We start from the raw sequence: 68,957 nt of genomic DNA, 5'->3' as shown, positions 1-68,957 counted from the left end.
TTAAGTGATGCTGCACACGCAGCGTCTACGGTTGAGAATTCCTAGTGGCACTTCCGTATCAGTACGGAAAACAGTGACCAGCGGCCCAAGGCATGACAGTCTACGCCGGAGAAGTCCCCAAACCACTGATGATATTTTCCAAATGCGTGTCCCCTCACATCCCCAACTCCTGGTCAAATAAGGACTGGCTGGCCCGTGGCGTAGCTGTGCTCCTGGGGCCTGGGGGAGGGGGGGCACGCCTCGGAGACAGGGGAAAACAGACCTGGCGTCTGTGGGTTTGCTGCTTGTCCCCACGGCACCCCCAGTCTATTAGAGCCGGGGGGAGGATTGCAGGTAGTGCGTTGTCCCTCAATTTTTAATTCCACATGTGCTTTTTTTAAAGATATAGTCAACCTTACCAGATGTTTATTTTTTTACTGATTTTAAAGAGGAAGGAAGGGAAAGCGACAGAAACACTGACCTGTTCCTGTCGGTGCCCTGACCGGGGACTGAACACTGATCTGTTCCCGTCGGTGCCCTGACCGGGGACTGAACACTGACCTGTTCCTGTCGGTGCCCTGACCAGGGACTGAACACTGACCTGTTCCCGTAGGTGCCCTGACCTGGGAGGGACTGAACACTGACCTGTTCCTGTAGGTGCCCTGACCAGGGACTGAACACTGACCTGTTCCCGTAGGTGCCCTGACCAGGGACTGAACCGGCCTCCTCCGCTTCAGGACGATGCTCGAACCAACTGAGCCATCTGGCCCGGGCACATACGCTTGTTTTTAAAGAAAAGTGAGTTTTTACTGTAGTGATGCGTGCCCACGGGTCAGTAGGGCTGCAGGCTGAGGGACAGGGCTCCCGTTGGTCAGTAGGGCTGCAGGCTGAGGGACAGGGCTCCCGTTGGTCAGTAGGGCTGCAGGCTGAGGGACAGGGCTCCCGTTCCATCCTGCCCCATCCCGGGAGGCCAGGCGGCCTTGGGTTCTCCCTGGACTGTTGGTTTCAGGTTTCTACGGAAGATGCTTCCGCAGCTGTTTCCTAGTGTATTTTTAGACTTCTGCTAGCTTTGTTCAGTATGCAAAGATGTTTGCCTTTTCATCTTATCTCTCAACGGTTTTTTTTGGGGGGGGGGGAGTGGAGGGAATGTTAAATCAGCATCGGGGTTTGCATCATAGTGACCACCTTACTGTGTTTGTTCCCTGGACGCTCGACTGTGCTCCCATTTTCATTCTCACACGAACTTCTGCCCTGGAGTTCACTCGCTTTCTGGCTTTATACACCCATCGCCGGTTCCTCCCAAATAAGCCTGGACACAGCTCTCCACATGGTCGACCCAGCAGAACTTCCGTTTCAGTGTGAGACTGATTTTCCTCTCCTCCGCGTCTGGGGCCGTTTGCTGGGACGTCACCACTGGAGGACCGGTCTTCCTCTCTTGGGTTGGATTTCACATTTCCCTGGAACCCCGTGTCTTTAGTGTCCGATGACTTTCTTGTTAAGGAAGAAGACTCCCTCCGGTCACTTCTGGGAGAGGGTGCAGGCAAGGTCAGTTAGGCTGAGACGGCCCGTGTCCGAGAGGCAGCTTGGCTCGCGATGTGAAATTCTGGGTAGGAAGTCCGGAACGTTAAAAGCATTGCTCCGCCCTTCCACGTCAGGTGTGGACGTCGCTCATGCGATCTCGGCTCTGATTTGTCTCCCTGCCTTCTTTTTGCTCTTAGACTTGTGCTAAAATGGCAAGATGCTGCCCTTTCGGCTCTGAAAATCTGAATCTGAAAAATATTTTTCAGTTCTTGACCATGGGCACCGCCCCCCTTATTTTTTGTTAAAATATTTTATTATTTACTCATTTGAGAGAGAAAGAAGCATTAACCGGCCGTTCCACTTAGTTCTGTACCCCTTGCTTGCTTCTCATGTGTGCCCTGAACCGGGGCTCAAACCTGTGACGTTGGGGTCAAGCCAGTGACCCCAGCAGTCCGAGAGGGTGCTTTTAGCCACCACGCCACTGGCCAGGGCCCCCATCACTTCTGGCCGTGGCCGTTCAGGGACACGTAACAGGCCAAACGAGGCAGGTTATTTGGGGCTTTGCTTGGAAGTGGCTCTCCAGAGGTCTGACTGGTCACCACCTATTGAAAAACCACCCCTCTCGCTGGTACAAAACCTGGCTGGACTCCGACTGTGGTGTGAGGAAACCGCTCGGTCTCCACGCTCCTCCCTGAGGTGGGGTGACTCGTCAGGTCACCGGCGAGAGACAGCAAAACCCCAGGCCTCCCAAGGGGGCCATTCTGTCCAGAGGAGAGCTGGCCTCCGACCAGGCAGTCTGCTGACTGTTTCTAAAACGCAGCTTTGGGGATGGAAACCACAGCTCCCAGACGTTGTCCTTTGTAAAGACATTGGCATAACGTCCTCATGTATGTGACGTGCCTGGTCCTCGGGTATCGACGAAGCTTAAGAAAAGGCCATGTCCTCCTGTTCCCCAAAAGCAGAGTGAGGTCCGAACGGAAAACAGATGGAAAAGCTGTGTTGTGGAGGAAACGTCTTGTCCTCCGCACGCCGTGTGTTTCAGGGACAGCAGACACCCGGCTGGTCACGGCAGTGGGGGGTGGGACTCTCCGGACTACGGCTCGTTTACCTCCCCAGCCCTTCGCACCCTGCCGGGGTCCTGGGTCCTCCTCAGTGTGCGCCCCGGGTTCGTGGGCTTGCTGGTGTCCTCCTCACTGCGGCTTCTTCCACGCCCACCAGGGGGCAGAGCCGCTTGGCACCTGTGCCGGAAGGAACCGGGCAGTGTCAGGAAAGCCTGGCATTCCTGAGCCAAGGACTCTGCATCAGAACTCGGGGCGACGCCTTTGGAAAGGAAGTCCGTGGGACAGGTGGCGTCCAGCACCTGCCAGCGGGTCTCTAGCCACGCCATCTCCCCCTCTCCATCGTGTCTGTAGTTGCTAGCAGCCCTAGGAGTCCTCTCTGACCTGCCACCGTCCTAGCTAGAATGTCGTGGCCGTCCTCTGTCCCCGGTTCCTGGGCTCTTCTGGTTGGTCTGCAGCCCCGTGCCAGCCCGTTGTCACGGATGTGTTTCTAAGGGAACACGCCACGCAGCATGGTTGGGACCGTGTCAGCTTCCACGGTCCTGGACAAATAAGGACATGAACTTCATTCAGTCCGGCAAGAACCTTGTCAGCTACCCGTGGACTCAAAGGCGTGCTAGATTTTTTTAAAATTTTCTTTTCCAAGCCTTGTTTCAGTGATCTGTGCCCTAAACACCCGAGAGGCCAGGAGAAACAGTCTGCGCTTGGAATCCTACACCACTGCCCGGCTGAACGACCACTAAATATAGACCCGCGGTTTCACGCCGGAGCTCACGGACCTCACTGGGGGCTCCGGGCGTGGAAGTGAGCAAGGAAAGCACCCGGCCTTCTAGAAAGTTTTCTTGAAGTTGCTGCTTCTGAACCTTTGATTGTTTTTTCTTTTTCCCTTTTCTGGCCACCTAGCAATCAAAGCTTGCGGTTGTTTTTTGTAAGTAATTTGCATGCTATTCCTCTCCCGAGACTGAATGGTGGAGCTTGAGGCTGGGGTGGTGTGTCTTGCATGGACCCTGTGTTTTTAACGTCTTTAGAGAGGAATGGTTCGTACTTGATTCTGAGGAGGGCTTCCTGAGCGTGACGTGGCACAGACGCTGCCGCGGGATTCGAGCACACATGACGGTGACGCGCTCCACGCCGCCTCCAGTTGGCTTTTGCAGGGAGCCCGCTTGTAACCGGCCTGAGATCACGGCCAGCAACGCTCGTGTGAGCTGTTTCCCGGCTTTGGCAACCACGGAGCTGCGGGGACACAGAAAGAGCAGAACAGCTCTCCGTCGACCTCTGTCGACCTCCGTCAACCCTTCCTTGTCTGGATAGTTATTTGGGAGGGTGGTTAGTGAGATCCTAAAGGACGGAAGGGACGAGCTGTGAGCATTGGCCGAAACGGGAGGAAAAGGAGAGGGATGATTGACAGGTTTCAGCCCAAGGGTTGAGAAAGGGTTCCCTAACAAGGATGCTGCTTTGTGGCCAGTCTTACTGAAAACGGACCGACGTGCCCACCCCGGTGTGGGGAAAGAGGGTCGAGATAGCGGATGCAGCATTTAGGAGCCCTCTGGCGTGGCGGGTCCTTCCCAAACGCCCTCACCCGGAGATGCCAAAAAGAACTGGGTGTCAGACGGCTGTGAGGTCTGGTTCCAGGGCCGTGTGATCTCTCGTATCCATTCCCCGGCCGAGTCACCCACCGGCGGGATCTTGGCGGCCACGGACCGCCCACGCCCGGCCCAGCGCCTCGGGGGGCTCGCTCCTTTCCGCACGCATGCGTGGTGCCGCTCACTGAACCCCGCCCCGAGACGGCTCCTGTTGACATCGGGGGGCGCTTTCTGCCCGAGCCCGTCCTCGCCCCCTGCACGCTGCTATCTTCCTGCGGCGGCGTTCGGTGTGGCGCCGAGCCACCCTTTGAGTCGGTCGCGAGGCCGGTGACTCGGAGGGTTTACGAGCGAGCTCTATGGCTCTGCAGTCGGCGTTTGGGGTTATGCTCCCAGGGCCGCTCGCTCTACGGCTCTGCAGTCGGCGTTTGAGGTTATGCTTCCAGGGCCGCTCGCTCTACGGCTCTGCAGTCGGTGTGTGGGGTTATGCTCCCAGGGCCGCTCGCTCTACGGCTCTGCAGTCGGTGTTCGGGGTTATGCTTCCAGGGCTGCAGTCGGTGTTCGGGGTTATGCTCCCAGGGCCGGTCCTCCTGTGCTCTGTCCACGCCGGTTAAGCCTCCGGATGAGGTGTACGCGTAGTGGTGCCACTCCTAAAACGGAAGCGAAGGCTCGTCTAGGACATTAAAGTCAGGGATCCAGAAATGAACCAGGCCTCCCAGTCACCGCGCCGAAAATAGAAGCCTCCCGTGGGAGGGACGGTCCTGTGACTGTGACACAGACCAACTTGATTCCCGGTCAAGTGTTAGCATTTCGGATAATCAAGTATAAAGAGACAGTAACCTAGAAAGCCTTTCTAGAAGATCAGTTCAGAAATCTGTAACCATGACATCAGTCAGCCAGTGCTTTTGGTTTTTGTCTGTAAAACCGCTGAGCTCTAGGGCCCCTTTGTACTGAATGGTGTTACTTTTTTTTTTTGGTCACTTTAAGTCAGGGGTCCCCAAACTTTTTACACAGGGGGCCAGTTCACTGTCCCTCAGACCGTTGGAGGGCCGGACTATAACAAAAACTATGAACAAACCCCTATGCACACTGCACATATCTTATTTTAAAGTAAAAAAAAAAGGGGGGGGAACAAATACAATATTTAAAATAAAGAACAATTTAAACAAACTAACTGACCAGTATTTCAATGAGAACTATGGGCCTGCTTTTGGCTAATGAGATGGTTAATGTGCTCCTTTCACTGACCACCAATGAAAGAGGTGCCCCTTCCGGAAGTGCGGCGGGGGCCGGATAAATGGCCTCATGGGGCCGCATGCGGCCCGCGGGCCGTAGTTTGGGGACCCCTGCTTTAAGTCTTTCCCGTAGGAATGCCCATGAGGTCCATTTTATATTTGGAATTCAGCGATATCCATCTCTAATGTGCTTCAGCCGTCTCTTATCTAAAACAATCAAGGACTCGTGTTCTTGGTAATTAAAGTTTCAGGATGACTGAAACATACTCTTTTTAATTTTTAACATTGGGGGAAAAACAATTTAATTGGTCCATGATTTTTCAGACACACTGTATTTTTTGTTTGTTTGTTTGTTTTTATGTTTTGGCGAGGGTTTGGGGAGCATGTGTTTTACAAGCACTCGTGGGTTTTAGGAACCCTTCAGGTTTGCCGGGTTTCAATGGTCAGAGAGCCGTCGAAGCTCCTTAGTAAGCGGCTGACATTTTTTTCAGATCTTCTCTAGGTGTTTACATCTTTTCTTTTTTCCTGTTTTGAATTTGGTTTCTCCTAACTCTCTCTCTCTCTCTCTCTCTCTCTCTCTCTCCACTCTGCAACTGGGTATTAAAGGAAAACTTTAGAATGTTAACAGGGAGTAAACAGGTGCTGGAACAATCTCCCCACCTCTCTCCCTCTCCTGGAGTCCGGCTAGCGACCACGGGAGAATTGTTACCATTGTTTTTGTTGTTCTTAGGGTACTTTTTACTTACTCGCCTCGAATTCTTTGAAAAAATAGTGAGATGAAAATCCTAAATAAAATATTTTAGGTGCAGCTTAACAAAAGTCACTGGTTTCGCCTGACCTGTGGTGGCGCAGTGGATAAAGCGTCGACCTGGAAATGCTGAGGTCGCCGGTTCGAAACCCTGGGCTTGCCTGGTCAAGGCACATATGGGAGTTGATGCTTCCAGCTCCTCCCCCCTATCTTTCTCTCCTCTCTCTCTGTCTCTCTCCCCTTCTCTCTCCTCTCTAAAATGAATAAATAAAATAAAAATTAAAAAAAAAAAAGTCACTGGCTTCTAAACTTGGCACGGGGCATTTGAAGAACAGGGTTGGTTGCCAACCCGTCTACAAGTCTTCAGCTCGTCGGGGATGTCAAGGGTGTATGCAGGCAAATGCTACAACATATTCTACCGGCGCCGCGCGGAGAGAAGGACGTGCACGAGGCTGCAAGTGCACAGCGTGACTCTCGGGGGAGGGGAGGTGGGCTTCCTCCTGCAGCCTCTCCGCTCACTGCGGTCTCATCCCGAGGACCCCCGCCAGCCTCCAGTGGCTGCGGAACACGTTTTGGGTAGAGACTCACGTACCATCTTGCGGGAGAACCTGAAAACGGCGGCCCGGGTCAAAGGCTCCCGCGATCAGAAGGGTTCACCGGGAGCGGTCGCCCCTTCCGGCGCGATCTTGATGACCACAGGCCGCCGAGCTCAGTTTCTTTCTTCCTGGGTGTTCAGACACAGTCTTCCCGCACAATTGGAGTCGTCTCACCAGAATAGGAACAGAGGGATACAAGGGAAATCTTTTTAAATCGGTTATAAAATAGAAAGGGGGCCCCGGGAGAATGTGGGCAGAACGGAGAAGCCCCGCGGAGGGGAAGAGCGTCTGCGGGTCAGCAGGGACCCCGAGGCCTCGCACCGTTCTCCAGGGCGGGCCTCCCGTGCGCTCCGGGGCGAGCAAAGCAGAAAGGACAGGGATAAAGTTGTCCCCAAAGGAAACTATTTTCTTCTGGAAAAGCAAAGCTTTTCCCGGCTTTCCGCTGGAGTTAGTGTGTGTGTGTCTGTGTGTGTGTGTGTGTGTGTGTGTGTGTGTGTGTGTGTTGTGGGGGTCTAGACAGCTTTCCCAGCTTCCTGGAGACTGTGATTCCGGTGAAGTGGGCACCCCGGGCCAGCCGCGTGTCTGACAGCCACGCTTTCTTCCAGGGACCATGAACGGCTCCTCCCGGGACGCGGGCCCTCACGGCATCCCCGGAGACAGGAAGCTGTATGTTGTGGATTCCATCAACGACTTGCACAAGCTGCACCTCTGTCCCGCCGAGTCTCAGACTCTCTTCCGTAAGTTTGCCCTGCGAGGCCGGTGGCCCTCCCCGTGTCCGGGCTGCTGCACAGAGCGGGCACTGACCCGGGGGAGGGGGTGCGGGGAGAGCCGGGGGGGGGCGCAGGGGGGGTTGGGGGGGCGCAGGGGGGGTTGGGGGGGCTCAGGCACAGCTCGGCACCAGAAGAGCTGTTACTAGGAGGCCATGTTTGCTTCTGCTTTCGTTCTCCGCACAGCCCGCAGGCGATGGGCCTTCTCGGCTTTTCTGTGAGACTCGCACCCTTGTCTTCAGAGTGCTGAGCAGTGCCTGTGAGGTTTCTCTCCCCGCAAAGAAGGGAGGTCGCGGAGTGGCTCTCCCAGAGGCTGCTGTGCCTCGGAGTGACCACAGGCAGGTGCCAACTTTTCCTGCCCAGTGAGATTTCTGAGAAATCATTCCTCTAGTTCCATACGTCCATCTAGTTGACAGTAACCCACTAAATAACGGAGTGTGTACTTTGTCCCCACATAGCGTCCCTGGCTCCTTCAGGTCGCCCTGCGTCCCACCTTCGCCAGCTTAACCCTGACACTCAGACGCAGCTGTGGGCTGCCCACGTGGCGTGCGCCCCCTGTGTCCTCTGAACCCTGAACCCTGACCCTCCCTATTTGCTGTCTAGTCCACACTCCTCCCCAATCTCGCCTTCCCCTTGATTCTAAAGTGTTCAGACTTTTCACCTGCTTTCAATGCAGTCCGTCTCCATCGACGTAGGTGTTCGCGTGCCAGCGTATGGAGTCGCTCTGATTAGGAAGCAGAACCGGGGGCGGGGGTGACGAGGACATTGGGGACACAAGCCACCCATCTATCTACAGCCGGGCAGCACAGCCCGTAGGACTGACGCACAGCAGGAGAGAATCAACCGTCTACAGCTCTCCATTGCCCCGGGTTTCTATTCTAGACGTTGTCGTGTTCACTTGAATTTGGGTGGCATTTGGCGGGCCTTCAAAATATTTATACTAGTGACTAAACACGGGCCGTTCGCGGTGTGGGCGGGCCAGGTTGTTTTATAAGCCTGGATGCGCTCTCTGTTCAAGGGCAAAATATCAGAAAGAACCTGATTTCCGGAGCGCGCCCATCCCGAAAACTGGTCTAAGAAACCAAAATCTACCAGGGCCGCTTTCTGTTACTATGGGTACAGGCTTCCCCGATGACTCCTACAGTGAAAGCAGTTTCCCGGGAGACAGCCTCCAAGCATCAGCCTCTCCCCCACACACACACACCCTGGGCACAGGTGCCCATGGCCAGCCGTTGTCACCCCTGGGCCACTTTGCGAACAGGGCACTAGAGTCTCTCCACTCTGAGCCCTTAACTTTTTTATCCCCTCCGCCCCACAAAAGAAAAACAAAAAAAACCAAAAGCCATGTTCTGCTACTTCAGGGGTCACGCGATCTTCAGGGGACTTTCCAAACTGGGGTCAGGAGCGGGCTGGACCCTGCCTGTTCTGTGAACACCAAGGTAGAAGGCGTTAGAAAGTTCAGGGAGGGCACACCTTTCCCACCGGTTCCTTTGCAGAGCCATTGGGGGGTGGGGTGGGCACGCCCCTTCTTCATGACCTTAGTACTGGGGGCTGTGCGGGTAGGTCTGCTGACGTGTTGTGTGCTGAGGAGCCTAGGTGAGAGCTGATGGCGTTTGTTTGTGTGTGTGTGTCTTAGCCCAAGAGGAGAAAATCCCCGCTGTCCGCACCAAGTCAGGGAACGGGAGCTACAGTCTGTTTTTCCTGGGGCTGATCGTGGTGCTGATTGTCAGCCTGGTCCTGGTGTCCTTTGTGCTGTTCCTAATAGGTGAGTGTCCCCAACCTTCACCTTGCTCGTATGCACTTTGTAGCTGGTTGGTTAATGTCGCTCGGCCGTGGCGCAGGGTGAGCCCAACAGTGCCCAAAGTTCACAGATAACAGACATTAAATATCCCCATAACACTCGAATTTCTCGCCTGGGAGTCTAGCCATCGGGTGGTAGGCAGTTTATTCCCGTTTCTTCTAGGTTTTCTGAATTCAGTGCATAGACTGTTTTCCATTGACTCAGGTCTATAACATAGAGTCACATTCAACGTCCAACTCCATATGGAATCCTCTTCTATAATGTTATGCTGACGGAAATGGATGCTTCAGGTCTCATGTTACCATACTCACCCGGGGTAATGACTACTAGAGCTACTGGGAAATTCTAGGTATGCCTACAGGCATGGGGTCAGACCAGAGGGACTCCTTTCTCCCGTGGGACGGTAAGTGGCAAGATGAAGGACGACACTAACGAAAGGGTGCTCTGTGGTGGGTGCTCACTCTGACCCAGGCTCCGTGCTAAGCACTTGAGGTCTGTGCGCTCGATGCTGAAACTCACGCTCAGAGAGATTCATGAATATGCTCCAGGTCACACAGCTAGCAAGCGCTGAGTCAGGGCTCAACACCATCAGAGACAATGCCCTCCAGGACCATAATAATACGCCTCTTGTAGGAATAGGGTTGGTATTTGCTTCTAGTGTTTTCTATCGAGGGCAAAGTCTGATTCAGACACAGAAAGAAGACTTGAATAAAGAAGTGTCTTTTTATTGGACAATTACTCGGTGCTAGACACATAGTTCATTAACTTAAATCCTTACTCTACCCCTCAAGGTAGTTAGTGCCTAATACTTCAGTTTTTTTACTGATGAAAGACTATGGTCCAGAGAGTGTGACTCTCCACGTTTTCCCAGCAGAACGGGGATTCAAACCCAGTTCTGTCTGGCTCCAGAGACGCTCCACTGCCTGAAGTCGTACCGGCTGGCACCAGGACGTTGTAGAAATCAGTCCTCAGCAATTCCCTCCCGGGCCAGCGGGCCGCGTGGGCGGGCCGCGTGGGCTGTCCATGTGGGCTGTCTGTGTGGGCTGTCCGTGTGGGCTGTCTGCGTGGGCGGGCCGCGTGGGCTGTGGGAGCACGGGAGTGCCGAGAGGCCTTCCCAGGGGTCCGGGAGCGCCAGCACGGGGCTGATGGGTCACGTGGCAACACTCCGGGAGCCAGGGTGACTCAGCCTACCTTCCCTCTCGCGCAGTGCGAACCGGAAGCAAGATGGACAGCGTGTTGAGGAGGCTGGCAGCGGAGGGCAAGGACATAGAGGACCTCAAGAAACTCAACAGCATGATCGTAAAGCGGCTCAACCAGCTGGAATCCGAACAGAACTAGAGAGGCGTGACCTTCCCAGGGCACCTGCTCACCCCGAGCTTCTGCTGTGCTGGGCGTGTGCGGGGCTGGGAACCCGGCCCGTGTCCCTGCAGGCGCCAGCCGCCCGGGGCCCGACTGCCTGTGATGGGGACCACGGGAGGATTCCGAGGCAAGGGGGTGTGCGGGGACAGCCACCACAGGGGCTCGTTTCGTTGCGTGGCCCGGTCGTTCGGTCGTTCGGCTTTAATGGGGTGAGGCGGGCGGCTGGCAGGAGGGACAGCCAACAGGAAGCAAGAGGACTCGGCTGGCTACACGCAACCTCGCGTAGGAAGGGGCTTTGTCACCGGAACCAGCTCACCGTCCAGTGAAGTTCATGGCGCCTCCTGCACCTCTATAAACTCCCGCTGTGAACGAGTGTTTGTGTTCAAGGGAACCCGATGAGAGGTCATCTTTCTTTCTTTTTTTTTTTTTTTTTCTTGTATTTTTCTGAAGCTGGAAACGGGGAGAGACAGTCAGACTCCCGCATGCGCCCGACCGGGATCCACCCGGCACGCCCACCAGGGGGCGATGCTCTGTCCCTCCGGGGTGTCGCTTTGCCGCGACCAGAGCCACTCTAGCACCTGGGGCAGAGGCCAAGGAGCCATCCGCAGCGCCCGGGCCATCTCTGCTCCAATGGAGCCTCGGCTGCGGGAAGGGAAGAGAGAGACAGAGAGGAAGGAGGGGGGGAGGGGTGGAGAAGCAAATGGGCGCTTCTCCTATGTGCCCTGGCCGGGAATCGAACCCAGGTCCCCCGCATGCCAGGCCGACGCTCTACCGCTGAGCCAACCAGCCAGGGCCGAGAGGTCATCTTTCTAAAGAAACAGATTCTGCACAGGTGATTAAACCTATGGTCTCTTATTAATTTCCCCGTGAACCAGGGGCGGGCTGGATACGGAGCCGGCTGCCCCCTGCGTGTTCCCTAGCAGTCCTGTGTGTATAATACGGTGGGGAGCGGTCAGAAGCCGGAGCCCTGTGTATTCACCCAATGTTTATGGAGCTCTTTCTGCAAACTGCCCGAGACTGTAGAGAAGCTTACATTCAAGTGGGGAGCAAAGGAGATGCATCCTTACACATAAATGTATATAGAAGCTTTGCTGGCTTTGTATCTCATGGAAAAATATATCCTTCAGAACCTCATCGATTCATTTGGAAGAATTTGTGGTCTACACTAAATAAACTACAGTAGGAAACAATACACCTGGAATATTTGGAACCTACCTGTATTTTAGCACAAATGGTGCGGCACACAGTTTATGAGACATGATGTGATAAAAAAAAAAAAAAGAATGAGCTTAAAAAGCACACCGGTCGTAGAACATCTTTAAATTGAAAAGCGTGTTAAGATTTTGTCATTTTGGGGTTGACTGGAGACATCAGGGTTTACCCTTCGATTAAACACACACAGACAAACGCACTTTTTTTTTTTTTTTTTTTTTTGGTGGCAGAGACAGAGAGTCAGAGAGAGGGACAGACAGGGACAGACAGACAGGAAGGGAGAGAGACAAGAAACATCAATTTTTCGTTGCGGTTCCTTAGTTGTTCGTTGATTTCTCACATGTGCCTTGACCCAGGGTGGGGGCTACAGCAGACCAAGTGACCCCTTGCTTGAGCCAGTGACCTTGGGCTCAAGCTGGTGAGCCTTGCTCAAACCAAATGAGCCCGTGCTCAAGCTGGCGACCTCAGAGTCTCGAACCTGGGTCCTCCGCATCCCAGTCTGATGCTCTATCCATTGCGCCACCACCTGGTCAGGCCAAACACACATTTTATAACATGAAATAGTGGATGTAATAAACACAACATTTTTTTTTTACTTATCCATTGTCACGCTCAAAAACATTTGTCCTGCATATTCCTTCTCTTAAAATCGATAAGATAGCCCTGGCCGGTTGGCTCAGCGGTAGAACGTCGGCCTAGCGTGCGGAGGACCAGGGTTCGATTCCCGGCCAGGGCACACAGGAGAAGTGCCCATTTGCTTCTCCACCCCTCCGCCGCACCTTCCTCTCTGTCTCTCTCTTCCCCTCCCGCAGCCAAGGCTCCATTGGAGCAAAGATGGCCCGGGCGCTGGGGATGGCTCTGTGGCCTCTGCCTCAGGCACTAGAGTGGCTCTGGTCGCAACATGGTGACGCCCAGGATGGGCAGAGCATCGCCCCCTGGTGGGCAGAGCATCACCCTTGGTGGGCGTGCCGGGTGGATCCCGGTCGGGCGCATGCGGGAGTCTGTCTGACTGTCTCTCCCTGTTTCCAGCTTCAGAAAAAATGCAAAAAAAAATCGATAAGATAACATGCCAAACACTTTTTAAAAACATCTGAAGTGTGGGTGTAGAGGAAATTTTCTTATTGACCTGTTAAAGGGGCATGGCAAAATAATTAGCAGGGTTTGTTAGGATGTCGTTTCAGAAACTACAGAGGAAAATACTTCTTTGCTAGCATCTGTTTGCTCTTGTTATGCTTTTAAAAATCTTTCCACTGGCACAGTGGATGTATTTCATGCTCAGGAATGAACGACTTTGATTCCGGGGAAAGCATGGGTTTTACCATATGAAGTTGGGTCTAATCAACCATTGCACCCCCCCCCCCCATTTGGGAGGCATCCTCTGGGACCCACACCGTCCTGCTTGTGCCTCCATGACACACCCCTGGGGGCGCCAGAGAGCACAGCTCCTGGCATTTGGATCCACAGCATCTTCCATGGATCCTGCTTTAAAATACTGATCTGCTGCATAGCATCCTTTTTCTCTTCTCTTTTCTTTTCTCTAACAATCGCCTGTGGAAAAGGGAAGAATACTGAGGGTGCGTGTCATCTGGACGAACTGAAAATACTGCAGTAACGGTTGTGGTATAAGCCACTTTTATTGCTTAGAACAAGGGTCGGGAACCTTTTTGGCTGAGAGAGCCATGAACGCCACATATTTTAAAATGTAATTCCGTGAGAGCCATACAATGACCCGTGTACGTGACGCATTATCCAATAAAAATTTGGTGTTGTCCTGGAGGACAGCTGTGATTGGCTCCAGCCACCCACAACCATGAACATGAGCGGTAGGAAATGAATGGATTGTAATACATGAGAATGTTTTATATTTTTAACGTTATTTTTTTTTTATTAAAGATTTCTGTGCGAGCCAGATACAGCCATCAAAAGAGCCACATCTGGCTCGTGAGCCATAGGTTCCCAACCCCTGGCTTAGAAAGACCATTTTCATGGACACAAGAGCGCCCCCGAGACAGGGTGTCTAACATAATTTCCTTCCAGCTTTAAAGCGTGGCTCCACTTACATTCAGGAGAGGATGAGAAAAGGAAATGGGTCACCCGAGAGGAGGACAGCTCATCTATCTTTGCAAAAAACGCCTTTGGCCAAACGCAGCTGTAAAAACGGAGAAAGAGTGTGAGGACCGTGAGCTAGCCTTCCACGGGGTCGAAGTGCATGCTTACGAAAAGAGGAACCGAGAAAATACTCTTATGGGCACCCCTGTGTTCGCTGATTTGCATTTGATGAAGATGAAGATGAAAGCTTCTCAGTAAATGCTTGTTTATTTTTTTAGGGGAAACATGATTGAAATATAATTTCCACTTCTTATATAGGAAAAAAGGATTAAAAAAAAAAAAAAAGCAATTCAGAACAAGTAGGTATTGAGCCGTTGGTGCCGGGCCCAGCTCCCGGTCTGTGCTGGTACCACAGGAAATTCTAGGGGGGACTGAGACGTGGTCCTGTCTCCAGACTGCACACGGGACACACGTCCGCAACAGGAGTGACCCACAGCGTGCCCAGGAGGAAGGCAGAAGAGGTGTTGCTACCCCTGTTGCTACCCCAGCTTTGTTGGTTTCCATTTTCATTTGTTTCATTTTCTAACCTTTTACTACCAGTCTGTGTGTGTCTTTTGATCTGAAGTCAGCCTCTTGTGGACAGCATGTATCAGGGTCCCGTTTTGGAGCTGGAGCCCCTCGCTGGGGGTGGGAGGGTCTGCAGCTGAGATATCCCTCCAGGTTTTCATCCTCCACACACCAGTGTGGGACCAGCCCTTCCTGCGTCTCACCCCTCCTACCAGAGTCGACGTGGCTTCTTCTGTCTGTCCCAGGTTGTAGGACTTCCATTCACCTAGATGTCTGGTGGTGCTGGATGGTGATGGTTCTTTTTAGTTGTAATTTTGACATGGAGTGTTTTCTTGAACCGTGAGTGCTCCTGCCAGCCACAGACCAGTTATTGTCGAGTGAACTAACGCAGCAGGCCAAACAATTGGAAGAATGGTGAATAATTTAATTATAGCTTCTCAAGTGTAAACATGTCTAATCTTCCATGCCCAACAATGATGGTAAATATCGCCATCAACAGACTAAATGAGAATTCTGCTGTGCCCCCCTCCCTCCGCTCGCCGCCTTTCCCCAACCTAGCAAACTGCTTTAATACTGATGAGTTGACATCAACTTCTGAATTACTGTAAATCTACCAGGGGCACTCAACTACTGTTTCTTACAGACTCTGAAGGAACAATTCTGGAAAAGACATTAGGTATCTTTGAGGTGCAATGGAGGACGTGTTTTTATTTAAACCTTCATTCAGTACAGGTGATTAACAAACCCAGGCTCTTTCCACGTTACTTGTAGCCGTCACAAAGCAATCTTTCCAAATTGTTTCCCTGATCTGCTTGAGCTTAAAGCTGCATGTGAGCCTCTCAGATGTTGCCTTGCTGTTGTGTACTTATGTTGTAGGCTTTGTTTGACTTTTTCCTCCGGGCAACCTCTGGGTATCCTCTGTGGCTCCATAACGCAAATTTGTGTCACTGAATTAAGCTAGGAGGCATCTCGGGGCTGCGAGCATTGTCTCTGATTTGCCATTAGAGCCAAGTGGTGCTCACTGATGAGGGAGGAGGGACACCTGGTGGCAGCCGGTTATTTCTGGGTAAGGAGGTCAGTTCCAAAGGAAGAAAGAGGGCACCAGTTAAAATATAGTGCGTGGTGCTGGAATGGGAGGAAACAGTTGCTGGACCCTCCCTGCCTGAGAGCCGGTGCTACAACTGACCTCTTGGTTAAGGCCAAAGAGGGCATTGTTCCGCCACCCCTTCTCATCATGTTTGTGTCCCGTGCAGTAGAAGGTCCCCTGGATTCTCACCATACCCAGCATCTTTCAGCCTGGCTTCCTGTGAAATCCTTCCTGGGGTTGTCATAACCCCAGTGCGGCGGCCCTCTTCTCTTGTGAGACCCGTGAAGCCCCTCCTGACGGCTCCGCTCTGACCCCTCACCTCCTGACTCCTGGTGACGGGGTGCCGGAGACTCCTCTGGGGAAAGCTGATCGCTCGCTCGTGGCTTACATGTGGCTCTACCGGCATTGATAGATACCGAAGTTGATATGCCTTTGGAGTAGAGCAGCTCATGACGTTGGAATGCAATGGGAAGAATGTGGCTTCCATACTTCCACTGGAAATAGAATTTTTAAAAAAATGGCCCCCAAGTTCAGGAGTTGTTGGATGCTGTACTTTTACCTGCTGCCGTTGCTATGCTTACGACTCCAGGGCATCCTCAATTTGACTCTGCAAAGCAGAAGGAAATCGCCCGGCTGAGGCTTCCACAGGGAATGCTGGCCTTGAACGCATGAGCAGCCCTCAAACCTCTGTCACGGCCCAAGGGGGTAATTCCCCAGCTAGTCATTTAGAAAAACTAGCCAGAGAAGCCCAACAATTGGCTCCAGAAAAAGTAACATGAGATTGGAAATCTAACCATTGCTGGTTTGATACAAGAGAAAGCTCTGGTTCGGACCAAATTACAACCCCCGTCCTACCAGAGACTGGAGTGTCCACTGCCAGCCATCAACAGCAGACCGCTCTGATTCCTCAACCGGCAGGTCCTGGTGGGAGTCACGTCCCAGGCCTGTAGTTTCCCTGATAAAAGGTTAATCTTTCACTTTTTACGTGAGCCCGGACCATGGCTCTCGTGCCTTTCAGATAGCACACCTTTGGGACATCAGTTTTCTTTCCCAACCCCCCCAGAGGCACAGCCACAGGCCTCAGAGCAAGAAACTCCTCACTGTGACATTGTCCTCACCCCAGCCCACCCCATACCATCTCTAGTTACTGTAAATCACACACTGAAGGTTGGAAAGTGTTTGGGACCCGCCTTAGGGGACATCTATGTTCAGGACCCCACGCCCTCCACCTCTCGTCACAGGTGGGTTCTTGTCCTTTACGCCCCTTTAGTATTATCCTGGGCCCTGCCTGTCTCTGCCCTCAGCAGTCCCTACCACAACTGTGTAAGTGACTCTCTCTCTCTTTAGACTCGGGCACATTTCTTATGCTCTACCTCCAGCTCTGGCCCTGGTACCCTCTTACAAGTTCGACAAATGCTTGCTGAGTAAGTGCACCACAGGGGTGAGACCTGGGCCACGGTGTGAAAACAGTACGGTGGGAGGGGGCAGTGGGAGTGGGAGGAAATTCTGCAGGGGTGGAGGGCACCGCACTCACTGCGGGGTCACCGTGGTGAAGGCCAGGCCAGGGCAGGGCAGCAGGGCGCTGGCGTAAAAAGCCCTGATAAAATAGGTGACGAGGCGCAGGAAGCCTTCTGTTGTTAGTCTGCCTCCCACGACCTTGGGCTGTCCTTGCCATCGCGGGTGGGTAGGGTACGTGGCCCCGGTTCACCGGACTCAGAGGGAAAGGGAAGACAAGAAGGAGCAATGGAACAGCCACCTCCCTCCAGAACGAGCCACGCCCCGCGGACACTGCTCCTTTGGAAAGCCTTCCTGGGTCTATTCAGGGGTGACGGCACGGCCTTGGCTGCCGGAGGAGACCCCTGGCAGCTTCCCCGCCACTCGCGCGGCCCGGTTTCCCATCTCCAGATCGCGGCCCCGCAGCCGAGCGCCCCCGGCCGGGCTCCAGGTGTCCGCGGGCGCGCGCCCCAGCGCGTTCCGGTCGAGGGCGGGGCGCGGGGCGGAGCGCGGCGAGGGCGGCCCGGTCCCCGGTCCCCGGTCCCCGCCCGCCGCCCGCCGCCCGCCGCCCGCCAGCCACCCGGTCTGGAGCCCAGCACGGGGGACGTGCGGCTGCCCCACGGCGGCGACGCGAGCGCCGGGCGCGCCCGGAGAGGACGCGGAGCCATGAGCCGCCTGCTCCGGAGCGCGGCGGCGCTGCTGCTGGCGCTGCTGCTGGAGGTAGGGGCCGCCCTGGGCGCCAGCCCCCGGAGCCCGGGCAGCGCGAACAATGCGGGGCCGAGCGGGGCGCAGCGCGGGGACGCCCCGGGACCCCTCTGCGAGACCCTGCGAGGTCGGGCGGCCGAGTGCCGCTGCCCCCTCGTCCCGCACTTGTCCCGGTGCTGGGACGTGGAACGGTGACAGGGAGGCCCCCGGCCTCTCCGCTGCGACTCTGCGTCCTCCCTCTGTCCCCACCCAACCCCGCCCCCCAGCCCCGGAGGCGGCTTATTTCTCTAGTTTCAAGCGCCCGCCGGGGGGCCCAGTAGACAGCTTTCAGCGCTACACAACCCCTGTCCCCTTCCCGCAGGGGACCCGGACCCCGTGGGAGGGGGGAGGGTCCCGGGAGAGGCGCAGGCGCAGAGTCGGGATGGGTGGGCCGCGGGAGGGTCGCGGTGCCAGCGCCGACGTGTAGTAGTTGTGAGAAAAGGTCCCGGGGTGCCTGGGGAAGAGCGGGAGGCGGCCGGAGGGGACGTCCCTGCTGGCCGCAGGTGCGCGAGGAACGTCCCCCTGGAGCTGGGTGACGGTGCGGCTGAAGCCCAGAGGGGACTTGGGGAGGGAGGGAGGGTGGAAGCGCCTAGTGACCGTAGCCTTCGTGGAGACCGGGCTGTCCCCCGCCGCAAGTGGCATCTCTGATGGGCGGCCACCCCCGTGCCCCCTGGCTGAAGTGGGTTCTCTTTAACACGTGAACTATATAGTGTGCCCTTCCTGGGTGTAGAGTCTGAATTCAGGGGCTCCTTCCACTCTTTGCTCAACTTCCTTATTTTGAAGGAAATTTACAAGAAATTAACTGAACACCCCACCCCCCCACTCCCACCCCCACCCCCACCCCCCGTTAATAGGTATTGAGTAACGTAAACTCTCTTTCTGTCTCTTCTATTTTAGGAGGTGGTAAAAGTCGTTCATAGTTGGGTGCTAGTGCTGGAACCGACTGCTTGGTTGTCTGAATTAGAAACAACTGTTACAGGATGTTGGGAGGGAAGTCGCAGCCCCCTGGAAAGGGGAGGCTGGTGGAAAAGTTTTCTGCCTCAGGCGCTGCCACAGCAAAGACTTGATGTTTGTGTTCTTGATGACCCCCTGGCTTGGTATTTTAATTCTTTGTGGTGTGCCTCCCTGCTTGCATTCTTTCCACTTGTTCAGAATTTTAAAACTTTAGGAGTGACTTCCTGGCGGTGAGTCACCCAACACAATGGAGAAATGACTGAGACCACTCTTTATCCAGAGTGACATGCGTCTGAACCTACCCGTGCAATGCCCACCCCCACCCTACCCCTTTTAAATATTGATTGATTTTTATGTTTTAGAGAGAGAGGAAGGGAGAGAGAGAAACATGAATTTGTTCCACCCATCCATGCATTAATTGACTGATTGTTTGGTCCCCCCACTGTGGATCAAACCTGCATCCTTGCCTGAAAGCTAGGGAACGCTCTAACGAACGAACTACCTGGCCAGGGCCCACCCTTACCCGCTTTTGAAACCAGCCCAGGATGAAAACGTCCAGCATTCTGTGGCTTTTCTTCTGCTGGTCATCAGGATGTGTGTGGGGTGCTGTGCCCTTTTTTTAGGCTGGAGTGCCTCAGGGACTCCATTTTTTTTGTTGTTGTTGTTGTTGTTTTTGTTGTTGTTATGTTGCATAGGAATGTCTCATTGAAGAAGAGGAATCAGATCCTGTCTGAAATGTTGACGGATCTTAAAAGCACAACTGTCACAACACTGACGCCCAAATGACTAAGCTGAGGCTGCCACCAAATCGAACAGCTGGCTGATTGGTAATTTTCGTTTTGGACCGGCCAGCGTGTCAGAGCCCGTGTCTACCCGATGATTATTACCCCGAGGTGTCTCTGCGGAATTCAGGGGGCCTCTTTATAATTAATTCATCACATGGCATTTTTATACAGGAGAGCTAAATCCAAGATGCTGGTTTTTTTCCCCCTTTGTAACTTGGTTGCTCTGAATTTCATCTAAAATGTGTTGTAATCAGAACACCTCTGACGCTTGTGAAGTCTTGAATCATGTACACAAGTGAGCGAGATTACTGTAACTCCGTGTGTGTGTGTGTGTGTGTGTGTGTGTGTGCAAGAGAGAGGGGGGGGGCAAAGGGCTCTCCACAATTGAGGGAGACATTTGATGGCCGCCGACAGCCCACTGCAACCTGGGGTATTTGTCTTTGTCTCTTTGTTCTGCCTGAGCTGGCTTCATTGTAGTTGGTACTTGGTCATAAACCACCTGGAAGGAAGGGGACCCTGATGACAGTGGTTACTCCATTCCAGCCCTCTCGCACTGTCCCCAGCTTGTACCACCCAGGGTCACAAGAGACGGGGGCCCTGACAGCTGTCATCCCTTTATAGAAATCCCCTTCTCTGTGAGACAGACAGACTGCATGTTTGTTTTTTTCACTCGGAAACACTTTTAGAGTGCTTCCTCTCTGTCAGGCATTGTCTGAGCACTTGACAAACATCAGCTCCTTAATCCTCCTGGCATTTACTTTTCTCCCGGATTGGATTTCAAACGGGAGGAGGTGTTAGAGAACTTGTCCAGAGGGTCCCTGCTGGTGAGGGCCCAGGAACTGGAGACCAAAGCCCAGGCCGTGGGGCCACCTGGCCAGGCTGAGCTGCTGCCTCCCTGGACTGCAAGGGCAGAGGAGAGACAGTCTGCACACACCGGGTGTCCTGAGGCCGATGGTCCACCTGGGGCGGTATTTACCCCATCTGCTGGGAAGCCAGCAGCTCGACCTTTAGAAACGCAGTCACTCGTCCTTAGGGGAACCGTCTAATTTAGCAACTTCTGACACCTTGGAGAATGAAACGGGGGTGGGGGGGGAGGGGGCTGTAAGTGGGCCCACAGGCACCTGCAGGACCGAGGCCCTGGTTCACTCATACCGAAACCCAGACGGGACTTTAATAGGAGCAGCTGGGCGCTGACAGCACCCCTCCCCTCCCCAGGGAGCCTTCTTGGGAGCGGTTACAGAGGTAACTTCTCTCTCCTTTGTGTTGAACTCTGCGTTTGCTGTGACTTGCAGGAGGAGTCAGTGAGGGCCCTATTTACTCTCTCCCCTCCCCCAGTCACCCCGCCTGCGCCAGCGGTGCGGTTCCGAGCACCGGGCTGTGAGTGCGGCCACGAGCGGGGAACCCCGACGCCCTTTTGCGTCACCGAGTTCTGTGCTTCTGTTCCGCCTGCCAGCTGGCTCCTGGGAGGTCCTGGACCTGCGGCTCCGGGGGAGTCCTGGCCTGGCGAGGTGATTCCCAGCGCCTCCGTGGGGCCACTGCGGCTCCTTAGAAACAGAAAGGAGAAGCCCTTTCAGGCCTGACTGGGCTTTAGCTGAACTTGGGGAGTAATTAGACCCTGGGCCTACGCTCCTCCCGTGGGCTTTTGTCTTCTAGATCTTGTCACTGCGGTCTCCTGCTAGAGGCAGGTTGTGGACGCTTTTGTAACAGACTCACTAGTTTTTGGTCTGAGAGCTCTGTCCTTACTGAAGGGAGCCCAGAACTGTGCCCTATCCTGTTCAGTATAAAATTCCCCAGGGTAGGGACCGGGGGTTTCCTGCACCCATTCACGGGGTGGGGGGGTGGGGTGGTGATGAACTCTGCTTGGTTATTTTATTCAAGGGACTGGTGTTAGTATCTTTTGATTGTCCTTGAACTAAGAATCTTGAAGCAAGGCTGCCATGTGTTTCAAAGTTGTCCTGGCAAAAGAACACAGCCCTTCTCAGACTAGAGAAAGGGCAGTCTTCTCTTAGAAAGGGTTGGAACGTGAACATTATCTTTTCTTTTTAATATAAGTTTATCTTTGTTTATTGATGTTAGAGTGAGAGGAAAGGGGAGAGAGAGAGAGAGAGAGAGAGAGAGAGAGGGAGAGAAATATCGATTTGTCATTCTGCTGGTGTATTGGTTGGTTCCTGTGTGTGCCCTGATCAGGGTACGAACCCACATCCTTGGCGGGTAGAGACGGCGCTCTAACCAGCAGAGCTACCCTTCCAGGGCTGTGACTATTGTCTTTTAAAACCGGGGAAAGTAAGAGGATTGCTGAGTAGTTTAATCCAATCCTGTGCGTGTGGACATCCAGGAGTCTTGACATTAGAACCAAGTCATGTTTCAATGTGGTTTTTTTTCATCTTTATTTTTTGTCTCGTGCCAAATGTTTTTCATGTCCTGGAATTCCAGAGAATATGACAGCCCTCGGGTGCCAATTTTCTGAAATAAACCTTTTCAACACTCCCACTCTCGAGAGTTTTTGGAATCTGAGCAACATGCAATCTGAATGAGAAAGAAGAGTGTAGGGAGCTTATGGACGGAAGCCCTGGGAGGCTGGGTGCCTGCAGGGGACAGGAGAGGTGACAGTGAGGAAGGGACAGGGGGGACGGTCTGCTCTGCCATGTGGAGAACCTGGCTCCAGGTGTGCTGGGAGGCCCCGGGGGCCTCATGCCCAGACTCGGGGCTCTACCTGGCTCTGCTTTCTTCCGGCCTAAGCCACTTGAGAAGGACCTGGATTGGCCTCATGACCACCTGGGATTTCTCTAGCCGTGGATGGCAAGGTCATTTCCCTGGTTACCTTTTCCCCACGAGGTCACGCCAATGTCACCCTTTCAACGAGCCTATCTTGACCCCCTTCTGTAGGATTCCAGCCTTCCAACCCAGCTCCCCCTCCCGGCCCCCTTGCGCTGAGCAGTTTCCACCCTGCTCAGTGTCTGTTACCTTCACAACACGGTGGGGTTTGCTTTCTGCCATCTGAGCAGTATGGGGGCGAAGGGTCCACCCCACTTTGTGAACCGGAGCACCCCCAGTGCGTGAGACAGGGTCGGGACTCAGTCCGTATTGGACTGGGTAAAGAGATGAGTGAGTCACGGTCCCGGGGAAGTGGTCTAGGGTAGGAGAAGGGAAGGTCATCGGTTAGCTCTGCGCTCTGTGTTAGTTAGGACTTGGGGTGGTCCTAATGGACTCCTCAAGTGATGGAAACACAGCTCTCCAAAGAGCATCAGCTTTCCTGGCAACGTCATGTGTTCAAGTTTTCTGTGACATGGAGGGGAAAGGACTGTTTCGACCTGTTGTCCTCCTGGGCTTTCTGGAAGAAACCAGATCACAGGGACAGCCCCTCAGCTTTTGAACACAGCTGGGATGGTCCCCATGTGTTCTCCAGGCTCCATTTCCTTCCTTCATCTCCCCAAGACCACGTGGTTCGGATTGACAGCACCATCCTCACACCTGCCCTCTGAAAACTGCCCACGGGACAGTGCTCAGGAAATCCTCCCTGTCAGAAGGGAATTGGTCCTCGAAAGAAGGCCTCTCAAAGTGAATGTACATAAAACAGGGGTCTGACTTCCATAGTTAACGGTGGAAAGTTTGGTTCACACTTTATTTATTTTTAAAAGAGCCCAAAGTATATAAGTAAGTTTATCCTAAGTACCAATTTTGGGGGTGGGGCTGGGGGAGACATCCATTTTCCTGACAAAAGTCTATGATACGTATAATGCCTAGTCTTCACTTGACATGGGAAGTCAGTGGCATGATTCTATAGTAGGGTTTCTCTCTCTCCCTCTCTTTTTCTCCCTACAGTTATTTGTGCTGGTAATCAAATTCCACCTCCAGCTTGTCTTGGTCTTTTTTTATTCATATCTTTCTCCCTGGGGCATCTTTTGGGTTATTCTGAGTGGCTTCACTGCCAGATCGTTCGATTTTGATAGACTTCATGAGACGGGACATCTCTGTGAGACCCGGGAGGCCATGTTGCTGTCTGTTTGTGTGGTACTGTCCTCTGCTGTGGGTTTTGTGCCCTGTACAGATCTGATTGTCAGACCGTTGATCCAACTGATTAATAAAAATGTTGAGCAGGGCTCGATCACAGATGGCGACTTACATCTGGATGGAGATGGATGGCGGAGAGTTGACGGGAAGAACACTGATACCCTTAGTTGTCAAAAGTCAGAATTCAGCTTTAGATGTTAGGTGTGTCGAAGTGTTTGCCTTCAGCGAGGGGAGGTTCCACGCATGGGAGTTTAGGCTCCAGGGAGCAGATGTCTGCGTTTAGTTGTACTTGGCCCTCACGCTGTACAGCCCTCCAGCCTGGGCCTACGTGAGGCTGTTGTGTCTGGAGGTTAGGAAGTGGCGACTTTCTCTTGTCGAGGTGAGGAGTCCAGGGCTCGGTGACGACGGGGAGGAGGCCATGAATATAAACAGGGAGATTATGTCAGGAAGCACACCGGCATACTTGCAAGCTCTTGACAGGACAATAGCCTCTGACCAGAACAAAGGGATCGTATCTTATGAGTCAGCTTCGGAATCGATCATTTGTGGCCCTTGAAGCACAGGATGGTGGTCAGGTTTCACGTGTGGATGGTGCCTCAGTCGGTGTGGACGGCTGTGACGACATACCACTGACGGACTGGGTAACTTCTAAACAACAGGAAGTTATTTCTCACAGTTCTCGAGTTTGGGAAGATGAAGACACCACCATGGTCAAGTTCAGGGCACAGTCTAGTTGAGGTTCCCGGGGGGGGGGGGGGCCCTCTGCCTGGTTCAGTGCCAGCACCTTCTGGCTGTGTCCCCACACTGTTCATTTGTAGAGCTCAGAGCTCATTGAAAGAATTTCCTTACGAACAGTCTTTATAGCCACAGGATTGTAGTGCTTGAAAGGCTTTTGTACGTCGAGGTTCGGTGAGTGAAATTTGTTTTTGTTTTGTTTTTTTTTTCTTGTATTTTTCTGAAGCTGGAAACAGGGAGAGATAGTCAGACAGACTCCCGCATGCGCCGACCGGGATCCACCCGGCACGCCCACCAGGGGGCGATGCTCTGCCCCTCCAGGGCGTCGCTCTGCGGCGACCAGAGCCACTCCAGTGCCTGGGGCACAGGCCAAGGAGCCATGCCCAGCGCCGGGGCCATCTTTGCTCCAATGGAGCCTTGGCTGCGGGAGGGGAAGAGAGAGACAGAGAGGAAGGAGGGGGGGGGGTGGAGAAGCAAATGGGCGCTTCTCCTATATGCCCTGGCCCGGAATCGAACCCGGGTCCCCCGCACGCCAGGCCGACGCTCTACCGCTGAGCCAACCGGCCAGGGCCTGTTTTTGTTTTTTAAACCTATCATAAAATAATTACTGTTTCAGCCAACAGCATGCTGCTTGTGGGAAACGTAGTAGTAATTGGCCATTGCTACACAATTTATTTTATTTTTTTATTTATTCATTTTAGAGAGGAGGTGGGGAGGGGGAGGGAGAGAGGGAGAGGGAGAGGGAGAGAGAGGGAGAGAGAGAGAGAGAGAGAGAGAAGGGGGAGGAATAAGAAGCATTAACTCCCATATGTGCCTTGACCAGACAAGCCAGGGTTTTGAACCGGTAACTTCAGTGTTTCCAGGTTGACGCTTTATCCACTGCGCCACCACAGGTCAGGCTTTTTGCTACACAATTTAATAATGAGGAGTGGGGAAATGAGGCGAGTCAAGAGCTTTGGATACCTTGAAACTTAGGAAAGGGCCATCTACAACAGTGCACTGAACCAAGATGGCGCTGCCACCGATAGCAGCTGGGTCTTACCTGGCACCCACAATGCACTGGGCACTGTTCTCTATGCATCATGCACACCGTGGGCTCTGAGAAAAGAAGACAAGGATCAAGAAGGGTTCCTGTTGGCTAACTGGGCTCAAATTTCAAAGCGGAGCCTAGCAGCCAGTTAGTAACGGGCCTCTCACGCAGTCTGCACTGCAGGCAGAAAGAAGCCTTAGCGAAGGCTTAGTGATTTAGCGAACTGCCTGCCTCCCGTCCTGACCTGCTTGCTTGCTCTGAGTTCCGGCCATGGAGCCAACCCTTTATAAAGGAGTTCCTGGAATTGTACTGCGTTCAATAGACTGAGGCTTTCCCCTTCTAAATTGGAACTGTGCAGGGATAGCCCAATCGGCATCTTCCCTGACCAATCAGAGTGGCTCCATTCTGACCAATCAGGACAGCGCCTTTTGGTTGCCCCAAACTGTGAGCATTTGTAGTCCTCATTTGAATGAGGATGGGCCAATCAGTGACCAGGGGCGGGGACTTCTGTGTATATAAGTCAGCTCCCCAGTGGCTTGAGGAGCGCTTGGAAGACTGGAGACAGGGGTGCAGAGTGGAGCAGGTGGGGTACAGCTGCCTATCTGCAGAGAGGCCTCACCTGATGGCCACCTGGCCCCCCGGGCAGCCTCACAGCCTTGCTGTTCCCCAGCTGTGCTGCTTCGTAATTGAGCTGCTGTAACCAGATGGAGCTGTTTGCACCGAGTGAAGTTCCCTTCTTCACCTTGCCCCCCAAATTGGGGATTCCTGTTGACGTTGAATTGGCGCCAACGACCGACCATCGGTTGATGCCACCATACTTGCATGCCTTTCAGTAACCTGGCTAGTATCGTCACTCCACTTCACAGATGGGCAGACTGAGGTTGGAAAGTGAAGTGATTTAGCAGAAGTCACGTGTGCAGTAAAAAAAAAAAAAGCAGTCGGAATTTTTTCTTGCTTCTAGTGTGGGGAAACTGAGGCACCAGAGGTTAGCGATTGTCCCAAGTCACCATCTTATGACTGTTTTGCTGTGTCGTCCCTCAGGGCGGGTGTTGGAGCTGGCGGGGGCGGGGAGGCAGAGAGGGAGCAGCAGTCCCCACGGTGGGGTGGAGGCGGTGGTGGGGTGCAGCCACAGGACCCCGCCTCCTCCGCCCCCTCCCTGCCTTCCAGTCCCCGCTCCCTGGTTTTGCGGCTTCCCTTCCCCCTTTTTTGCTTCTCGAAAGTCTGTGGACAGGTTGATCATTTTTGAAAAAGACTTCTGGAAAGTGTATTTCCCTGTGTAGCCTGTGTTTGAGATAGATGCACCTGTCCTTTGGATCAGCGGCTCCATTGGGTGGCTTTCCTTGGAGACAGCGCTTCCGTGGGGAGACGACCTTTTCCTGTCGCCCTTCCTCTGTGCTCCTTCGATGGGACGGCTTCCTCCTCTTCCCATTCGCTGAAAGGGCCTGAGAAAAGTCTCAGCCGCATCTAAATCTTCATTGACATCTAAATCTTCATTGACAGTATTTGTGCTCATTGTGTCCCAAATCTGTATTTCTGGCCCAAGAATTCGAGCTGCAGCCTGTATTGCTCTAATGGTTGGACAGAAATGCCGCCAGGGCAACCCTGAGTCTCTGGGGTCCTGTGTCTGCCACAGAGGGTGCCCCGGTTTCTGCCTCAGCCAGGGCCCCCTCCCCCAGCCACCCAGGCCACCCCTTCAGGAATGGTGGCCGTACCAGGCTCACCCTCTCTGCGTCCTCTGTAGTCCCAAAGTCCGGCCGAGTTCTGCAGCTTTCTAGAATGCACCCCTCCCAGACCTCTGTCTCCTCTGCACCTGCCTGGCTCCAGGCCATCCTTCCGGGGCACAGCCCCCCTCCTGCTGCCTGTGTGACCTTTGGAAACCCCCCTCCAGCCTGTCACTTCCCTCCCTGAAAACCCCTGCTGGAACTGAAATCCCAACCAACCTTTACCTTAGTCACCGTGCTCTGCAGTCCCTAGTAGCTCCTGTGCCCAGGCTCTCTGACCCCACACCCTTCCTCTAGCCTGGTGCTGTGTTCCATAGTGACGTAGTAGATATCTAACGTTTTTAAGTGTGTTTTGTGAGAATTAATGGGTCACTTTACAAGGTTTAGAGCAGGGGTCTCCAAACTATGGCCTGTGGGCCGCATGCGGCTCCCTGAGGCCATTTATCCAGCCCCCCCCCCGCCTCATTTCCAGAAGGGGCACCTCTTTCATTGGTGGTCAGTGAGAGGAGCACATTGACCATCTCATTAGCCAAAGGCAGGCCCATAGTTCCCATTGAAATACTGGTTAGTTTGTTGATTTAAATTTACTTGTTCTTTATTTTAAATATTGTATTTGTTCCCGTTTTGTTTTTTTACTTTAAAATAAGATATGTGCAGCGTGCATAGGGATTTGTTCATAGTTTATTTTTTAGTCCGGCCCTCCAACGGTCTGAGGGTCAATGAACTGGCCCCCTGTGTAAAGTTTGGGGACCCCTGGTTTAGAGCCTCTCTGGTTAGTCAGCAGTAAATGGGTGAAGAGGAGTGCCTTTGGGCTGTGCCCTCTGGGTAAGCGTTTGCGTTTTAGAAATCACAGGGTTGGGGAGACGTACAGTGTGGGGTTGCAGGAGGGAAAGGTGGGAGGTAGAGGGGATACATGGTGCTGGGAGAAGTGAACACAGTGCAGTGTATAGAAGATGCGTTATAGAGTTGTACGCCCCAAACCCGTATAATTTTATTAATCAATGCCATCCCCCAAAATCCAATTTAAAAAACAATGCAAGAAAAAAAAATGAAAGAAGAAAACAGCCCTAAAGCTTGGGAGGGAAAGAGATCCGAGGTTGTCAAGTGTGAACAGGGCCGGTCACCGCCAGGGTTGCTGACATGCGTTCCTCCAGGGCGTGCCCGTCACCGCGTGGTCTTTCTGCACGGCATCCTCAGTTGTGCCCTGTGCAGCCTGTGATGGCGAACAGGGCGGACCTCTGCCCGGCTCTGAGGTTCCAGGGTCCGGAAGTAATTAGTGCCTGGGTGCCAGGCTGCGTGTGAGTGAGCCTGTGTGTGCACAGGTAGGTGTGTGCACGTGCACAAGTGTGTGTATGCGTGTGTGCACGTATATGTGCAAGTATGTGAGTGTGCACCCAGAGAGGTGTGCGTGTATGCACAGGTGTGAGTGTGCATGTGTGTGTGCATGCACACAGAGGTGTGTGTGTATGTGCACAGGTGTGAGTTTGCATGTGTGAGTGTGCATGTGTGAGTGTGCATGTGTGCATGCACACATGCAGGTGTGTGTGCATGCTTGGGCACAGGTATGTGTGTGCACAGATGTGCACGTGCATAGGTGTGTGTATGTGTGCGTGCATGTGCATGTGTGCACAGGCGTGTGTGTTGGGGTGGAGGAGGAGGCAGCACAGTGATACCAGCACAATGAAAGGTGGGCACAGGGACCCTTATGTGGGGATGCATGGTGTGAGGAGCCATGGGGGGGGGGTGGAGAGAAGTATCCACTTTGTCCCGTCCAGTTTGTCTCATTGGTTTCCTTAATGGAAATACTGAAACCCGCACCAAAGTCATTAAGCCTAGATCAATAATCTATTATTTCCCGTGTAACACAGACATTGGGAAGCACTGTGTGAGACACAATTAACTCATGCTCCTCTACCGTCAACTCCCTGAGTGGTTCCAAGTTTAATTTATTTTAGGAAGATTGACAATCATAATTATGTTGTCAAGCCTTTGTCTTCTTTTTTTACTGTAGCGACAACCAGGAAACCCAGACAGAAAGTGGCACCCCGACTTGGATTGGCACGGTGCAGGGCCTGGACCCTGGCTGCCTGTCATTCCTGCAGTGGGGGAGCGTTCGCCTGTGATTGTCAGGCGGTGGTGTGGCCCACGGTACCGTTGGAGGTCCTGAGTCTTGTCTCCATAGTGTTCTGTGACCTGTCTGGGTTAGCCCGGTTCAGTGACTCAGGCCCCGGGAGGACTCGTGGGAGATCAGGGCTTCCCCAGCCTCCTTGTTACTTCTGTGGAAGACCTTGTGCAGTGATGCGTAACTTCGCCTGAGGAGGGAGGTGGGACCCGGACCCGGGGTCTCCCTGAGTATTTGGAGGTGGTGTCACCATGGTGGAAAATGGGCAACGTGGGAGCCAGACTGACCTGCGTTTTCAACGGATTCCAGCATTTTCTTTCTGTTCACGTCACTTGGCTCCCTCAGAGTCCATTTGTAACCCGGGTTGCTCATGCCTGTCTGGCCGGAGGCGTGTGCTCTCAGAGACCCTGTGTGAGTGGGGAGGTTTGTCAAATAATGTCTGTTAACGGTGGCTGCCCCTGACAGGGACAGACATTTAAGATGGGAATGAGAAAACATTTGCCACCCATTCCCAGAGAGTGTGCTGATACCGGCCTTCGAAGGCAATTTCACCTTGGGAGGGGGAGTGTTTTGTACAGAGCTTTTCAAATCGGCCAGCTGGTATCCTCTCTCTCACCGCTGTTTCTAAATCCAAAAGGGGCCTGTATTTGTCCATGTCATCAGTCCTTCAGTCCCAGACGGCCTTGCCCGTGGGATGCATGCCAAAACCAGCAGATGGCACGGACCTTGACTGTGACAGGTCCCATGCGTCCCCTTCCTCCCCTTTCACTCGTCCCTGACCTGCCTCCCAGTGCCAGCTCTCCCCCGCTCCATCCTCTGTCAGCTCAACACCCATTTTCTATTTGCTCAGCTTTCCTTTGCTCCTTCTGTGGGTTTCGGTTGGCCCCGTTCTGTATGGAAGGGGAAGGCAGCCCCCTTCCTCTGCCTGGGTGACCTCTCCCCACTCACTGTGTCCCTCCTCCGTTTTTGTGCACGTAGACATTGGCTTGGCTAGGGACATTGACCGTTGAGATGTGGTCTGAGGAGCGCTCAGCGTCTCCCTCGGTCGGTACTGAGTGTTTGGGGCGCTGGGACATTTCACCAGCTCAGTGCTGCAGAAGGGTGTGCTTATGGTCAACGCTGGGTTCCCGTGATGCGGAGGCTGACACCCCAGGGCATTGCTTGGTTCTCGGTGAAAACGGCCCTCGACTCTAGAAGTGATCCAGCATCAGCAAGCCTGGCAGATAGCTGTTAGTTGTCACCTGCTGCTGACCGTCAGGGTCGCCGCAGCCTGGGTTGTTGTTGGACAGACCTCAGGGAGCATGCCGCTCTGACCGATGGATGAGTGAGGGTGACTCTAGGTGAGCGGTGGGGCGGGTGTGCTTTTTATGTCGCTCATCTACCAACCAAGCTGCCACACTCGCTCCAAGTGTCCCTGCTAGAGCCTGCCCCTCTGCTTCTGGTCGTGCCTATCCTGACCCCTCAAGCCAAGGACATCTCTGACTTTTAAAATGTCATAGTTAGAATGTTGCTTTGTTTGTTATGGAAATAAAACGAATGCATCCTCGTTGTGGAATAAGTGGACCGTAGAGACAGACACAAAGGTGCAGGGACGGGGCACTCCTGTTTCACCACTCAGAGCTGCAAGTTGCTAAACCTGCTGCTGAACCACTCAGGGTTGAGCCATAAATGTCCCAGAACAGCTGTTACAGGGACATATGCGGACTTGACTTCCTCCTTGTAGTTTTTGACCCCCCTCATTTGCATATTGCAACTAACCAATCACTGTGGACCTAGACAGAATCCTTCATTTGCATGAGGGAGTTACACTGGTGGTTTTACCTCTTTATATAAATCTGCCTTTCTTTGTTTCTCCCCAAGTGCACGGGGGAAGGGGGGAGGGAGGTTGCTACCTGAATCCATGTCTCCTGGGCTGCAGCTCTTTTTGCTCAAATAAATGCTTTTTCTTCCTAGTTACCATCTAAAATTAATTTTGATGCAAAAAGATTTTTCACAAAGAAGACCAGGCATCTCATCTAGATTTTCCTGTAACGTTTTCTTTTTATTTTTTAGTGAGAGAGACAGAGACAGAGAGGGGGATAGACAGGGACAGACAGAGAGGAAGGGGGAGAGATGAGAAGCATCAGTTCTTCCTTGTGGCTCCTTAGTTGTTCATTGATTGCTCTCTTATACATGCCTAAACTGGGAGCTCCAGCCAAGCCAGTGACCCCTTGCTCAAGCCAGCAACCTTGGGCTCAAGCTAGCGACGTAGAGCTTTAAGCCAGTGACCTTTGGGCTCAAGCCAGTGACCATGGGGTCACATCTGTGATCCCACACTGAAGCCAGTGACCCCGTGCTCAAGCCGGATGAGCCTGTGCTCAAGTTGGTGACCTTGGGGTTTCGAGCCTGGGTCCTCTGTGTTCCGTGCCTACACTCTATCCACTGTGCCACCGCCTGGTCAGGCAGTGTTTCCTTACCTCATCTTAAAGCTATTGTGAATCCCCCCCCCCCAAAAAAAAAACCCCCACATCCATGGGTGGCTGGTGGGAGATGACCATTCTTGACTCAGTTTCCAGTAAGGGCTTGAATGCTTGGTACACTGATTTCTGTGTATCCAGAGGTCTCTATGAAGGCCTTTTCCTGCTCTTTCTCTAATTGACATGATCCTGTAACTCCCAAGAAGCTGGTGGCAAGGTGTCCTGGTGTAAAGAGACTTAAGTTTAAATTGTAAATATCAGAGATGAACAGGTCTTCCCTATAAGGTTAGCCAGGACATCCGGCCAAGCCTCCGTGTCAATGTGACATCGTAGTGACAGAACCACGGGATCACCTGGCTGCTGCTCCTCATGTTCCCCCTCACCCGTGGCAGGAAGTCACCTTGGGAGAGGCCTGAGTCTCTTTGTCTTTCCTCCCCTGCCTCAGAGAGGGGACAGAGTGTGACTTGGCGGGCAGTCAGCCTTAGGTGGGAGCGTGGGCGTACCGCCGGCCTTAGGTGGGAGCGTGGGCGTACCGCCGGCCTTAGGAGGGAGCGTGGGCTTACCAGTCTTAGGTGGGAGCATGGGCGTACCACCGGCTTTAGGTGGGAGCGTGGGCGTACTACCAGCTTTAGGTGGGAGCATGGGCGTACCACCGGCCTTAGGTGGGAGTGTGGGCTTACCAGTCTTAGGTGGGAGCGTGGGCGTACCACCGGCCTTAGGTGGGAGCGTGGGCTTACCAGTCTTAGGTGGGAGCGTGGGTATACCACCGGCCTTACGTGGGAGCGTGGGCATACTACCAGCTTTAGGTGGGAGCGTGGGTATACCACCGGCCTTAGGTGGGAGCGTGGGCGTACTACCAGAACCCCCCACTGCTCCCCAGAGCTGTGCCATCCTCACAGCCCACCCGGGGCCGACATTCAGCTCAGCGGGACCTCGAGGTGCCTGGCCCGCTGCTGCTTGGGGGCTGGCGTACTGTGGGTCAATAGAGCAGCTGCTCCGCTCTCAGTCTGCTCGCATGCGGAGTCATCTCTGCTCTTGCTGGTTCATTCAGCCGCAAACCAAAGGCTGCGCATCGCCACATGTGCCCGAGGCGTGCCGGGGAGACTGCCCATTGCCCCCTGCGCCCGAGGCGTGCCGGGGAGACTGCCCATTGCCCCCTGCGCCCGAGGCGTGCCGGGGAGACTGCCCATTGCCCCCTGCGCCCGAGGTGTGCCTGGGAGACTGCCCATTGCCCCACGTGCCCGAGAGACTACCCATTGCCCGAGGCGTGCCGGGGAGACTGCCCATTGTCCCACGTGCCCGAGGCGTGCCGGGGAGACTGCCCATTGTCCCACGTGCCCGAGCTGGGCCGGGGAGACTGCCCATTGCCCCCTGTGCCCGAGGCGTGCCGGGGAGACTGCCCATTGCCCCCTGCGCCCGAGGCGTGCCGGGGAGACTGCCCATTGCCCCACGTGCCCGAGGCGTGCCGGGGAGACTGCCCATTGCCCCCTGTGCCCGAGGCGTGCCGGGGAGACTGCCCATTGCCCCACGTGCCCGAGGCGTGCCGGGGAGACTGCCCATTGCCCCACGTGCCCGAGGCGTGCCGGGGAGACTGCCCATTGCCCCACGTGCCCGAGGCGTGCTGGGGAGACTGCCCATTGCCCCCTGTGCCCGAGGCGTGCCGGGGAGACTGCCCATTGCCCCCTGTGCCCGAGGCGTGCTGGGGAGACTGCCCATTGCCCCCTGTGCCCGAGGCGTGCTGGGGAGACTGCCCATTGCCCCACGTGCCCGAGGCGTGCCGGGGAGACTGCCCATTGCCCCCTGCGCCCGAGGCGTGCCGGGGAGACTGCCCATTGCCCCCTGCGCCCGAGGCATGCCGGGGAGACTGCCCATTGCCACATGTGCCCGAGCTGGGCCGGGGAGACTGCCCATTGCCCCCTGTGCCCGAGGCGTGCCGGGGAGACTGCCCATTGCCCCCTGCGCCCGAGGTGTGCCTGGGAGACTGCCCATTGCCCCACGTGCCCGAGAGACTACCCATTGCCCGAGGCGTGCCGGGGAGACTGCCCATTGTCCCACGTGCCCGAGGCGTGCCGGGGAGACTGCCCATTGCCCCCTGTGCCCGAGGCGTGCCGGGGAGACTGCCCATTGCCCCCTGTGCCCGAGGCGTGCTGGGGAGACTGCCCATTGCCCCCTGTGCCCGAGGCGTGCTGGGGAGACTGCCCATTGCCCCACGTGCCCGAGGCGTGCCGGGGAGACTGCCCATTGCCCCCTGCGCCCGAGGCGTGCCGGGGAGACTGCCCATTGCCCCCTGCGCCCGAGGCGTGCCGGGGAGACTGCCCATTGCCACATGTGCCCGAGCTGGGCCGGGGAGACTGCCCATTGCCCCCTGTGCCCGAGGCGTGCCGGGGAGACTGCCCATTGCCCCCTGCGCCCGAGGCGTGCCGGGGAGACTGCCCATTGCCCCACGTGCCCGAGGCGTGCCGGGGAGACTGCCCATTGCCCCACGTGCCCGAGGCGTGCCGGGGAGACTGCCCATTGCCCCACGTGCCCGAGGCGTGCCGGGGAGACTGCCCATTGCCCCACGTGCCCGAGGCGTGCCGGGGAGACTGCCCATTGCCACATGTGCCCGAGGCGTGCCGGGGAGACTGCCCATTGCCACATGTGCCCGAGGCGTGCCGGGGAGACTGCCCATTGCCCCCTGTGCCCGAGGCGTGCCGGGGAGACTGCCCATTGCCACATGTGCCCGAGGCGTGCCGGGGAGACTGCCCATCAGCCTCAGGATGGAGACCGTGGTCCTCACCACGTGGCCCGCGGAGGCCTCGTGCACCGTGAGCCCTCCTGGCTCCTGCTGCTGTCTCTTCCCTCTGCCTTTCAGAGCTGGGGGCCTCTCTTCAGGTGTTTTTGTGGTTGATTTGTTCTTGGCACAGTCTGTTTGTAATCAGTTTTTAATTTGGGAATAGCTGGAGAGTACAGAAAAGCTGCGAAGCTCACACAGAGCTACTTCTGACCTCTTACTCAGTTTGCACGAGTTTAACATCGTACATTGCGAGGCTACATTTGCTAAACAAAGAAATCTACGTGGACACGATACTATTAAATAAACTTCAGGCTTTATTGGAATTTCACCAGTTTTCCTACTACTCCCCCCGCCCCCCCAGGATCCAATCCTGGATACCATATTGAATTCATGCTTACTTAAGTTTGGTGAAAACTTCCTGCTTCTTGTCACCATTTTCCCCTTTTATAAAAAGTGTCCTCTTTGTACAATCACTCGCAACGTTGTGAATTCCCTCAGAAAAAAAGATATATTCATTTGTGAGCTCATTTTTAAACATAGAAGCCTTACCACCACCTCCCCCCTCCCCTATGACAGATCTGTTAGCTCAGACGGCATTTGACTGAAAACAGACACAGGTGGAGGGTTTCTCAGCAGTCTGCAAACAGAACAGGTGGTCATCGGGCACAGCGTCTCCACCCCTCAGCTCAGCCGGATGTGGAACCAGGGTGGGGTTCCCAGATGCAGTCTTGTCTGTTTTCTTTTTCTAGTCACACCAGGGCGTGATCCTACCCATGCTTGTCTCCGGCGTGAATTCAGTTACGCCAGAAAGGGGGAGCAGGAAAGAAGAAATTCTCCCTCCTCAGCCAGGGCACCTTTGTGTGTGCCCCAGCCTGGCAGGTGTTGGCTGGGTTCCCTTTCTGTTGGTGGTGGGACCCCAGGAGAGGCAGCCCGGGTTCATCCTTGAGGGCGATGAACGACAGAACCGAGCTGATGTGGATGTCTGTCCTGACTACTCGGGCTGTCTCACCAGGCCTCATCCCCGACACATGGTTATTCCTCTTCTGCTCACGGGTGGGCTGCGGGCAAGCCAGACTCTTCCGGAAACCGTTCTGGGCCAGCCGAACTCGAGGACGGACTGGGGATTCATTCATTCTGTGAGCTAAATGGAAACGTGTTGCCTTGACAGGGAATGTAGCCAACATTTATATTGTTATTTTCGTGAGAAAAGGGTCCTAAATGCTAAAGCAGCCATTTAGACAGAGACTTTGGAAATAGGATCTGTTTCTAAGTTGGGAGGCTGTCTGTGTTAGTTCTTTAGTGTTCTTTTTAGTAGCTACTCCATCAGATGGATATGTGTGTGTCCAATTTTATGATATCTCTATCTATCTAAATAAAACATCTACCACTTGTTGACCCCGAGAAGAATATAGCTACCGAAAAGGATGCCTTGTGGTTAACTGGACTTAAATTCAGAACCAGAGTGTAGCAGCCATTGTTTGCAGAAGTCCTTCACACTCACTGCACTTCACGGAAAAGCCAGAGGTGGGGCTGCCAGGCCTCCAGCTCTGTGCTCCTGCCCTCGGCATCAACCCTGATAAGAGAGCTCCTGGGTTTCAAAATTCGACCAATAAGACTAAGACTTTCCCCGTCTGGTCAGAGCTGTGCAGCTATATCCTCATTGGCATTTTCACTGACTAATCAGAGCGGCTTTATTCTGACCAATCAGGATAGTACTATTTGGACCAATCATATTGTGAGGTCCTCGTTTGCATAGAAATGGACCAATCAGGGGATGGGGGTGTGGGCACACCTTTCTATATAAGCCAGCCTCACCTCTGTCCCAAGAGGGTGCACTTTCAGTTGCCCCGGGAGGTTGCATTTCCTCAGCTGGAGCTGCAGGACTTGAGCGGAGCTGAAATGTTAGGAGCTGTTGCTCAGTTGAGCTGTTTTTACTGACTAAGGTCTCTCCCCTCACTGCAGCCCACATTGGGGACTTCTCTTGGGGTTGAGTTGATGACAGCGACCTTCCGTTGACACCTCATGGTTTTGTATAGTTGTTTTAGCAACCATTTATTGAGCCCACCTACAACCATTGTCGTCCCAGGGCCATGGCTGGAAGGAGGAATACCCGGGAACCTCTGTCCTCAGGACCTCTCGGCTGTTAGGGAAGAACACGGACTCCATCCAAGGCAGGGCCTGTGTGGGCTCTGGCTCTTGCTCTTGCTCCTGGAAGACCTGATTATCCAGTTGTGAATCCTTCTCAGCCTGTGTTTCTCTTCCTTGGGGCCTCCCATTTGGCCATTTCACAGCTCATTAGTTTTGCTTTAAGGATGGGGTGGTGGTGGGGGGATGGGGGGGTGAGAAGGATAGGGAGACATTGAATTCATTGTTAGAAGCTTTGTTGTAAAGGGACGAATACCAAGGGAAATGACATTCTTAAACTATCTGAGGATTTCACCTATGTTGACCTTGCTACCTATTTTCATGGATAATGGATTTGATAGTTTTAATTTTTTTTCTAAAATATGGATACATGTATATGGTTAAAAAAAGGTATAAAACAGAATGTGAGGGCCTCTCCCCTCCCATGACCTCCCAACCTTAGATTCTCTTTCTGCGGAAGGAGCTACTGCTAAGCTGCTTTTGCAGTCCTCTGCATTTTTAAAAGATTGATACACTCAGATACTTTGTTAAAATGTATGCAGATGGGATCATATTAAACACAATGTTCCGCATCTTTTTTTCTTCTTTACTTGGTAAGAGCTCTTTCTTGGAGGTGTTTCCATATCGGCACGCACACACCCACTGCATTCCCTTTAGAATCACAGAGTGTTCTCTTGGGTGAGCGATCATGATTCACGACTCAGCTCCGTTTTGATGGACGTTTGGTTAGTTTCTAGCTTTTTGCTGTTAAAGCAGCATGCCCCGTGAAACTCTTGGGCAAGTGTGTGCCTTCTGCTCTTTTGCGAGTTTGCCTTGACAGATTGTTAAGTTTGCCATTCAACCGTGAAAGGTCACCGTTCACTGTGATTCTCCGCTGGGCGGTAGCTTTGTGCGGCTTTGGATTGCGGGCTCTGGATCGCAAGGCTTTGGATCGCGGGCTCTGGATCGCAAGGCTTTGGACTGTACCTGCTTCATTGTGTGTGGCTTGGGCGCAGCTTGCTCGGAAAGGCTCATATTCTGATTTTTGAGAAGATTTGTGAGCATTAAGTTAGAAAACATCCCAAACATATTGTTCCTTGCAGACTGTTGAACTTACTCTTTGCATGTTTGTATTGCTTTGGGAGCTGGAAGGACCGTGGCTAAATGTTTGCTTGGGCTTGGAGACAGACTGAGGGCTTAGCGTGGTTAGGGATGACAGTTCCACAGGGCAGCTCACGTAAGGGACGGCATCCGTGAAGGGTGCCTGCGCGTCTGCTTGGTGGTAGCAGACTTGGCAACATTTCACGTCCCGGGAACACCTTTACGGTGACGTGGGCCAGGAGACGTGATCTCTAGTGTGGGTGAGCAGGAAAAGGTCTCCACCACATCTGCTGGTGCAGAGAGATGTCCTGCAGCCCAGAGTCCTGGGGGCAGCGTGGTGGGATCGAGCCAGGCTGGCGTTCGAGCTTTGACTCTGACTGTGTGAGGGTCCCTGCTTGGGGCTGCACTTTCCCCAGTGGGGTGCTCTTGGTGTCCCCTTTGGCTGGTGCAGAGGAGCTAAGAGTGACAAGAAGGATGTGGGGAAGTGAAGATGCGGGCATCTAGGAGCCCTGATTGTCCCCAACCCCATCCAGCGCCTGGTGGAGCGCTCAGCACTTAGGACTCACTCACTCAGTGGGTTTGGGGCGGATACACTTTCGTGCGTGGTTTGAGAGTAAGATTTTTTTTTGTTAAATGGTTTGGAGTCATTGAAGTGGGAGGAGGTGGGAGCTGTTGGGAGGTGATAGTTTCTTAATGGCCTGGAAATAGGGAGGGGGCGGTCTTCTTGTTTGTGCATTTACACACGTTAGCTCGTTGAATCATTATAATACCCGCAGTGAGGAGGGTGTTACAGCTGCTTTCAGTGGATGAGGACCTGAGCAGCGTTGGTCGTTGAAATGGGGTATCGGTATGTTTATTTATTTATTTATATGAATACAGGGGCATCTGAGGAAAATGCAGGAGAGGATGAAAAAAAACCTGGGCTCTGGGTGGCAGGGGCGGGGACACTGTCACCGAGTTGGCCTCCAGTCGGAGTGAGGCGGCAGGCGGCCCTGGCTTCCCACACGCGGTGGTCCGCCTGGGTGACTGAGAATTGTCGCCTGCTCACAGGTGACTGTCACAGGCTCGCCCGCCCGTGCACTTGCCAAGACTGGAAGGCTTAGAAAAGAGTGCGAGGACTGAGGTTCCGAGCGCCCACCGGCGGGATTTAGACCTTTGAACCACACAGAACGCCCAGGGCCTTCAATCGGGTATGTGTTTCTAGCGTTCTTGTCCTCTGGCTTGCGTGTCCTTTTTTGCTTCGCGGCCACATCTTTCGTTCCTTTCCTCGTCCCCTGTCCCCTTAAAAAAAAAATCAAAGCAGAAACGATCTCCATTCGGTTTTAAAAAGTGGGACCCAGGGGACAGCTCGTAGAAGCGAGAGTTGACGGAGTGGGAGGCAGAGAGAGAAAACGTTTCCTGTGGGTCTTTCCTGGCGCCACCCAGGATCCGCCTCCCGGGTTAGGGGGCGACTGGGATGGTGACGGTACCACGCTGTCCCTGGGGAGTCAGTGTCATGTGCCCGTAAGACGGGGGGTAAAGCAGCTCTCTTGGATCGTGTGCCCAGACCCCGATGTGTGGGCATGTTTCTAGTCATTCTTGAAACACACACGTGTTAAGTGCTCTATGCACAAGGTGCATTATGGTAGCATTGGGGACCCAAATGTGAGTTAGGCCGCTCTGTCCCTGCCGTCCTGGTTAGGAGAGTCGGGGAGGGGAGTGGCGGTGAACACCCAGCCCTGAGCCCCCTGTAATGACAGAGGGGTCTGGGACACAAAGGGGAGGGTCACGCTGTGTCAGGAGTGGACAGCCGAGTCCTCCTTGGTAGACTCAGATCTGGGAAGAAATTCGTATTTTGAGACTTGAAGGCTGAGGCCCAGTCTGGCAGTGACTGGGGGACGATAGGGGTGTGTGCACAGGTAAATCAAAGCCTCAGGGAACAACAGCACAGGACTTTTGGGGGACAAAGAAAGGCCCAGAGGTACTTGGCATCAGGTGAGAGGCAAGTCACGTTGTCCTTTGAACGTGGGTGACTTCAGTGTTTGTTCAGTTCTTCCGTGGTGTTTTACTCAGATCTCCGCTGTCTTCAATCTGTTGTACCCCTTGGAGTTAGAATCTCAACTTCCAGAAATTTTTGTTGGCTCACTCAGCATGTATTCCTTTTAAAATAGATCTCCTGGAGGCGGGGGTCGTGGGCTGCCTCAGGCAGGAAACGCTTTGTGTTTCTGGCATTTTTACGCCTGAAGCCACGGTCCTTCTCCACCTCCCTGGGTATTTCTGCCCACAGAAGGTGAGACGTTGGTACTGAATTTCTTCCTGAGTCTCACGGTTACGTTCTGGGTCTGCTGGCCGAGAGTGAGGCCCAGCTGGAAAGGGGGGGGCGTTTGAAGGGAAGATCTGTCCTCCTGTTCGGGGAGCGGGGGAGACGTGCAATGGGGCTGGACACAGCCCACCCTTCCCTCCTCTCAGTGTCCCCTTGTGCCTCCCCCTTCCCGTGCCAGCGCCACCGCGAGGTGCCCGGGTCGCAGACCCTGTGTTGGCCGGGCTCATCTGGTGACCCTGGTCAATGCGCTGCGCTGGCACTCTGAGCGGCAACCCCAGGGAGCGCGGCCAAGGGTCCGGTCTCTGGTCCGCGCTTTTGTTGGACGCGGGCCCGTCACTGTCACCAAGGTGGGTTATAAATTCATCGGGAGCCAGCAAGACACAGCAGCGCCGCTGTTTTCCTCTGTTGTCGCTGCTCTCAGACCCTGCTGGTGAAATCCCGCCAGCCGTCAGTGTCCCAATAAGCGATGGCCTGTGGCATTTGGAACATTTGTCCCACAAACCTTTCTGGCTGCGGCCCAGGCATTCCTTTCGAGTTGCTCTGTGGCCTGAGGCTGCAGCTCTGAGTATTTTTAGCAGCTAGGAACAGCTCTTCTGACAGAGAAAGGGGTGGGTGTCCTGCTTTGCCCACTGAGTGGGTTCCGGGCTCCTCAGATGCGTGATGCTCCCTGAGGGGTTAGCCATCCTGAGCAGGGGTCACAGTCTTCTTGGCAAAACTGCTAAGTGCCCTCATTCTTTGATTTTGTTCCTGGGGAACCCGTTAAAGGTAGTGCTAAGGGTTGGGGGGCGCTGTAAGGTAGCATTCCTGATAACGCATAAAAGGTTATTTGGGGGGGGCTGGAAGAGGGGTCTTCCATGGGGTTTCAGGCATCAGTTTCAATTTCTTCTGCGCTGTGAGAGGTGTGATGGACATTCCAAAGAAAACGGGGGTTATGGAGTAGGGTGGCTTATGTTGTCTGTCCCATGCTTTTTCCTGTGAGTATATCTTTATTTTTACAGTGTTAAAATAAGACATACATAATGGGTCTTAAATGATTACATCAAGCGAGCATTTTTTATGATGTCACCCTCTTTATGAATACAGCTTTAATTGCTGACTGGGCAGGTGTGTCTCTTTCAGTATATCCTTCCTTGTATGTTATTGTTCACACACTGGCTCAGCTGTTACTTTTTATTTGAATCCTACTTCTGTTAACCAATTGTATTTCCTCAATTTAAGTATCTCCTCGTAGTCACTTCCCATTTCTTGATTGGACCATAAATGATCTATCTGCTTTTAAAAGTAAAAGTTGATAGAAATTTAAAAACAAAATGTTACGAGTTCCATGTAGGAAACTTGGAGACTGATGACCAAAATGTGCGATGAAAAAAATACATCTCTGTCATCGCCAAAAAGGCAGTTGACTGTCAGTATTCTGACACCTCTCTCTCCACACTCTCCCGTGGATGGAAAACGTACTGTCCCGGTGACACGATTTCATTGGCTTTATTTTTCTTAGCACAAGGTTCTCATGTTGTTACACATTTCTTTACAATCCGATAGGCTGTGGTTACTCATACGTACTTTGCGTGTATTATTAATTTGGTAACCAAACCTATATTTTGAAAATTTTGGTTATTTTCAAGTTATTATTTCTTAATCACCCTCATTCACAATTGTTACGTTATGTGCTGCGGATAAGTGTGATAACCCTGTTTAGGTTCTGTTATGTGCATTTTCAAGGCTTTTTGATCCGTATTGAAACATTGTCTTCCCGAGACGTTACGTTTACATTCAACACACACAAGTGTGATGCCTCTTCCCTCCTGCCCTCGTCACCAGTGGGCGCTAGAGTTCTGATAGACAAAACCAGCCATTTTAATTTACATTTATTTGATGACTAATGAACTTTATCTTTGAAAATAGGTTTAGTTACCTTTTGTGTTTTTTCTTTAATGAATTCTTACTATTTCGTTTTTTTTTCTCCCCCTATGGGAGTTTTTCATCTTTTTCTTAGGAAATTATGTAAGCTCCATAGTCTTTAAACATATTAGCCTTATTACATTTCAGTACTTTACTGTTTGCCTTTTAAATTTTTTTTGTGTGTGTGTGACTGATTTAATTTTCATGTTCCTAGAAAGGAGGGTTTTTATCCCCTTGAATTAGGGAGCTTGAGAAGATCCCCTTCTTTACCGTTCTTTTTTTTTTTTTAATTTTTATTTATTTATTTATTTTTTACAGAGACAGAGAGTGAGTCAGAGAGAGGGATAGACAGGGACAGACAGACAGGAACAGAGAGAGAGAGATGAGAAGCATCAATCATTAGTTTTTCATTGCGCATTGCAACACCTTAGTTGTTCATTGATTGCTTTCTCATTATGTGCCTTGACCGCGGGCCTTCAGCAGACCGAGTAACCCCTTGCTGGAGCCAGCGACCTTGGTGGGCTTTTCCTAAAACCAGATGAGCCCGCACTCAAGCTGGCGACCTCTGGGTCTTGAACCCGGGTCCTCTGCATCCCAGTCCGACCGTGAGATCTATCCACTGCGCCACCGCCTGGTCAGGCTCTTTACCGTTCTTTTGCTAAAGACTGAAGCAGATGAGGCAGACAGAGGGACTGGACTCGGAGTGAGTTATGAGAGTTCCTGGGATTTTCCCGAGGACACACGGCTGGAGCTAATTATGACTGGCACCCCCCCCCCCCCCCCCGGTCCCCAGGACCTTCAGGATGTGAGCAGACAGTGCCGTCTCCCTGATAGTAGTTGTTTGCTGGCTCTATATGCATCGCTGATGTGGTTTTTCATCTGTAAGACACCAGAGGACCTTTCATTTTTGTTTTTTTTTTAAAAAGAGTTTCTCTGCTTTCTTCCCTTTGATAACTGATGCTTGTGAGGCACCTCCTCCTTTTGTTTCTGAAAAAAAATCAAGGTTCCTTGGAGATGAGGTCTTCCTGAAAAACAGGATGTCCGTATGCCCAAGGATCAAGGAATTGGCAGTCAGGGAATTGATTAAAATTCCAACACGGCGTGCTCATTCCTGTTACTGGGAGTTCAGAGACCGTGAGATCATTAGCCGTCACCCCTCCGTCTATTGTTGCCGTGACTTCGGCGAGATGGAGGCCCGTCCGCGGCCTCTGTCCCTGGTCCTGAGCGTCTCACCTGCCGGTATCCAGGAGGCACCCTCCGTTCAGGGCCCGTGTGGAGCGCGAACTCGACCTACCTGGGCAGGAACTGGAGGCGCCCGGAACCTCACGACGTGTGTGTGTGTGTGTGTGTGTGTGTGTGTGTGTGTGTGTGTGTGTGTGTCAGGTTCAGCTCTGATGAACGTGGAAGCAGCAGGCGGGTGCAGTGGGGCCTGGCCTGTGGGGGTGCAGTGGGATAAAAGTGCTGGCCTAGCCTGACCAGGCGGTGGTGCAGTGCATAGAGCGTTGGACTGGGATGCAGAAGGACCCAGGTTCGAGACCCCGAGGTCGCCAGCTTGAGCGTGGGCTCATCTGGCTTGAGCAAAGAGCTCACGAGCTTGGACCCAAGGTTGCTGGCTCCAGCAAGGGGTTACTTGGTCTGCTGAAAGCCCGCGGTCAAGGCACATATGAGAAAGCAATCAATGAACAACTAAGAAGTCGCAACATGCAACGAGAAACTGATGATTAATGCTTCTCATCTCTCTCCGTTCCTGTCTGTCTGTCCCTGTCTATCTCTGCCTCTGTTAAAAAAAAAAAAAAAAAAAAAGTGCTGGCCTAGAACGCTGAGGTCGCTGGTTCAATGCTCCAGTCTTGCCTGGTCAAGGCACCTATGGGAGTTGATGCTTCCTGCTCCTCCCCCTTCTCTCTCTCCCTCTCTCTCTTCTCTCCAGAATGAATAAAGAAAGTTAAAAGAAAATAACCTTAAAAAAAAAAAAAAAAGAGGCAGTGGGCTGACCCTCGCGGGGTCTTCCGACTTTTCTGAGGTGAATTTTGGACTCACTGGTTCTGGACAGACCGGCTGATGGTGGTCCCCACAATAAGGAAAATGAGGGTCCTTACTTTCCAGGTGTTGCTCTGTCAGGGGAGCATGGCTTTGGCCTGGGGCTCTTCTTTTTCAAGAGCCCGCTTCACTCCCCCTGCACAAAAGAGGGGGCGGACTCAAAACAAAATCCCTTATGTTTCAAATCCCTGAGACCCGAGCTCTTCTCCCCCTGTGTGTCCCAAAGTCACAGACAGGTGACTCAAGTTTTCTCTAAGTTGTGCAGGCCTGTGAGACGTCAGTCCTCAGGCAGCCGTAGGGCCACGCCTCTGGAGAACACAGATTCTAAACATCAGACCCCTCACACTTATGTGTGTGGCCGTTTTCCAAAATCTCCCTAAAAAGAGCAAACCCATCTCCAAAAAAAAACGTTTTAAAAAGTGAATAAGAAAAATCAACATCAGGGTTTAATGTCCACCCCTCCAAGTTGCTCTGCCCGCTGTACAAAGATTACATTGCCCACCTGCTGAAAAAGAAAATGGGTTTGTTAGGAGAGGTCAGGTCGGGGGCTGCCTGTTACCCCCCAAACATCCTTAGTAACGGGGTGCTGTCCAAGGTTCTGGACGGACAGCAGCCCCTCAATAATAATTGTGGTGCAGCTATTCTTTAAACTTGGAACAGAGAAAAGAGGTACCATTTTATCAACAGTGGCATCCCGCATCTTCCCGTATTAAGCATGGATAGATGTAGGATAATTTACGTCAACATGAGGCTTACTGTTGCGGATTAGCAAGGATTTGTTTCTTTGGGGCTTAGTTGGATCCTGGCTAAGTGTGGATAACTATATTTAGGAGGGCTTCTCTACGCTGATACACATCCTAGTCTTTGAATAATAAACCACCAGGATTCTTCCCCGAGTTACCAGCATCTGACAAGCCTCTGTGGTGTAAATGTTAGATTGATTCTCTCAGCTGAATTGTTCCTGACAGTAGACAATCCCGCCACTCTGCTTTGTTAAGAGTTTCTAAATTGTAGGTTTCTATTCTTTATGATCGCTTCAAGAAATAGATGGCTCTGTTTATTATAGCTTCCATGAAATGCATGGGGGGAATATTACATTGTGAGCTCACTGAGAGGCTGCTATTCACCCAGAACCTTGGACAGCACCCCCATTACAAAGGATGCTTAGGGGGGGTAACAGGCAGCCACTGACCTGACCTCTCCTCACAAACCCATTTTCTTTTTCAGCAGATGGGCACTTAAGAAACCATAGTAAGCCCTGGCCGGTTGGCTCAGCGGTAGAGCGTCGGCCTAGCGTGCGGAGGACCCGGGTTCGATTCCCGGCCAGGGCACACAGGAGAAGCGCCCATTTGCTTCTCCACCCCTCTGCCGCGCTTTCCTCTCTGTCTCTCTCTTCCCCTCCCGCAGCCAAGGCTCCATTGGAGCAAGGATGGCCCGGGCGCTGGGGATGGCTCCTCGGCCTCTGCCCCAGGCGCTAGAGTGGCTCTGGTCGCAATATGGCGACGCCCAGGATGGGCAGAGCATCGCCCCCTGGTGGGCAGAGCGCCGCCCCATGGTGGGCGTGCCAGGTGCATCCCCGTCGGGCGCATGCGGGAGTCTGTCTGACTGTCTCTCCCTGTTTCCAGCTTCAGAAAAATGAAAAAAAGAAAAAAAAAAAATTAAAAAAAAAAAAAAAAAAGAAACCATGGTAGTAATCTTTGTGCAGAGGGTAGAGCTACTTTTAGGAGTGGGCATAGAACCCTGAAATTTATATTTTTAATGTTTATTTTATTGATTTTAGAGGGAAGGAGAAAAGGCAGAGAGCAGGAGAGAGACAGGAACATTCGTTCCTGTATGTGGCCTGACCAGGGATTGAACCTGCAACCTCTGTGCTTTGAGATGATGCTCTAACCAACAGAGCTATCCGGCCAAGGCTGATTTTTTTCTTATTCACTTTTTAAACACACATACACACACATGCATACACACACATATTTTGGAGATAGGATTGTTCTTTTTAGGGAGAGTTTAGAGAACTACCACATGAATAAACATAAGGTATTACAGATTTGGAAACTTTGTTCTCAGGAGGCTGGGCAACATTGCTTCTGCTTAGAGAACAAAGGATCACAGGAATACGAGCCTCGGAAGTCATTCGTCCCGGAGATGGGGATTCCTCTGATGGATCCGAGGCAAGTAAATTGGAACAACGTTTCTGGAAGGGATTCCCCACTCTGGATGCCATTAAGAACATGCATGACTCACGGGAAGGGGTCAAAATAATCTCCCTTAGCAGGAGTTTGGCAGAAGGCGATTGTAACCCTCATGCATGACTTTGACTCCAGTGGGGGAATTAACTGCAGATGTGGTGGAGACAGGAGGGAGCACTGGAGTTAGAAGCGGAGCCTGAGGTGGGGTCGAATTGCTGCAGTCTCGTGGTAACCCTGGCATGGAGGAGGAGTTGCGTGCTGGGGGAAGCGAGTGAAGAGACTTCTCGGTGTGGACTCTGCCCGTGAAGAGACTGTGAAAGTTACAGAAACGCCAGCGAAGGATTTAGGCTCGTTTGTAAAGGCACTTGCTAAAGCAGCATCAGCGTTTGAGAAGAACGACTCTCATTTAGAAAGAAGTTGCCTTGGGGGTGGGTCAGTGCCGGCTGACAGTCGCACAAGCTCCAGAGAAGACTCTGTCGATGCGGCAAACTTTGTTGTCGTCTGATTTTAAGAAATGGCCGCAGTCACCCCCACCTTCAGCAACCACCACCTGGATCAGTCGGCAGCCACCAGCACTGAGGCTAAACCCTCTTCTGGCAACAAGAGGAGGGCGTGCTGAAGGCTCAGACGGTGGTGCCCATATTTTTAGCAAAAAGGTTTGTTTGTTTTTTTAAATTATGATGTGTACCTATTTTCTAGACATCGTGTTCTCACACACTGAATAGCCGATAGGATAGTGTAAACGTAACTTTTATGTGCAGTACAAAATAAAAAAGTTCGCATCGCTTGCTCTGCTGTGATACTCATTGTATTTCTGTGGTCTGGAACTAAGCCTGCCCTGTCTCCGAGGTCTGCCCGGACGGTCGTGCATATTCACGACGTTAGAGTCCTTGACGGTCTGCATCTCTAATCCGTAAGATTATAACGCAGCTGAAAAACCTCCCTTGCCCAGCGATGTCACTATGGGAACATAACACAATGCACGACTCAGGTCTGTAGTGATGCTAGTGTCAACACACTCACTGCCCTGCCAGTCATATGAAAAGTAGCTCACATATAATGAGGTGCAGCACGAAATACCTGACAATGGTCTTCAATGACTGGGGTTTGCTTTCTGTACTTACTAGCTTTTCTTACTGTTATTTTAGAGTCTGCCCTGCTTATTAAAAAAACCACTGTGGCCCTGGCCGGTTGGCTCAGCGGTAGAGCGTCGGCTTGGCGTGCGGGGGACCCGGGTTCGATTCCCAGCCAGAGTACACAGGAGAAGCGCCCATCTGCTTCTCCACCCCTCCACCGTGCTTTCCTCTCTGTCTCTCTCTTCCCCTCTCGCAGCCAAGGCTCCATTGGAGCAAAGATGGCCCGGGCGCTGGGGATGGCTCTGTGGCTTCTGCCTCAGGCGCTAGAGTGGCTCTGGTCGCAACATGGCGACACCCAGGATGGGCAGAGCATCGCCCCATGGTGGGCGTGCCGGGTGGATCCCGGTCGGGTGCATGCAGGAGTCTGACTGTCTCTCCCTGTTTCCAGCTTCAGAAAAATGAAAAAAAAAAAAAAAAAAACCACTGTAAAAATAGTACCCCAGCAGCAGCGACGTGCATCTCGTCTTTCCTGGGTCTCTTGATTGTATCATTTTCTCCTCTGCTGGTTCAACCTTGCGGTGTTGTATGGCTTTCGTGTAGCCTAAGTGTGCAAGGTTGATAAAGTCCACCGTCACGGACAGCAGTGGTTTTCGACCACCGGTCCGCAGACCGGGGCTGGGCCGTGAAAGAGTTACCCACCCTGATGTCAGATGAAAGGCGCTGTTTCACAGACCAACATGAAATTTCTGGGGGACCGGCCCCGGTGCGCAGACCGGGGGTTGAATGTCCCAGGTCTTGACCCTCACCCGCCGTTCTCTCTGTGAGCCTGGAGGTCGTGCAGTCCTGCGGGCGCCCTTCAGGGTGAGGGCCCTGTGCAGGTGGACCCTTGGTCGTCTTTCATGCCCTGTTGTTACTGCACCTTTTCTTAGATGCACAAATACTTGCCGTTGTGTTATAACCACCACCGTATTCAGCAGTCACGTGCCGTGCAGGTTGGCATTCCGGGAGCCGCGGGCTGCACCGTGCAGCCCAGGTGTGTGGTAGGCTGGACCATCTAGGCTTGTGTAAGTGCCCTGTGGTGTTCACACAACGGTGAAATTGCCGGACGATGCATTTCTCAGAATGTATCCCCATTGTAAGTGGGGTGACTGCGGTGCTTTTCCAGCCGGCAGGGCACCTGGGAAGTTGTTTCCTACTGGGTCCGCCTCTCACTCTTGTTGGCGGCTCAGTACGCCACTGTGCGGACCCGCTAGGAGTGGGCGTTTCCGGCACAGCCGGGATTTTGCTATTAGAAAGAGCACGGTGATTAAAGGGAAACGCATTACTAGTTTTCCAGTAATTGCCAGATTTCCTTCTCGACGGCCAATAGTGGGAGTGCCTGGGAGAGCCGTGCTGTTGGAACAATCCAGTGTTTTTATTACCCTGGTGTAGTGCCGGGGCTCATCCACCGTAGACCACACACACCACACTCCCATGTTCATGTTCACACGCACCCCCTGCCTGTGCAGCCGGGTGTGCAGGAGTCCAAGCTGGGGAGACCTCCCCAGAGTCGGTCAACAGTGGAGCCGTGAGCAGGTGTTTGATGTCTCCGTCTGGCCCTCTTCTGCCATCCTGTAGGCTGAGGACTTGGGGGCACTTGGGGGGTAGGTGTCAATCTATAGTCAGAGGACATGGTGGGGAGTTGGGGGTTCGGTGCCATCCTGTAGGCTGAGGACTTGGGGGCACTTGGGGGGTAGGTGTCAATCTATAGTCAGAGGACATGGTGGGGAGTTGGAAGGTGAATGTCATCCGGTAAGCAGAGGATTTGGGGGCAATTGGGGGTAGGTAGTGTCCTCAGGGCAATGTTGGTTTGTCTCAGAGGAACAACCCCTGGGTTGTTGATTTTGTTGCCATGAAGAAACTGTGACTCTGAACAAGACGCTCATTTGGGGCCCCAGCATTTTTTTTTTTTAATCTATAAAATAGTATTCCTGATAGTCACTAACCAAAAAGGAATCCTCACAGGCAATGTGTTAATGGTATTTTCGTTGTTGAGTTAGGAGGTGGGGTGCAGAGGGTGGGGTCTCCAGTGAAGGGCTGCTTTCACTTGGGGACCTCTTTAAATAAAGGGAACTCTCAGGGTGGGCGGCTGCGGGCAGGGCAGGGCAGGGCGGTGTTCACTTCCTGTGCCACCGAGCGCCACTGGCCGCACCCGGGATGGTGGGACCGAGTCTCGGTTGGGGTGGGAAGGGCTTTCGGACCTGCGCTCTGGTGTTCGCTGGGCGTCTGGGCCTGCGTCCCAGGAGGCTGTTTCTTGATTGTGCAGGGCTTGAGATTCAAGGTTCAAGAAAGTGCGCCTGCTTTTGATGGTGACGGAGAGTCAAGGGGGGATATTTAAAAGGCCTCCTTGCCCTGAATGGGTAGCTCAGTTGGTTAGAGTGTCTTCCTGATACACCAAGGTTGTGGGTTTGATCCCCGGTCAGGGCACATACAGGAGTCAGCCAAGGAATGCAGAGATAAGTGGGACGACAAATCTGTGTTTCTCTCGCGCTCTCTCTTTCTCTCTTTCTGTCCCCCCATTCTCTCTCTCTCTCTCTCTCTCTAAAAGTCAGTTTTAAGAAAAAGTCTCCTTGAAGAAAGGCCCGGTTTGGCTCGGGAGACTTGGGTGGAATGAACTGTAATTTGGGGCAGAGACCCGAAACTGCTCTTCCTTGACAAAATAAATTGATTTCTTCGGCTGCCTGAGCTCCATCCCTTGAACTGGACAGGAGCTAATGGCGTCTCAATGAAACTCATTTTCCATGAATTAAACTGGGTCACTTTGATCTGCCTGAGTGTGTTGCTGAGTGTCTTAAAGCACACCCCTCCCATAAAAAAAAAAAAAGTGTTTCTCGCTTTTTTTCGTTCTTTCTTTTTAAAAAAGATTGTATTTATTGATGTTTTAGAGAGAGGAGAGAGTGGGAGGTGGGAGAGGAGCAGGAAGCGTCATCTCATAGCTGCTTCTCGGATGTACCTTGACCGGGGAATTCGAACCGGCGACCTCAGCGTTCCAGGTCGACGCCGGTATCCACTGCGCCACCGCAGGTCAGGCTCTCGCTGTTTCCACGACGCACCTGATTCAGCCAGCGTAGCACATGACAGTGGCCCCCACGTCTCCCTGGGCATTCATTCTGCTGTAGGTTTGGTGGGGTCTGTTTCTGAACTTCTCACAGGTGTCAGGCAGCCTGGGACAGGAGGGCATCACCGTCCACCTGCTAGAAAAGCCGAGGAGGGGGCAGCTCTGTTTGGGGGAGGGTGCTAGGGGTGGTCGGTGGTAGGGAGAGGCGGAGGGGGGGGCTCTTGCGCAAGACACTTAGCCCCTGTCTGGCTCATAGAAAGCTCTGTTATCACCGTGCCTGTCCGTTTCCCTGCTCTGGGGGCTCTGGACTATATTATTTTGCACATGTATATATATATATATATAATCACATTAGGTGTCAGCGAACGAGATCACGGAGGTAGGAGGTTGTGAGTTAAAAAGAATTGATAGCACGAGGGGCACCGGATTAGAAAACCCTTGTTCAGATCGGTCAGAGCGCTCTGCTTAGTCCTCCCCCGCGCAGTGGGTGCGCTGAGCGAGCTGTCACTTGTGTGAGAGAAGTCACGCAGGCCACCAGGGTGACCTGATACCTGCTCTGCCCCACCCTCCAGAACGGGGAGTCTGACTTCCTTGGGAAGCACAGGGGGGCTCCTGTCGTCTGTCCTTGTGTCCCCTCCCCCTTTCTCATCCCTGGGAATGAGAGGGGGCAGTGAGCCCTGACTTAGAGTCTGGCAGACGTAGGTCCCCACAGGGCGCGGGGTGGGGGGGCGGTGTTCTTGATTGGACGTTGGCTTTTAGAGCATCCTGAAATACGAAGGTGTGGGAGCGTTAGAACTGTGGGAAGTATCTTTCAAACATGAAACCCGGGGGGTGGGGAGGACGGACATCTGTGTAATGTTCTGTTTCCGCCGTCCTTCAGGTGTCTGAACCCGCGTCCATGGGGAAACCGGGTTGTCTTGAACTTACCTTTCTGATGAATTGGTTGCGCTCAGTGCATTTGAGAGATACGAAAGGCTAGAAAAACAACAGGGAAGTAGATGTTTTCCTGTGTTTTAAAATACTTAAAAGGGAGAAGGAGTGTGGATCTCCCTCACTCGCTGTCTGCGCGGAACGCCCTGCCTCCCACACCGCCGGCGCCATCCGCCATATGCTCTCCTCCCTCCTCCCTTCCTGTGAGCTCTTCTCCGCCCCGTGCGCAGTGCTCCCCGCTGACCAGCCATCCGCTCTCCTCCCTCCTCCCTTCCTGTGAGCTCTTCTCTGCCCCGTGCGCAGTGCTCCCCGCTGACCAGCCATCCGCTCTCCTCCCTCCTCCCTTCCTGTGAGCTCTTCTCCGCCCCGTGCGCAGTGCTCCCCGCTGACCAGCCATCCGCTCTTCTCCGCCCCGTGCGCAGTGCTCCCGGCTGACCAGCCATCCGCTCTCCTCCCTCCTCCCTTCCTGCGAGTTCCTCTCCGCCCCGTGCGCAGTGCTCCCCGCTGACCAGCCATCCACTCTCCTCCCTCCTCCCTTCCTGCAAGCTCCTCTCCGCCCCGTGCGCAGTGCTCCCCGCTGACCAGCCATCCGCTCTCCTCCCTCGCCCCTTCCTGCGAGTTCCTCTCCACCCCGTGCGCAGTGCTCCCCGCTGACCAGCCATCCACTCTCCTCCCTCCTCCCTTCCTGCGGGTTCCTCTCCGCCCCGTGCGCGGTGCTCCCCGCTGACCAGGCTCCCCCTTGTCTCTTTGCAGTGCGCGGAGGCCAAGAAGCACTGCTGGTATTTTGAAGGACTCTACCCCACATACTACATGTGAGTATCTGCGCTTTCCTGTTGGTTTGCATCTGTGGACACGTCTTCCTCTGGGAATTATAACTGTTCAGCGGGGCGGAGAAAAGCCCTGTCTTTGGGAGGCCTCCCCCCACCCCCGGATTCACCGGCCTCTGCTCGCTAATGGGCAGGTGACCACCCGAAGGACACTCAGCGTGCTGCGGCCAGGCACGTGCGGACAGCGTGAAATGCCGGTGCTGTCTCCCGTGACACGTGCTGCTAGCTCACACGCGATCGGTCAGCGGGGGTGAGAGGTGTGAGCAAGGCCCAGAGTAGCTTGGTTTGTGTGGGTTTTCTTGGGGCCAGGGGGCAAGGGTAGGGGGAGTAACATTTAGAACTTGAGGAATAACGACTCAGCTCAGCTGCTAGGGGTGTACGTGCGCGCGCATGCGCACGGGCGGTCTCAAAGATCACCTGGCCCTGGGTTCCCTCCCCAGACAGGGTTTGCTCTGAGGAAAGCCTTCCTGCATCTCTCCCTGCCTGTACATGTTTTGAATCTCTGCTGGGTTAGTCGCTGGCTGGCCTTGCGCCCCTGCCTAGGTGGCCAGATGAACTTTCCAGGTTAGCAATTATTATTTTTGATTGTGTTTTGAGGTCCCATAGGTTTTACGTTGAATGACCCAAACCAATTCCTCCACCCTCCAAGACGGTTATTTTTAGTACTGAGTTTTGCAAAACATGAGTTTTTTTTTTTTTTTTTTTTTTTTTTTTTTTTTTAGTAGTGTATCTAATATCATAGCGGACACCCTATGCAGTCTAGTAAACAGGGAAATTGGACAGGGAATAGGATAGATATGTAACAGTAGCCAAAAGGGTGATTTCTTAGTTGTCCAGCATGTACCTTTTTCTTTCCAATCTTTCTTGGAGAGTTTCTAATCTGGGGGAGACCAGTGTCGGAGCCGGAAGGCTGCCTGGCTGTGAGTGGGGACAGAGCACTGAGAAATGGGCCATTGTCCTTCCTGGGCTTTGTGTATTGATCGATAAGCAGGAATCCTCAACACCCCACGGAGTGGGAGTCACTCTCCTTTCTTTTTCTTCAGCTTCTGAATCTTTCATAACCATTTTACTGTTCACGTAGGTGATTAATACTTCTCTCACAGACCGACTTACCTGCAAAATAATTCCAACCGGTATTGGTTAGAAAACAAAAGAACCGTACCCAAAGGATACTTCTTAACGACTTGAGGTGATAACCTTACCGTGTAACCAGAAAAGGTTGTTTTTTTACGCAAGTTCCCCGATAAAATAATTTCAACGTGACTGACTGCGGAAGGTCTTCCGGAAGTTATCCGAGGGAGTGTGTATCTTCTGTCTCCTGCCTGCCTTCTCCTGCTCTTCTGCCTTCTGCGCCTCTGAGCATGTCATTGCTATGAATGAGAGCCCGACAGCTCAGGGTGAAAGGTCTACTGTTGCCTCACAGAAACCAGGACACCCCACCACCATCACCATATAGTGAAAAGGAGGTAAAAATTGAGTTAGAACCAAACTTTTCTCAAAAAAAAAAAAAAATATATATATATATATATATATATATACAAGCTGAGAAAACAAATGCAAGCTTGGATGGATTATCTCTGGAAAACAGACATTTTCTGCCTTTCTACTAGACATAGCAAGACATTCCATATTATTTTTCTTTTCTTCCTCAGTTTTATGGTTGATTGGTATACGTTCCAACTGTGGGCTCAAAAACAGCTTCCCAGCCAGAGGTATTTAAATTCTTTCTTCGTAAGTGCTTTTGTCCAGGGTCGCGTAGCCCAGAAAACATGACGCTTAGTCTCTCATTAGGTACTCCGTAACAGCAAAACACCAGATATAATTTCTCTGGCGTGAGCCAGTATGACCCAGCAAAAATATCAGTCTGTATGTCGGCTCCAAGTCTCCCTTCTCCCCAAAAGGAGAACAGGTTCTGCTGACGCGTTCGGGGTTCCAGCAGACTCCCAGCAGCGCGGCTCCGGGTGACCTGGGAGCGGGGTGAGTCGTCCGTGAAGGCTGGGCTGGTTCAGACAACCCAGGCAGCTCCGGTGACAGCCGGAAACAGGTGCTGGCCTCAAGTGTCAGAGTCAAGGGAGGAAACCCTCGCCCGGGCTCTTTACGATACGTGATGACAGGTCCCGGGACGTGGCTGGATGGAACCCGGAGGTGAGGGGTTTGTCCGAGGCCAGGGCTGAGAGGCCTGCCACTCGGAGAGTAAACGCACAGAATGACTCCGTCGCCCTGAAAAGGCCAGTCTCCGTCGGAACATTTCCAAATTGGCCTGTTCTGGCCGTCATCGACGGTGAGGTTGGAAGCCAGTCACTCCACAGCCCCGGGAGGGCATGAACGGCACCGGGGAGAAAGAGTTCGAGCCGTCAGCCACGGGGTAACCGTGTGCACGCGTGGGCAGCCCCGGCGGATGGCTCTGTGCCGCTGGCCGGAGTCTCTTCAGTGGGGCAGCCTCGGGAGCGTAATAACGTAGCTGGTCGTCCGGGGCCACCACGTGCCAGGCCTTGTAATTAGTTGGCGTCCGATGGCAGGGATCCACCAGTCCTTATCAAACATCCTGTCACCGAACCGTAACATCCCAGCAAAGGCATTGAGCCGAAGGTGCAAAATAAATAAAAAGGCAGAACAAGCCGCAGCAGCAGCAGCACGCCTGGCGAGGTGGGACTAAACACGTGCGTCCGAGGGCTCCTGATCCATATTCTGAAACGGGGCGCAGAGCCTACCAGAGATGCAGGACACGTAGAACAGGCTGCCCACCGCCTGTGCAAACTGCTCAGCGACAGAACCCGTCGGAGAGCGGCGATCCCGGGGTGGCCGTAGCGGCCGACGAGGCTGGGAGCCCACGAGAGACCAGTGCTGCTGACCGTGGGTCCTGGGGCAGCCCGAGCGCAGGGCCTGAGGCTCAGTCCCTCTGACAGGCCGGGGGGGCCCTCGTCACCCGTCTGAATAGAGCCCTCGGCCGGGAAGTGGGGGCGGGGGCTGGGTACCCGGATGCTGATACGACACGTAGCCTGTGTTGGTCTTGAACCTGGAACTCCAGTCCTGAAGGCCGTGGGAGAGAGAGAGGGGTCACTGCATGGAAACCTTGGCTGCAGCCTCTGGTCCAGTGTTGAGAGAGGAGATAGGGAAGGGACAGTGTCCCCAAGAATGTGGCCCACCGTGTCCATGTAACAATGGGGAGTTGGCCCGAAGCTCAGTTGAGACATACGGCTGAACTTCACTAGTGTCATTTGCTGTGCGGATCTAGGAAGAAGGAGGCCATTCAACAGGGCGTTCTGATGCGTTCCACCTTGACCAGCGCATCCGAGAGAGGTCGCCCTTCAACAGAGGTGTCTCTGTGTTCTGCAGGTGCTCTGAGACCTTTAGCGCTAGCGCGGGGTCTCCTGAGAGGACAGAGAAGGTAGTGAGATGACATCCACCACTCTCTAACGATGCTGGCCTGCCTTCCGGAAAATGGAGGGTGGGTTCGAAGTGCGTTGGGTCTTCTTAACTAGACACCTGTGCTTTGAAAGCGGGAACCCAGTGGCCCTCTGGAGAGCTGGCAGGTGGGGAGGGTGGGACCCCGAAGGTGGCCCTCGATTTATCTATATTCTCTTAAACGACTGAGGAAATCTCAGGACCATCCTGACCCCGTTTGGCCAGTGAAATAGCGGATAGTGGGAGATGTCAAGACGTTCGCAGGGGCCTGCTGCTGCCCCCGTGTCCTCGTGCACGGCTGGGTCACAGCTCGGGGGCCGCGTGGATCGAGTGGAGGTCCAGGCCAGCTGGGTCCTGGGTGTTGTTTTTTTTTTTTACGCACTTACTGTAGTTTGGGGTTTGGATGTTAGTACCACTGAAGGAGAGAACGAGGGGGAAACTTCTGACTTCAGCTGCACAGACACTTGAGGTGGGGGGACCCACGCCCTGCCCGGCTCGTGGGAGGGGACACGGGGAAAAGCATTTGCTCAGATGGACAAGGAAGATACGCAGCATGCATCAACAACAGAATTCATGAGCTCACCCAGCAGGGCCAGACGTTCATCTCTCCAGCGTGTAGTGAGGACCTGTCACTTGCACAGCACCGCTGGTGGGGCAGGGAGCGGACCTGCGGGGGCCGTGGGAGGTGAAGAAGGGAGACAGGCCCGCCCTGTGGGAGCCCTGAGCCTTGGCTGCGCCCCCCCGGCGGGGTGTGCCCCGTGCTGAGAGAGGCCCTTCCCCCCCACTGCCGCCCGGCCCTGGCGTGGCTCTGACCATGTCACTTCAGGCCCTGTTCCCAATGTGCCACTGGAGGGTGAAGCTGCTTTTATCAAGTGCTCATCTTACTCTGGCTGATTGCGTCTCCCTGGGCTCACTCGGCCGCTGTGAATAATTAATGGTGCGAGTGGGCGAAGTGTTGTTCGCAGGTGTCAGAACAAGGCCCCAGGGGCAAGCTTGGCAGGGCCAGTGTCTGGCTGGGCTGGCTGACTGGTCCGCTAGCCCTGGCGAAGCCCAGATCAGTTCCGGGGGCCCTGAGACACAAGGCCCCCTCTGACCCTTAGGAGATGCTGGTATGTCCCTCCCGGCCGGCTCCGCTGGGGTGTGCAGGTGGAAAAGGGCGGAGGCTGGGGTACGGGCCCTTCCTCCATGTGCCCCTCCTCCGAACCCCTGCGGTCCTGCTGGGAGAGGCAGCTGAGCTGCAGCCTTCGGGGACGGGGTGTCTGGTCTGGGGACGCACATTCTAGAGAGGATTCTCTCTTTTCTTTCTGATACTGAGTGCATCAGTGAGGATTCCTGGTGTATGTCAGAGGCACTTTCTTGTCCTCAGAACAGGGAGCAGGGTGTTGCTGGTAATTGTCCCTTAGGAACTCTCGATGGCTGCTGTGGTCTGGGTGTATGTGTGACCCCCACATTCATGTGTTGAACCCTAACCCCGAAAGGCGATGATGTTAGGGGGTAACGCTCTTATGAAAGAGGTTCCCTGGCTTCCACCCTGGGGGGCGGGGGGCACAGCGAGAAGACACCAGTGATGAACCAGGCAGAGAGCTCCCACGGGGACAGGACCCTCAGCTTGGACCTCACCGTCTCTGGAACTGGGAGAAATGAACTTGGGTTGTGGATAAATAAGCTGCCCGGTCAGTGGTGTTTTGTTCTAGTGGCCCGAACGAGCGAAGACCATCCCTAAAATGTCATGTTTCTATATAGATTCTGTAAGTTGGTTTTTCCCAGTCACTACATATTGTAATTATAAATGTTCTTGTAGCTCGATCCACAAAGCCACCTCATTGTTCTTTACAGTGATGGGAGTGTCCCCTGGGGGTTCCATAATTCATTACCCGTTCCCCTATAATTGTACATCCAGGTACTGCCTGTTTTTTATTTTGCTTTGATTTTACTATCGAAGGTTCCACAGCCTCTTCCCTCCTAGTCTAAAATTTAAAACACAGTTTTTAAATCAATCTCTTGGCAGAAAGAAGGGATGTGAACAGGCTATTCCTTTAAAAATCCCACTTCCTGTGATGGGTGAAATGATAATCTGAGGCCTGCTACAATGTCTACTGGTTTGTTTGAATGACATCCATTCAAGTTGGGCAACACCCCTCGAGGGCGGTTTGGTTGGGAGCAATGTGGGGACAGGTGTTGATGGAGACGCAGAGCCAGGAAGTGTGTTGATTGGCTAAAGCCAGGAAGTGTGTTGATTGGCTAGAGCCAGGAAGTGTGTTGATTGGCTAGAGCCAGGAAGTGTGTTGATTGGCTAGAGCGTAAGTGGCTGCCCCATTGGAGAAAGCCCTGTTGGCTGTTTGTGATTGGCTGTTCTTCTTATCCCTGGGGGTAGACAGGGATTGGCTCTGGTGTGGGTTTGGCTGGTTTCTATAGGCCATGTCGATACCAGAGCTCCCGAAGGCTGATGGCCCCCTGGCTTGGTTACTTGGACAGATGTTTTGTATGTCAGTGCAGACCCTGCTGATGTGAAACCTGCCTGGCATTGCACAGTTTATCACATGTGGTTACAAAACATCCTTGACGTCGTGACAATTTGGGGTACTGAGTAGAAGTTCATGTTCATGGGCCGGGGGTGGGGTGGGGCAGATGTGGAAATGTTTGTGCACTATGGACAGTGGGGTGTGTGTGTGTGTGTGTGTGTTGGTGGTGGTGGTGGTGGTTGGGCAGGCCTCTCTCAGTTCCCTGTGAAACAGTAGAGGGCTCAGCAGCAATCCAGTGGGTGCTGGGGGTTTTGAAGAGATAGCAGCGAGCCCTGGGGCCAGGCCTGGCCCGAGGGAACCACCAAGGACAAACAGCCCTGAGGTCAGGTCGTCTGTCTGTGTTCTGGCTGAACTCGGGACTTTCCACCCCGCCCCCACTCCTAACTTTCCATCCTAACTGATATTTTTTTAGGGAGTTTTCTCCCCCCATCCTACAGAAAACAAGTCCATTAGTCCTAAAATTATCTACAAACTCAATATCTCAAATCTTGAGTTGTATTTTTATTTCTTCCAACTACTTTTTTATTTCTTTAAGAGGGAAATTGGCAGGAACCTAGATCGCAGTTTAACTGGGGAAACAGTCGGCCTCCCTCTCCTCCTCCCTCCACCTGCTGCCATTTGCACTCAGCTCGCCGGAGGGGAAGCATCTCTGTAAAAACCAGCGGGCGGGACCCACACGCTCGAGCTTCCAGAATGTTCTCCGTTCTCCAGACGACAAGCGGGTGTTGGGGAAGGGACCAGGTAGTGAGGGAGGCTGCGATGACGCCTCTGGGGGCTGAGATGGCCCCGCCCTTGGCAAGGGCCTTTCTCAGCCAGAGTTCTGGGGGAACAACAGCCCCTGAGTGTGTCCACGAGGGCTCGAAGCCTCGGGTTGGGGGTGCATGCGGGAGGAGGGGGTGGCGACAGCGGGGACTGTCCTGTGGGGCCCTTTCTGTAATGATGACGGTCGTGAGACTTCAAGCAGCACCGTGAGCGGGTCCTGCCCTGTCACCCATTTTGTTTGGGAAACTGAGGCTCACAGAGGTCGACTAACTTGCCCAGAGTCCCACAGTTAGTAAGCGGCGAGACCAGGACGAACCCTCCTCCTCTGTCTGACCCTGTAAGCCAGGGGTCCCCAAACTTTTTACACAGGGGGCCAGTTCACTGTCCTTCACACCGTTGGAGGGCCAGACTATAAAAAAAAAAAACTATGAACAAATCCCTATGCACACTGCACATATCTTAAAGTAAAAAAACAAAACGGGAACAAAGACAATATTTAAAGAACAAGTAAATTTAAATCAACAAACTGACCAGTATTTCAATGGGAACTATGCTCCTCTCACTGACCACCAATGAAAGAGGTGCTGCCCCTTCTGGAAGTGCAGCGGGGGCCGGATAAATGGCCTCAGGGGGCTGCATGTGGCCCACGGGCCGTAGTTTGGGGACCCCTGCTGTAAGCTCTGTCTGGAGCCTCACTGGACCTGCCAGGGCTGAGTGAACCCTGTTTGGAACCATCGGGATGGCACACCGCGTGGCACTCAGTGCCTTGGCGCCGGCCTGTGGCAGGACTGGCCGACATCACGCCTCTCTCTGCTCATGGTCTGGCCCACGGGGACGTGTAGGAAGCGTGGTGCCTTGAGTCACCTTGACTGGATCCGGCCCGGCCCCTTCCTCCAGACGGGCAGCGGGCAGCGTGGCTAGTTTTTGTGACGTGCAGCAGTGGCTTCCTGTCCTTGGCCCTGAACTCAGCGTGGATGTCACGGCCGCCCGGCCCCTCCTGTGACCAGACGCTGACCAGCCTGTGTCCTCTGTCCTGCAGATGCCGCCCGTACGAGGACTGCTGTGGCTCGCGGTGCTGCGTGCGAGCCCTCTCCATCCAGAGGCTCTGGTACTTCTGGTAGGTCCCACCCCTGCCTGTCTGGATGGCTCGCTCCACGCCCCCCGCCCCCGGGAGCTCAGAACCGTTTCTCCTCACTCACCCGGTCCTGCTCCTCCCTGTGCCGGGGGCTCCTCCCTGCCCCCCCCCCCCCCCCGTGTCTCCCTTAACCAAGTTCTTGGTTTGATAAGGAATGGCTCTGCTGGCAGTTGTCACCTGAGCCAGCGTTGGTCTCCAGCCACTAGCCTCGGAGTCACTGGCTCTGGGTCAGTGCAGGGTGTGAGGTGCGGAACCACTTTTATTGGTCCAGGAGGGGAAAGGGGGACATGGGACAGTGTAACCCAAGTTTCGGCTGTTCTCGTGGAGGAGAGCCAGGCCACAGGTGGCCCCGGCCCAGGCAGCCGGGTCTGCTGGGCGCGAGCGGCCGTGATATTCGAGAGGGCAGCCCCTGGTGCACGCTCGGGCCCCTCTCTGCGTTATGTTTCGGCTCAGATGTTGACCGTGGGAGCCAGTGTTGAGTGTAAGATGACCACCGAGTCCACCGGGGGGGAGCACTGGTCTCAGGAGGCACAGCTGGTCCCTGTCACGCCAGCTTCTCCCTCTGAGATGGCTCTCCGGGCAGCGGTGCCGTCCGGGGCCTGCTGTCTCCTCTGCCGCCGCAGCCGGCACGCCTGTCCCCACCTGTCCCCGCCTGTCCCCGCCTGTCCCCGCCTGTCCTCACTGGGCCTCTCCCTCACCCGGCCTTCCTGCCGGAACGCCCGGGCTGCCCTGTCCACCCAGAGAGCCCCTCCCCGCCCTCCCCCTTGCCTCTCGCTGTCCACCCTCCGGACTCGGCTCCCGTGTGGCTCTGAAGGAACGGGGCCCGTTTTGGTCTCCTGCGCGGGGACAGACACACTCGTTACAACCCTTGCAGCACTGAGCTGAGGGCTGGCGAGCGGCCACGATGGTCAGTGACTGTCCCACGCCCACAGCGCCCCGCGGTGGCACCGGCTCTCTCCCGGCTCTCTCCCGGCACTCACTGCCGGCATTTGCAGATGTGTGGATGACTGTCCCACGCCCACAGCGCCCCGCGGTGGCACCGGCTCTCTCCCGGCACTCACTGCCGGCATTTGCAGATGTGTGGATGACTGTCCCGCTCCCGGTCAAACTCGAGCTGAGGGGGGGACGTCTCCCGTGTCCCTCACTCCCTGTCAGGCAGCGGGTGCCAGGCAGCCCCTTGCTGAGTGGGCACGGGGGTAGGAGCCGGACCAGAGGCCACAGCTGCGGCCTTCCGCAGCCCTGTCCTGCGTGTGCCCGAGCTCCCTTCCCAGGCAGGTCGTCCCCGCCTGACGGACCAGCTCACAGACCGACTCACACTCATGTCCAGCCAGTGACCTCCGGGGCTTCCTCTGTCCCTGTTCAGTTCCACTGAGTGCGGACCAGCTGGCTCTGCTGGACGCTGCCCGGTCACAGGGCAGAGTGCCACCCACAAGGGGCGTGACATGCTCTGGGAGGTCCTGGGAGGTCCCAGGGGTCCCCGTACACGTGCGTGTGTGGGCGGGAGTTTCCTGCTTCTATTAAAATGCCGAGCAGAGGTCAGCACTGTGGACAGGGAAGTAACGGCACCAGCCCCTTGAAGCCAGCTCACCCTTTGGGGCCGTCTGAGACCGAGGGCTCACCTGGCTCCTCCGTGTGGGTGGCCTCCTCCGCGTGGGTGGCCTCCTCCGCGTGGGTGGCCTCCTCCGCGTGGGTGGCCTCCTCCGTGTGGGTGGCCTCCTCCGTGTGGGTGGCCTCCTCCGCGTGGGTGGCCTCCTCCGCGTGGGTGGCCTCCTCCGTGTGGGTGGCCTCCACCGACACGCCCCCCAGAGGCCGGGAGGGCGAGCATCTCCCTGGTGTCATCCCCCCAGGACCGTCTGGGGGCGCACAGTCCAGGGAGGGCCGGCCCGGGGCCGGGGCCTCAGCGCCACGCTCTGACCCCTGCGCCCACGTGCGTGGCTGTGGGCGTCCCGAGCCCCGGGCGCCTCACCGGGACTCTCCCCAGGTTCCTGCTGATGATGGGCGTGCTCTTCTGCTGCGGAGCCGGCTTCTTCATCCGGAGGCGCATGTACCCCCCGCCGCTGATCGAGGAGCCGGCCTTCAACGTGTCCTACACCAGGCAGCCCCCGAACCCCGCTCCAGGTAGCCCGGCCTCTGCCCGCCCCCTCCCTGCCGTGCGGGCGTCCTCTGGGGTGTGCTGGGGGGAAAGTTCAGGCCGCCCTCCTGTGTTTTCCCTCTCTGACTGGACTGTCCACTGTTGTGACACGAATGTTCCTACCCAGCCCCCCTGCCCCTTGGGGGGGGGAATGTTCCTGCCCAGCCCCCTGCCCCGTCGGGGAGGGGGGAATGTTCCCGCCCAGCCCCCTGCCCCGTGGGGGGTAATGTTCCCGCCCAGCCCCCTGCCCCATGGGGGGGGAATGTTCCCGCCCAGCCCCCTGCCCCGTCGGGGGGGAATGTTCCCACCCAGCCCCCTGGCCTGTGGGGGAGGGGGGGGAGGAGGAGGGGGGGCTGGCATCCCCTTGGCTTCTGGGTGTCAAGTTTTCCGGATTTTTCCACCTTCGTGTGTCAAGTCCCCACCACACTGACTCCCTGACCAGCTAGCTGGCTTGGTCACTCCGTGTCACCATTTTGCTGTCATCTGTGACCGTCTTCTCTGAGGACGGGGGAGCCCGGTGGCAGCTCCACTTGGTGCTGAGGCCGCCGGCTGGGAGAGCCCGGGTCTCGCTGCCCACAGCCCGGTGCCTGACCAGACAGCTGCCCGCCGCTTTTACTGCCCGTGTCACAGAAACTTACCAGGTGTCCCCTATGCCCGGGCCCCTTCCTGGGCGGTGCGGTCCAAGTATTGATCAGAATGATGAGCTCCCTGCAGTCTCCCCTAGAAATCCACGTTCCTGTTTCTGTGTCCCCACACCCTGTGCACAAGCCCAGGCGTTCCCCACCCTCCCCACACCCATGCCCAGGCGTTCCCCACCCTTACGGGCGCGTGCAGCCCTCGTAGCTGCACCCCCCCCCCAGCCTGCACCCTCTCCTGGAGAGCTTTCTGCTCTCCGCAGGTGGGTCTGGTGCCTGAAACGTTGACAAGGAGCCCTGCGTGCTGTGTGTGTGGTCCCTGCTGAGGTGCCGTCCTGTGTTTACCTCCCTTCAGCTTTGTGGGGTGCCCTCCCGGTCTTTCCCGCTCACAAGCTCTCCTCCCCGGGTGCCCCCGAGACACAGCTCCTCCCGCCCGGCCCTCGGCATCCCCACGGTCTCCTGTGCGTCCTCCCGTCCGCCGTCCTTGTCTTGTGTCCTCCTCCTGTCCCCAGGGTCGGTCTCCCCTCCCCCCCCCTCCCCAGCTGCGTCCCAGCCCTGGTTACACCTCCCGAACCCCTCTTCCTCTCTCCCTCTCTCCTCCTCCCCCTGTCTCTCCTGTCAGAGGCCTCCGCCCTGGTATCTCTCCTGGATTGTTACAGTAGCCTCCTTTTTATTCATCTTTAACTCTTTGTCTAAAATAGAAAGGGATCCAGAGATAAATAAGACACAACCTCTGCCCTGGGGAAGCTCATGGTCAAGGGGGGTGGAGGGCTGTGGACACACAGGCCCCCAGGCCGTGGGCAAGACCAGGGAGGAGCAGCAGGTGGTGTCCGCCAGGCGGGCCTGCGGGTGTGGGAGGAGGTCGCTGCTGGCAGAGGGCGTCCCTGGCTGGTAACCCCCACCCCACCCCCGTACCCCGCCTCCTGACACCTCGGGGTGCGTTTCTGGCCTCCGGTTTCTGTTCTACATTCTCCCTTGGGCACGTGTGTGGAGTTCTCAGATCTGACGTGTGCAGGTTGGAGACACCTGCCTGTCGTGGTCTTTGACAGAATCGGACCTTCCTTCCCTTAAACTGTAGCGAGGGGGCTGTGCCAGAGGACCCTCCGCATTACCTGCGGACACGGGTCAGTCTGCATCCTCAGCCTCGCCTGGGAGAGAGCCTCCTCCACCCCCCACGCAGGCAGAGCCTCCTCCACCAGCCACGCAGACAGAGCCTCCTCCACCAGCCACGCAGACAGACAGAGCCTCCTCCACCCCCCACGCAGACAGACAGAGCCTCCTCCACCAGCCAGGCAGACAGACAGAGCCTCCTCCACCAGCCACGCAGACAGACAGAGCCCCCTCCACCCCCCACGCAGACAGACAGAGCCCCCTCCACCCCCCACGCAGACAGACAGAGCCTCCTCCACCCCCCACGCAGACAGACAGAGCCTCCTCCACCCCCCACGCAGACAGACAGAGCCTCCTCCACCCCCCACGCAGACAGACAGAGCCTCCTCCACCCCCCACGCAGACAGACAGAGCCTCCTCCACCCCCCACGCAGACAGACAGAGCCTCCTCCACCCCCCACGCAGACAGACAGAGCCTCCTCCACCCCCCACGCAGACAGACAGAGCCTCCTCCACCCGCCACGCAGACAGACAGAGCCTCCTCCACCCCCCACGCAGACAGACAGAGCCTCCTCCACCCCCCACGCAGACAGACAGAGCCTCCTCCACCAGCCACGCAGACAGAGCCTCCTCCACCAGCCACGCAGACAGACAGAGCCTCCTCCACCAGCCACGCAGACAGACAGAGCCTCCTCCACCCCCCACGCAGACAGACAGAGCCTCCTCCACCTCCCACGCAGACAGACAGAGCCTCCTCCACCCCCCACGCAGACAGACAGAGCCTCCTCCACCCCCCACGCAGACAGACAGAGCCTCCTCCACCCCCCACGCAGGCAGACAGAGCCTCCTCCACCCCCCACGCAGACAGACAGAGCCTCCTCCACCAGCCACGCAGACAGACAGAGCCTCCTCCACCCCCCACGCAGACAGACAGAGCCTCCTCCACCAGCCACGCAGACAGAGCCTCCTCCACCCCCCACGCAGACAGACAGAGCCTCCTCCACCCCCCACGCAGACAGACAGAGCCTCCTCCACCCCCCACGCAGACAGACAGAGCCTCCTCCACCCCCCACGCAGACAGACAGAGCCTCCTCCACCAGCCACGCAGACAGAGCCTCCTCCATCCCCCACGCAGACAGACAGAGCCTCCTCCACCCCCCACGCAGACAGACAGAGCCTCCTCCACCCCCCACGCAGACAGACAGAGCCTCCTCCACCCCCCACGCAGACAGACAGAGCCTCCTCCACCAGCCACGCAGACAGAGCCTCCTCCATCCCCCACGCAGACAGACAGAGCCTCCTCCACCCCCCACGCAGACAGACAGAGCCTCCTCCACCCCCCACGCAGACAGACAGAGCCTCCTCCACCCCCCACGCAGACAGACAGAGCCTCCTCCACCCCCCACGCAGACAGACAGAGCCTCCTCCACCCCCCACGCAGACAGACAGAGCCTCCTCCACCAGCCACGCAGACAGACAGAGCCTCCTCCACCCCCCACGCAGACAGACAGAGCCTCCTCCACCAGCCACGCAGACAGACAGAGCCCCCTCCACCCCCGCAGACAGACAGAGCCCCCTCCACCAGCCACGCAGACAGACAGAGCCTCCTCCACCCCCCACGCAGACAGACAGAGCCTCCTCCACCAGCCACGCAGACAGACAGAGCCTCCTCCACCCCCCACGCAGACAGACAGAGCCTCCTCCACCAGCCACGCAGACAGACAGAGCCTCCTCCACCCCCCACGCAGACAGACAGGCCCCCTAGTGCCCCGCCCGCCCGCCCGCCCGCGGGCTGCCGTTCCCAGTAGGTCCTCCTGCGTCTGAACTTGGGCTCACCCGGGTGACAGGTACTCCCTCCCGCCTCGGGACAAAGGCCGTCCTCTGAGCTGTGTTTCAGCGGACTGTGCTCAGCGGGCTCGTGGGGCTGCCAGGGCTGATTCTGGCCAGGAGTCCGTCCACTGGCTCTGGCGGCCACATCAGCTGTGAGTTGACTCACCCTCCCTCCACCCGCCCGTTTCCTTGACGCTGAAGTGCACACGGCCCTCATGTCGGAGGCCCTCGGGGCATGTGCTCCCCAGGTCCACGCAGAGCGCATCCCGAAGACCAAGCCCCGCCCCAGGCCTGACCCTGTTCCTGTCCCCGAGGCCAGGGACCAGCCACTGCTCGGTACCTGACCCAGGTGCCCGCTGGGTCTGGGCGCTGTTTCTGTCCCCGAGGCCAGGGACCAGCCGCTGCTCGGTACCTGACCCAGGTGCCCGCTGGGTCTGGGCGCTGTTCCTGTCCCCGAGGCCAGGGGCCAGCCGCTGCTCGGTGCCTGACCCAGGTGCCCGCTGGGTCTGGGCGCTGTTCCTGTCCCCGAGGCCAGGGGCCAGCCGCTGCTCGGTGCCTGACCCAGGTGCCCGCTGGGTCTGGGCGCTGTTCCTGTCCCCGAGGCCAGGGGCCAGCCGCTGCTCGGTGCCTGACCCAGGTGCCCGCTGGGTCTGGGCGCTGTTCCTGTCCCCGAGGCCAGGGGCCAGCCGCTGCTCGGTGCCTGACCCAGGTGCCCGCTGGGTCTGGGCGCTGTTCCTGTCCCCGAGGCCAGGGGCCAGCCGCTGCTCGGTGCCTGACCCAGGTGCCCGCTGGGTCTGGGCGCGCTGGCCCGTGGCCCCTGTCGGCCGGGTGAATGGCTGGGACAGTGGTCGCCAGTCCTGTCCGCCCCGGCCGTGCCCTGGGGCTGGTTCCGCTCTGCTCACCTCTGCCCGTCTGTCTTTCAGGAGTGCCGCAGCCGGGGCTGCCCTATTACACCGACCCTGGAGGTCCGGGGCTGAATCCTGCCGGCAATCCCGTGCCCATGGCCTTCCAGGTCCAGCCCAGCTCACCCCAGGGGAACCTGGCCTACCCGCCGCCCCCTTCCTACTGCAACACGCCCCCGCCCCCTTACGAACAGGTGGTGAAGGCCAAGTAGTGGGCAGGCGGCCCGGAGCCAGCCCCGGGTGACGCTGCTGGGGAGACGGGAGCAGCTTCCCGCCCCCGCTGCCCTCCCCAGCGCTCGGCTCCCACGGGCCGTGTGAGCCACCCAGGGCCAGTTCCTCCTTGAAATCTTCCAAGCAAGCACAGCTCGCTCCCTTTCCGGTGTTCCGTCCGTGACCGCTATTTGAATTCGCCTCGTGTTCTTCGTTTCTGATGCCGTCTGTGCTCCGGGAGGATGTGGACAGTCCCCCCCGGGTGACACCTTAGGGTGGCATGCCCAGTTCGTCAGGACAGACTGCCAGGGGGAGGCAGGCGAGGGCCGGTGTGTGCGGGGGCAGCACAGCTGGACGCCCGGGGAGGCCAGGCGCCTGCCCAGGGCAGAGTCCTCCTGCTGGCGGGGAAGCCCACACCCAGGCCTCTGGCTGGAACGAGGCCCCACGGGCCCCTCGTCCTGTCCGTCTTCCTCTTCAAGAAGCCGCTAGGGAGACGTTTGCTGGACAGGGAGCCCCCTCCACGCTTTTCTGTCTCCATCGCTTCCGAGAGATGAGAGAGATGCCCCACCGCACTGGCCGCGGGGGCCGGGGCACTGCGCTCGGCTTTGCCCGCAAGAAACGCACATTCAGCATCGGGCCCCGGGGGTGTCTGCAGTTACCCGGAGATCACTAAGGGAAGTTCTCCACGTTCATGGGAGGCCCCTCCTTGCCTCCAACTGGGACACTGCATTTTAGGAGCTCTTGGTCCGAGGTGGAGAAACATAGTGTCCCCGCGTTGTAGTGCATTGATGGAAGTCCCCGCGGAGTCCTGTCCTTTGAGGTCCGACCTGAGTGGGCACCTTCACCGAATGCCAGCCTCTCTCTGGTCTTTGTCACCAGAGGTCTCCACGCCCGCCCCCAGGCAGCGCTGGCCCTGCGTGTCAAAAAAGGACACTTTCAAAGCAGAAGTCGCCTCCACCCCTTGAAGAGAGGCGTCCCTGCAGGGCGTGACCAGCGGGCTGGACCTCGGCTGGGCTGGCCGGGGCCGAGGTCTGTGATCTCAGCGGGCCTGTGTTCAGCTCTGAAGAGGGGTTTGCCGAGGCAGAGACAGGGCTGCAGGGAGACGTCTTCCCAGAGTACCGAACAGATTTCACCGACAGCTCGACCAGCATTTGAATAATGAAGATGTGGGTGGAGATGCCGGGAAGCGTCTCCCCCGGGATCCTGTGGGCGTTCCCTGGGGCTGTGGACAGCGCACAGGGAGGTTCTGTTCCTCTGTAGTGAGTAACGCCCGCCTGAGAGCGTAGTACTGGGACCCAGATTTAGACCTGGTGGGCGACGCAGAGCCGCATAGTTAACCCGCCCCACACCCCACGCCCGTGACCTGTGAACTCCCAGCCCTGACTGCAGAACCTCCCCACATCCCGGTCCTGAGTGAAATGAGTCGACAAAGCACAACATTTGCTGTTTACAACTGACGACAATGACACGGGTCCAAGAAGTTCCTCTTCCTCCAGGTCATCTCTTGGTGGCATTTTTCTCTTCAGTGTCTCCCCTGGCTGTTTTTAAGTAACGGGGCTCACTCCAAGCTGTCCCCCCCCCCCCCCGGGCCACTGGACCAGGTGAGGTTGAAGAGGCCACATGTCTGTGACAAAGTCTTGTGTATCTTTTTGCTGGCAGGTGGTCTGAAGAGACTGGATGATTTCAAGCGCGCCCAACAATTTTATACTTCCTTGTTTGTGTCAGGCACAGTTTGTTGTCCCTTGAGCCTGAGGGGGAGGACCCTGCTCCCAAGAACTCGGACCCCCTGTGTGGGAATTCCTCGCGCTGTGGACGGAGCCAGCGCTTAGGAGGAAATTTGGACCACGTCCGCGCGTGTTTCTCCTCTACAACCCATGGGTCCTTTTTCTGTTCTCTTTTGATAGGGTCCTGTTTCCTATGTATGCAAAATAAAAATGAATTTGGACACGCACTGTGAGTGCTTTGCTGGGGGGAGTGGGGAAGAGGGTTGAGGCGATGTCCTTCAGGAGGAGGCACTGTCAGCCAGGCGGGGTCGGGTGGGGGTGGGCAGAGCAGCCAACCTCGGGAGAACCCCAAATTAGATGCCATCACAGACTGGAAGGGAGTATTGGTTCACCAACCCATTTTTATTTATTTGTTTGTTTGTTTATTTATATTCAGAGAGAGGGATAGATAGGGACAGACAGACAGGAATGGAGAGAGATGGAGAAGCATCAGTCATTAGTTTTTCGTTGCGACACCTTAGTTGTTCATTGATTGCTTTCTCATATGTGCCTTGACCACGGGGCTACAGCAGACCAAGTGACCCCTTTGCTCGAGCCAGTGACCTTGGGCTCAAGCTGG

At 55.0% G+C, this 68,957-nt stretch overlaps 2 protein-coding genes across 2 annotated transcripts; both read left to right on the top strand.

Moving 5' to 3' along the window:
- The first annotated feature begins 7,327 nt into the window (after nt 1-7,327).
- On the top strand, nt 7,328-11,102 carry LSMEM1 (leucine rich single-pass membrane protein 1). Its single transcript, XM_066354097.1, has 3 exons — nt 7,328-7,454; nt 9,121-9,249; nt 10,493-11,102. Exons 1-3 carry the CDS (start codon nt 7,328-7,330, stop codon nt 10,621-10,623), a joined length of 387 nt encoding a protein of 128 aa, XP_066210194.1. The 3' UTR covers nt 10,624-11,102.
- Nucleotides 11,103-17,288: 6,186 nt separating this feature from the next.
- VOPP1 (VOPP1 WW domain binding protein) lies at nt 17,289-68,565 on the top strand. The gene is made up of 5 exons (XM_066354079.1): nt 17,289-17,773; nt 51,899-51,957; nt 59,701-59,778; nt 61,778-61,914; nt 66,426-68,565. Exons 1-5 carry the CDS (start codon nt 17,303-17,305, stop codon nt 66,614-66,616), a joined length of 936 nt encoding a protein of 311 aa, XP_066210176.1. The 5' UTR covers nt 17,289-17,302; the 3' UTR covers nt 66,617-68,565.
- Nucleotides 68,566-68,957: the final 392 nt, after the last annotated feature.

The sequence above is a fragment of the Saccopteryx leptura genome, chromosome 12 (genome assembly GCF_036850995.1).
Source record: "Saccopteryx leptura isolate mSacLep1 chromosome 12, mSacLep1_pri_phased_curated, whole genome shotgun sequence".
NCBI classification, from domain to species: domain Eukaryota; kingdom Metazoa; phylum Chordata; class Mammalia; order Chiroptera; family Emballonuridae; genus Saccopteryx; species Saccopteryx leptura.
This window is presented reverse-complemented; position numbering and strand designations above follow the sequence as displayed.

Bases quoted from the DNA above. Each gene is read 5' to 3' on its own strand.
- LSMEM1 (XM_066354097.1), top strand. From the start codon at position 7,328: ATGAACGGCTCCTCCCGGGACGCGGGCCCTCACGGCATCCCCGGAGAC. The intron at 7,455-9,120 runs GTAAGTTTGCCC...TGTGTGTCTTAG, and splicing joins CGAGTCTCAGACTCTCTTCC to CCCAAGAGGAGAAAATCCCC. The intron at 9,250-10,492 runs GTGAGTGTCCCC...CCTCTCGCGCAG, and splicing joins CTTTGTGCTGTTCCTAATAG to TGCGAACCGGAAGCAAGATG.
- VOPP1 (XM_066354079.1), top strand. From the start codon at position 17,303: ATGGAACAGCCACCTCCCTCCAGAACGAGCCACGCCCCGCGGACACTG. The intron at 17,774-51,898 runs GTAGGGGCCGCC...GTCTCTTTGCAG, and splicing joins TGCTGGCGCTGCTGCTGGAG to TGCGCGGAGGCCAAGAAGCA. The intron at 51,958-59,700 runs GTGAGTATCTGC...TCTGTCCTGCAG, and splicing joins CTCTACCCCACATACTACAT to ATGCCGCCCGTACGAGGACT.